General features: G+C 45.5%; 3 protein-coding genes across 5 annotated transcripts; 2 read left to right on the forward strand and 1 right to left on the reverse strand.

Moving 5' to 3' along the window:
* Nucleotides 1-4280: 4280 nt before the first annotated feature.
* CMPK1 (cytidine/uridine monophosphate kinase 1) lies at nucleotides 4281-19887 on the reverse strand. Of its 2 annotated transcripts, XM_074906254.1 has the most exons (6): nucleotides 19641-19887; nucleotides 11146-11292; nucleotides 10118-10270; nucleotides 7255-7331; nucleotides 7078-7174; nucleotides 4281-6631 (listed from the first exon to the last, which is right to left on the reverse strand). In XM_074906254.1, exons 1-6 carry the CDS (start codon nucleotides 19713-19715, stop codon nucleotides 6590-6592), a joined length of 591 nt encoding a protein of 196 aa, XP_074762355.1. In that variant the 5' UTR covers nucleotides 19716-19887; the 3' UTR covers nucleotides 4281-6589. The 2 variants fall into 2 exon arrangements, with proteins under 2 accessions (XP_074762355.1, XP_074762356.1); XM_074906255.1 differs by lacking the exon at nucleotides 11146-11292.
* A 979-nt stretch (nucleotides 19888-20866) lies between these two features.
* On the forward strand, nucleotides 20867-40790 carry STIL (STIL centriolar assembly protein). Its single transcript, XM_074906253.1, has 16 exons — nucleotides 20867-20898; nucleotides 21858-21965; nucleotides 23605-23720; nucleotides 23831-24018; nucleotides 25004-25251; nucleotides 25735-25818; nucleotides 25939-26025; nucleotides 27659-27806; nucleotides 28995-29104; nucleotides 29919-30033; nucleotides 30854-31909; nucleotides 33270-33435; nucleotides 34208-34433; nucleotides 36355-36547; nucleotides 37170-37423; nucleotides 39296-40790. Exons 1-16 carry the CDS (start codon nucleotides 20867-20869, stop codon nucleotides 40122-40124), a joined length of 3960 nt encoding a protein of 1319 aa, XP_074762354.1. The 3' UTR covers nucleotides 40125-40790.
* Nucleotides 40791-44733: 3943 nt separating this feature from the next.
* On the forward strand, nucleotides 44734-55680 carry TAL1 (TAL bHLH transcription factor 1, erythroid differentiation factor). Of its 2 annotated transcripts, XM_074908112.1 has the most exons (5): nucleotides 44734-44841; nucleotides 46213-46362; nucleotides 47645-48073; nucleotides 48813-48904; nucleotides 53259-55680. In XM_074908112.1, coding segments are annotated over exons 2-5 (942 nt in total). In that variant the 5' UTR covers nucleotides 44734-44841; nucleotides 46213-46360; the 3' UTR covers nucleotides 53678-55680. The 2 variants fall into 2 exon arrangements, with proteins under 2 accessions (XP_074764213.1, XP_074764212.1); XM_074908111.1 differs by lacking the exon at nucleotides 46213-46362 and having other exon boundaries at nucleotides 44748-44841.
* Nucleotides 55681-69455: the final 13775 nt, after the last annotated feature.

Genomic DNA, 69455 nt, shown 5'->3' on the forward strand with positions numbered 1-69455 from the left:
GCAGGCTTTTTAATTAAAAAGTTTTTTCTATATAGGGAAATACTGTACAGTCTATGAATGGCACTTTCAAGCTACATCCTCCTCTCTGCGAGTCTTGCACCCCTCCTTGTGGTAGATGGAAGCAATTGTCGTGTGAGCAAAATCCTCTCTGCTGGGCTTCGGCTTCCAAAAAGAGAGCAGCTAAAAGCCCGAGACAGGCTTTCAGCTCTGGCACCGAGCATCATCTTCTCCAGGTTGTGAACGTCTCCGAGCTATAGACAGAAACAACTTCTCCCTCTCACTAGAAGTTAACTACAAGCATGTGTTTCAAACATAATTAAACTGGAGGGTGTAGATATGTGTGACACATTGGAACAGTTACGCTACCCAATCTTAATGTTTGTTTAAAGGTTACTTTTGGATGAAAGCTGGTTAGAGAATAAATAACAGATGCTGAAGGCATCCATTATGTATTTTTGCAATTAGCAGAAAATCTTGGTACTTTTCTTAAAGAACATACATAATTTTGTGGGATGTTTATTGCTGGAAGCAATCTGCTCTCGCTGGCAAGAACAGCATCCAAGAGCCCAGGGAAGCTTCACAAGAAGTCACACATGGTAAGCCAAATGCAATGCTTGCTTCAGGAACAGCACTTAAAATCCTGAGCTCTCCGTTGCAAGGACGCGGTCAAATGCACTTTCTTTCCGCAGAAAATTTTAAATTAGAAAGAACATGGTAAAGTTATCCCTGTTTCTATTTTCCATGGACATTTTGATTACCCAGCAAAAATGTGGCTGCTGATTCTACTTTAATTTGAAAAATGCATCCAGGATGTTTCATGCCATTGTTGTGTTCTATGCCCAAGGGCTTCTCCCATGGTCCAGCTACCATTTCCCCTCCTGGGGTAGGGAGATACTGCTATACCTTGGGAAGTCTTGGCCATTCAGGATGCATGGCCTGGAAAGGAACATGGAAGTAAGGAAGCCACTACAGCTCCCAAAGAGCATCTTCCTCTCACAGAAGTTTGTGTGTGCAGAGTATGAGGTGGGGCAGCAGCTTATCTTTGGGTTGTGCCCATTCTCCCCCTGAAATAAAGGCACTGAAGATTTCCATCATATCCAAATGAAACCAGAGGAGGTATTTGGAGAAGAACAGAAGTATTTGGGTTAGAACATAACATGGACCTCAGGTTACTTGGTGACCACAGCTGGGGACTTCCACTGGTTCTGGTTTAAGACAACAACAGTAGTAACACCCCAAACAGCAACCTATAGAGATAGCTCTATGCTCAGTCAGAAAAGAGGAGAATTTGGAGAATTCCATCCTCCAAATACCTTGATAGATCCTGATTGCCCTTGAAGACCTCCACAATAAAGTTTCACTCCTAAGACTTGACCCAATTGAGAATCTGTCCTAAAATCTCTTTTCACATCTCATGGCACTAAGTAAAAGCGTGTGCTGAGCACAGAAGTTGTACAAGATACCATTTCCACATACCCTGCACGTATCGTTACACTTTGGTAGTCGCACAGCAATCTTCGCCATTTCTTACCACAAAGAAACTTGCATTGTGCTAAAAAGCCCTCCAGAATAAAGCAGATAATATCTTTTGGGATGGTGCCTTGTATTTTCCAACAGCTATTAGAAGAAACTAAACCAAATCCTCTTATTTGTAAATTAGGAAGAAAAAGCACAAATCAAACTGGGTTTTGGTTTAGGACTGAATGGTTCGCACAGTGCTTAAGAAGCATTTTAGACAAAAGCAAGATTTCTGCCAAACATTTAGGGGGAAGAGAAAATTTCTGCTTTGCTGTTTGAATGCAGTTATAAACCAGACTGACAAAATATCCTGGCATTGCTGCCCACAGTGAAATAAGCTGTGCATCTCGTTCTTCACAAGCATGGCTCGATTTGTCTTCACGCTGCCCAGTTTAGCTTGTACAGCTTTACCCTGAAGACAAATTCCTGTCTCCACAACCCCTGGAATTCAAGGTGGCAAAGTCAATGAGGGAAGACAGGCAACTTTTAGGCAGGGAGTGCTTTTGCATGAATTTCTATCCAGCATAATCATGAAATAGCTAGACTAAAAACAAGCATCGCTGCTGTGTGGAACAGATATGTATCTAAAGCTGAAGTAGAATTGACTGAGCTTCTTTAAGCATCTTTTCTCCCCTCCTCAATCATCTCACTCGCTTCCATTGAAGCATAACAGGTCATTGCTAGTTTGACATCTAGTGATTGAAGAGATTTTTTTTCATGCAACTGCTGCTAAACACTGTGCTGAAGCAAGACAGACACATCTGATCTCACTCATATAGGAGAAAAGAGCAGAGGTACTACACCAAGATTTTCTGTAGTTGAAAAAAAAAAAAAAAAGGACAATGTGCTTTACTTCAGTTTTGTAACAGATTATGTACCAAGCTCGTTGGCAGAAACAAGTTCTGATCGCTCCAGCTGAAGTTATTTAAAGATTTTGTTTCTTTTGCAAGGCACCCAGAGATTGGTAAGAGCAACTCCCCTCCCCATCCTAAAAAGCATCTGCAATTCAGAAAGGAAAAGACATTAAAAGGTAGAAAGTAGAGGATAGAGAATATATCAGCTGAGAGATTAGAAGACTCAACAAAGACGCCTATTGTTACCAACAGAAATACTCTACAGACCACAGGCTGAAAACCACCATCTTAAACCAAGCAGTCCATGAAAAATAACAGAGAGCAGCAAGATTAAATTCATTTATGGCCCCGTATCTCCACTGGAAGATTTATGAAGGTCTGCAGATAAAAAGTGTAAGAACTGTTGCTATATGAAACCAAAAGTCTTAATATTTTTTGTTACTGTCTCCTTTGTTACCTGATTAGCTGAATCCTCTTTGTATCGTCTTGCAGTTTTCATCATTAGCTGTTAACCCCGGGATCCTTGAACTGTGGCAAGCACACAGCCCCAGGTGACCAGCCTCCAAGTCCAGCTGCACCACGTCTCGAAGAAATAACCTGATCATGCCAAGGGGCAAAGTGCTGCTCCCCCCCAAGGCAGGCGCCAGCTGAGTAGTCACAGATCATAGTTTCCGAGACATCTGTATCACAACAGGGACCGAACTGGTATTGAACTTCAAACTAAGCAGAAAAGTAATCCCCTAAGCTGCAACTTTCCTAAATGCTGGCAGCTAGAAACTGCTAACCGGTAACGACAGTTGGCAGCTCCAGTATGAACTGAGGGTTTTTTTCATTTAACTCTCCCATTCTCCCCAGTTCAGCCTGGGCAGCAGCACACAGATGTCCCCACTGTTGTAAAACACAGCATTTTGCACTAGACCTTGGAACTCCCTCATGAATATTGTTACTTAGGACAAATGTTGCTAGTGGGGAATACCTTACACTGAGGCAATCCTCTGCTGCATGCTTATGGTCTTCTCTGTCTGCCCCCACTCCATCAAATTGGCACCTTTAGGGCAGGGATTTTCTGTTTGAGTCTCCCACTTGGGGGAGTGGGAAGCTCGCTGTGGGGCAAGCTAGGAAAGCCTTGCCCCTGTCTGCCAGTCCCTGAGGAGACGCTACAACCGCAGGATGAGGTTTCAGCAAAAGTTTGGTCTATGTAGTTATACCAGCAGAGATACCTACCTACCCTTGCTGGAAACTCCCCTGCTCTTCCCACCCCATCAATCTTTCCAGAGTAAGGTTTCAAGCTCAACATGTTGTTTACTGGAAACCTACATGCAAATAAACAACCCATTTTGTGACAAACTTTAATGCAAAATGTGAACTTATTTTAAAATAAGCCTGGCATCCTCAGTTTCTTTTATAAAGAATATTATGTTGTGCCAATCTTCTTTAAGAACACAGTCTCGAGCACAGCACGTAGGCATGTGCTGCAAGGCAGCAGAATAGCATTCAGGCAATCAGCTGGTGATTGAGCAAGAACCATGAGAAATCAAGACAAAAAGCATCTCCAACAGCAGCTGCACGATAGGTTAGTGTTTCCAAGTCCACTTCAAGTCCCCTTTCTTTCACAGATGTGCCAAATTAATTGTAACTGCACAACCACACAAATAGAGTAATTTGATAAACCTATATAAACAAGAAAATGTATTAATTCTACAGGCGTTTACCTGATGGTATCCTGTGCCTAACAGGGTCTTCAGGACTTCAGTTCTGACGGTGAAAACTGAACTTTTATATACATACCTGCATGCATGCAGACACACAAGGTATCAAACACTAATACACACTTTATATAAATGTATATGTATTTGAAAAATATCCCTTGTGACAGATAACAGTAAGCCAAGCACTCATATTAAGCCACAGAACAAAGTTTATTGGATCTCCTCAAATTCTTTGTACAGTTTCGCTGCTAAACGGACACAACACATTGGCGTATTGCCTTTAATCTTTATTTCAATTATAAGTCCAACTTGAAAGAATTGGTAACACATTTAATGGCATCTTCAATAAATAAAATGACAAAAAAAATCTAGTCTTTGCACAGACACATTACAATCCACTCCAAATTCAATATTGCCAAAACATTGGTTTTTTTCTAAAAACTTGCTCCGGAGGGTTTTTTTGTTTCAGCACTTCAGTACACAAAAAAAGTATATGATGAGAGAAAACAGATACTCTATTCTGAACAGAACTTGTAAAAACCAGTAACTTAGAAACAAAAGATAATTAAGTCTCTCTAATTAGATTAAAGAATCCTGTTTGAAGTCTTTCTGGAAAAACCCTGATTCTAACCTTCATATCAAAACATATAGTTTCACTGGATCCTATCCTATGTCAGCATACTTATACAGTAAGAATTAAATTCCATGATTTCTTTTTTTTCCATAAAGTGAAAGCATTAGCCTCCCACACTCACAGAAGTAGTCGTGGTCCATATATTGTGCAGTAGTAAACAGCTATTTGTGCTCAGTCCATTGTTTGAACTCCTACCATACTGGAAAAGATACTGTAGTTTATCCTTTGTCTCTGTTTCTGTACCCATCTCTTTCCCAGACCAGCAGCCTCAGGAACCTCAGCGAGACAAGAATTCATGCAAATACAAATCTGTCTGCACAGATCAGATTGCAGGATGAGGACCAACACGTCTGATTCTAATTAGAAGCCAGGCTTAATTTAAAGCTTTTCCTAAATAAAGTCATCAATAAAGAAAAGCTGAACCCCAAGAACTCCAAATTGCAGTTCCCTGTAATTTGAAATATCTATTAGCATATCACAAACCCATTACAGTGTCAGTTAATGTAGGAAGAACCACTCTATCACCAAAATTAGTAAAAACACTCATCTTCAAGCCTTCTGGAGCCTTCTTCACTGAAAGCTTAGGGCATGCAAGGAATGCATGGTTGGGCCCCCACAGACCTATGCGTACTATGTAGGGGAAAGAAAAGGTTACTTTAAACAAAAGGCAGAATTACACCACATCTGTGCAAACATTTAAACCAGTTTGTTTCAAATAGTTATCTGCTTAGCCCAACTATTGCTGCTGACTGTCCCTGGCTAATTCAAGAGAACGTGATGAAGAAGGACCAAATTTGTTTAAGGGAATGGAACTTTTTTCTGCAGGTATCTTCCCCTCAGCTGACCACATCATAACAAAAGTGCAATAATTTACAATCTTTTCAAACAAACAGCTAGTAAAATGATACAGTTTTAGGGAAACAAATTCACTATTTTAACCATAAAAATATTTCCCCAGATAACAAACCTTAAAGCATTCAGTAACACAGTATTTCAATAATAATAATAATACAGAAAATCCCTTCCACTTGTTACAAAAGACAGAACTGTTAGAAGATTTTGCTTATTGTACACTATTTAAGAGTTTTGCCATCTTGTGAAGACCATGCTGTAATTAAGAATATAACTTATCATTTAAAATAATTGAGTATGGGAATACTGACCTGACATTGAAATTATATTCTTAACCTTTTGCAAATAAAGACAAGGTAAAGCCCAGGGTCACATCATCCAGGTACTCAAGAACTTACAAGACAGTTTACATCCAGAGTCATAAGAAAGCACCACTTTCATAAAGTACTTTGTAAGTCTACCACTGAACAATTTTATGAGAACTGCTAAATCAGATTCTCATACTAACTGTAGCTTGACTTACAGAATTCAGGTTTGGGGATACCAGGGAACTTTGTGACAAAATTATACCCTGAAAAAAAAAATCTGCTAAATTTGGTCCAAGCATCAAGAAAACAAACAAGGGCACATGGGTCCCTCCTCACTTAATGCTGCTGTTTAGTTGATCCTTAAAAAAAAAAAGAAAAAAAAGGTGTATGGCAATAAGGAATAAGAAGGGCTGCCCATGATACATACAGAACTGTGAGAGAATAGTCTCTTCAGAGAGATGTTTTAACTGTGGTTTTGCCATGTAACTGAACTTGTACTAATAGAGAACCCTGAAATTTGTATACTATAGCCACAAGAAATTATTTCCTATTTAAAAAACAGATCCATTTGTAATTAACTGCTTTTCCAATCATCATTAGATATGTGAAAAACAATAAAAAAAATACTTTAAAACAATTACAAAGAGTGGACTGCAGTAGCAGCTATTCAAGCAAGATTCAAGCACGAGTTTAAATGAACTTTCAAGCTGGGAATTAGCCTTCTTTGTCAAAAATGTGTACAACTTTTTCAAAAACCTAAAAAGAGAGAGAATACAAATTTTATGAAGTGTTAGTCAGTTACTTCAAATGAAACAGTATTTTTTAAAAAATATAGATTTTTCTAGAATATTCACAATAATTAATAGTGAAATTGGCATCAATTTCGGGAAACTGAGATAGTAGAGCAATACTACTTCAGAAAAGCAAAAGCTCATGAAAGACAAGACACTGTTAAACACAGAAACACCGAAAGTGTGTTTAGTCCAGCTCATGTTCAACCAGAACTAATTGATTTCTTAGAGTTATTCACATCTTAATCAGATCTGCAAGAGTCAAAACAGGGGTTCCGCAGCCTCCCTCAGTAATACACATCAGTGTTTAATTAGCACACTAACCACACATACACACATCTCCTGGAAGAGTGCCAAATGTATGTACCCTGCCACTGTCACCCACATGGTTTTTTTGGCCTATATACTTACTTCATCAACAGATTTAGAGGCATCCACTTTTCTGACTTTTCCCATTCTCTCATACAAATCTATTATAGGCTTAGTAGACTGTAGATATGTATGAATTCTAGGAGAAAGCACATGGGGAAAAAGCATTACACAGTAAAATATAACCAGCAGGGAACTGTAAAGTTTTGAAGACAGTACCTCTTCTCCAGGCTCTCACGATTATCATCACTCCTACCACTGCTCTTGCCTCTTTCAAGACAGCGACCAATACATATCTACAAAAAACATTAAAAGGATGATCACAACCAAGAAGACAAGGTGCTATCTTGAAAGCAGGAACAAAACAAAAAATCCTGAAAAAATCTAAATAGACCTGACACAAAAAATGCCGTCCAGATCTGGTGGATGTAAGCAGAATTCACATGGGAAGTTCGATTCTTCCGGAGAAAAAGGATGATAGCTTTGCACTTCATCAGTTTATTAAAATAGGGGTTCTTAACATGGGATTGGGGTCAGTGGAAGTAAAAAGCAACATCAAGCTCTGTGGTTCGACTGGGTCTCCAACTTCAAACGTTTAAAGAAGAAAATTTACTGATTTTCAAGGATGTGTTCAGACGTTTTGAATAGCAGCATGTCAAATTAGACTACTAATATATGCCTGCACTGAAATAAAGTCACTGTATGTTTTCCCAAGAATTTTGTAAGGCTACATACTAAGTTATCATAAGTTAAAATGTTCTTACTTGACATTGCTACAATGAAGACTCAGAAATTAAAATCTAAGTAAAAACTGAAGAACAACCATAGTTAAAAGCCACCTAATGAAATGTTTTGAAACAAAGTTACATAAGCAACACTGACACATGTAAACTTAATACATTTATTCTACTCATGCAAGAGGACAATGATTAAAATTTTTTTTTTCCTATATAGTACACCCATATTTTTAAAAAATACAGAAGATAATGTAGGCACTGTTGCCTATCTTTAATCTAGTAAAAAAAAAAATTATAACCCCAATATTAATGCCCCACCAAGTAAAAAAATTAATTTAATCTTATTTAACTTTTTAAATAGAAAAAAAATAACCCCCCACTTGTTGTCATGGTTTAACTCCAGCCAGCAACTAAGCACCATGCAGCTGCTTGCTCACTTCTCCTCCTTCCCTGTGGGATGGGGAGGAGAATCGAAAAAAAGTAAAACTTGTGGGTTGAGATAAGAACAGTTTAGTAACTAAAATAAAACCTATTATAATATTTTATCAATGTAAGTAATAGTAGTATTGAAAAGGAATATAACAAAGAGAATAAAACCCAAGAAAAGACAAGTGATGGACGATGCAATTGCCCACCGCCCTCTGGCTGATGCCCGAGCAGCGATCCGCCCCTCCCAGCCAACTCCCCCCAGTTTATGCACTGAGCATGACGTTCTATGGTATGGAATATCCCTTTGGCTAGTTCAGGTCAGCTGTCCTGGCCATGTTCCCTCCCAGCTTCTGGTGCACTTGCTCTCTGGCAGAGCACAGGGAAACTGAAAAATCCTTAACTTCAGATAAGCTCTACCTAGCAACAACTAAAGCACCAGAGTGTTATCAACATCATTCTCACACTAAATCCAAAACACAGCAGTGTACCAGCTACCGGGAAGAATATTAACTCTGTCCCAGCCAAAATGAAGTCACTTGTTCTTTGAGATTAAAAAATAATTGCAATTAATTAAAAAACCCAAAAAAAGTAGTAACAAAATTTCCCAGGAAGTTGGGGAAAAGGGTAAAAGGAAAAAAGTCAGCTTAAGGTGCTGGGATTCTTCTATCAGCTTTTATGCCTCAAGGGCACTGACAAATTAAAAAGACAGCATATCATGGCACTTGTTATATGAATATAATATATCACTGTCAAAATGCTCCTGTAATCTAATGATTTCCTGAATAAAACATTGATTACCGGCTGTCCTACAGCACAACTCTTAACTATGAAAGTAAAGACTGCTGCTGCCAGCTGTTTAGAATTAAAGCAGACATTGCTGTGAAGTTCATTTTGGACTAAACAACAGTTACTAAGAGTAAACAGAGTAATGTTTTCCAAAAATTAACCAAATAATTTCATATAGTGTATTTAAAGTTTTTATAATTTTTCTTTAAGAATGCAATTGCCTGAAGTACTTCTTCAACACTGGGTGCTGGTTAAAGAAAAGCTCAACATGACCCTGCAACGTGTGCTCTCAGCCAGAAAGCCAACTGTACCCTGGCCTGCATCAAGAGAAACACGACCAGCAGGTCAAGGGAGGGGATTCTCCCCCTATGCTCCGCTCTCATGAGACCCTCCCTGCAGTGCTGCGTCCAGCTCTGGGACCCCCAAATAAGAAGGACAAGGACCTGCTCTAGCAGGTCCAGAGGAGGCCACGAAGATGATCAGGGGCTGGAGCACCCCCTGTGAGGACAGGCTGAGAGAGTTGGGGGTGTTCAGCCTGGAGAAGAGAAGGCTCCAGGGAGACCTTATGGCAGCCTTCCAGTACTTAGAGAGGCTACAGAAAATCTGGGGAGGGACTCTTGATCAGGGCATGTAGGGACAGGATGAAGGGTGACGGTTTTAAACTGAAAGAGAGTAGATTTAGATTAGATAGAATGAAGAAATTCTTTATTCTGATGGTGGCGAGACACTGGCACAGGCTGCTCAGAGCTGTGGCTGCCCCCTCCCTGAAGTGTTCAAGGCCAGGTTGGACGGGGCTTTGAGCAACCTGGGCTAGTGGGAGGTGTCCCTGCCCATGGCAGGGGGTTGGAACTGGGTGATCTTTAAGGTTCCTTCCAATCCAGACTGTTCTACGATTCTATGAATATAATTTAGTCACACATGATTATAATAAGTATAAATAGCTGCCTGATATTTCAAAAACATGCAGTTTTTCATCTGCAAAAACAAGTTGCCAAAAAATCCTTGAAACACAAACCACTTTCCTTCTACTCTTACACTAGCCCATTCACTACCTGACATTTTATTGTTCTTCTTGAATGATTCTCACAATATAGCAAGAACAGAAGTTACAGAATAACACCCTCCATTACCTCATTGTCACAATCAAAAAAGAGAACAAAAGAAACATCCGCCTTTCCATCCATAGTTTTATTCCAGCCTTGTAGGTTATCTTCATTTCTGGGAAATCCATCAATCAAGAACTTGTTCTTCTGGGAATTGGCAGCCATTGTTTGATCCATAGCCTGATAAAAGAGAATTCCATTAATGATCTCTGCATATTCAACCATTTATCTGCTTATTAAATTATACCCAAAATGTTGATATGGTAAGTTGAGAAGCATTTGTTTTAAGATTATTGCAGATTTACAAAATGTACTTTTGGTTCATCTTCAATGCATGCTAATTAATTCACTGATGCACCATTACAACCTTCCATCAAACTGAATCCACTATTTCATAAAGCTCAGTCTCGTAACACACAATCCCAGATTTAAAGATACTGGAAATGTATAACACAAAGTGCTGTTACACTATAAGATGCCCAAACATCCCTGATCTAGAGTTAATTCTAATGGAAAAACTCCAGATTAATTGAGTGCCATGAGCAACAGAGGCCTTCTGTCTTAAAAAAGATATTCTGGTTGTTTTCCTGGACAGCCAAGTCTGGAACTTTTCATTCCATAGGAACATTAGCAGGTGCTCTTCTCCTTCACCTGGCTATCTATTTTAGTAAAATTTACAGCAGCTTAGTACCTTTAAGGCCTCCACCCTCCAGTGAAATATGACTGAGCTGACCAAGAGGTCCAGAAGCTAGTTAAGGGAAATAAGAAATACAGAGTTTCACTGATTTCCCTAGAGCTACAAAAAAAAAAAAAAAAAAAAAAAAAAAAAAAATTCCATTCTCACGGATCCCCAGGTATCAGAGGCCACCACCTACTGCCCTCCAACCAGCCAGAAAGAAATATGAGTAACTGAAGCCCCCTATGCGATGCACACCGACATGTCTGCCATTTCACACTACTCACACCAGAGGAAAGGCAATTCTTCCAGAGTACGGTCACTGCTTTGTTGCTTAGTCTGCAAGAGTGAACCAGCAAGGAAATAGCCCTTTCCTTACCCTCTTCAGCAAGCTGATTGTTATTTCGACTGGTACAATTTCCCCCTCCTTAATGTAGTTCTCAATGAGTTCTCCATACTGTGAGCCTGGCCTTTTTCGTTCATCTCGAAGGAGGTCACCAGCTGAAAGGTGCGTGTAGCCATATTTCTGAAATGTGCAAAACAAACAGATATAGACTCCCTTGAACTAGTACACTTGAGAAGTTAACATCAGTCAACAGCGTCAACCACATTTATCTTTGCATTACAACAGAAAAACACAGGGAATAGCATCTTGCTGGTGACAGGTGTCTTCCATCTTCAGGGTGTAATCCGACAATACAGCACATTCTGTATGCACAGAAAACACAGCAGTAGAGAGATTCTTGGGTAAAATGCTCAACAGGGCTTTGGTCAGGCATTCATGTACTGTTTTCAAAGGTAATTTTGTTACGTTTGGAAACCAGACAGTCTCGAAGTCCCCAAGGCGCTTCCTGAACTGTTACACTGTGCAATGAGACATTTAACAATCACCAAATTAGATACAAGCTATACTCCATCCTAACAGTCCAACTACTTAAAAACTGTAAGTGCTTATCAGTTACTGGATCAAGTCTTGATTTACAAAGTGAAAAAGTTGAGGCAGTGCCTTTCCTTGCTGTGTTTATGCAACAGGTTTGTAATTTTATCTATTTACCTATTTAAACAAAAGCATGTGAGGTGATTCCAAGTCCTCTGGAGCCAGAGGAATGTTTCAAGCACAGCACAAGTCAGAAATCCTTGTGGTTCTGGCACCAACTTCCTACTCTACCTTGGTCAAATCACTTAGAACTCTCCACCTAACACTGCAGCTACACAAACAGTCCTGTACGTGCCCTCCTCCAAATCCAGCCGGGCGTGCCTGCCCCGGCTACCTCCTGCCCTGGGACAAACAGGATAAACTCATGACAAACTCAGAGGCCAGCCCCTGGGGCAAAGTAGTGCCTTCTGGTAAGGATGATGTGACAGATAAAGGTAAACAACTACACTGGTGCCACCCTGTGTCACGCCATGTACAGTAAATAGAGAGCAGAGAGATCAAAAAAGTATTCATTACACTTGAATTTCTCAGGCATTTACCATCATAAATAGACACCTATTGCAAACATACAAATACACCCTTACCAAAGAGAAATGCATTGTTATAAAGGAAATTTCAGAGCACAAAACAATCATTTTCTCAGCTCATTTAACACAAGAAAACAAACCTAGTGTACTATGCTCCCTGACCAAATATAGTCCATAAAAACAGGCAATAAAGACATGTCCTTGGTGATTACCTAAGCTAACTCTACATCCAAACCAGAATACACCTACATATACTCAGCCTAAAGTTTTTACACAAAACAAAAGCAGCAGCACAAAATTTCAGGGTTATCAGGTTGGCTGCAGCAACGTCCAAAGCAAATTTCAAAAAAGGTGTCTGAGCAGCATAATAATGTGACTGCACACTTTTTAAGGCTGTGAACTTGAGATTTTAAAACTTGGCTACTGGACTAAGTACAACAGAAATATTACACAACCCACTAAGTGACTTTAAAAACATTTCAGTTGCTTTCCAATTTCACCCACAAAAGCGTGGAAAGTTAGTTCTGCCATAGTCATAATTTAAGAAGGGATATAATTACCTAAATCTCCAAAACTCTAACAGCTGGCAAAAAAAAAGGAAGCAAGATTTTGTTCTAAATAACTGTGAAGAAAAATCTCCACAGACATCCTCTATAAGCTCACTGTACTCCTGCTTTAATGTGCATTGCATTTGGATATGCCTATTTAATTGCAAATCTAAATACTAACTATGAACTACAGAAGCCATAAACCAGAATAAATCTTTTCTTATAAGCAAGAAACCTTACTCTGCTGTACCCTAAATTAACATGTAGTTCTTCTTGCTAAAGTTAAAGAATTACGTTATTTTTAACATCAAGTTTCTACAAAGAAGAAAACAGGAGGAAAATAAAATCCCTTCGGTTTTAGAGGATTACCAAACCGTTTAATTTTCCTTGGCATTTCACTTTTCATGCATGAAAACGAAATTGAGTCAGACAATTTTTGGAATTCTCTGTCTTTTGCAACAGCAAGCTAAAATAGTTTTCAACGGCTGAACAGGAAAGTAAAAGATAGAAGTGTTTTAAAGTGTATAAATAGAGTTGTTTTAGATAATAGTAAATTGTATTCTAGAGTAACCTTCAGAAAGGATTAACCAGGCAATAAGAAAAACAAACCTCTCCTTCAGGGGCAAAACATCTATTTGTTAACTGTACTGAGTCAAGAGCCAAAGAAAACATGTCGGTTTAAACAATGCAAACAAGCATGGAGAAAGGCTTGGCTGGTGCTCCACACACAGAAGGCTTCAGAGATGCGGTGCTCACGCTACTCTTGCCAGTTTTAATCAGTGCATACAGGGCACAAAGTTTTCTTTCATCTTAGGCGAGATAAACCCTCAGCAAGCGTCCTGAATTGGAGAAAATCGTCACATCCCCAATTGCTCACAAAAGAGACTGTGATGTAACTGCTCAAAAACCGGGGCAAAACACTCTCGTGTCTTGCCAAGGTTTGCCTTGTGCCAGCATGATTTTCCAGCAGTGCCAAGTACATCTTGATGCAATCCCCAGAACATGACTTGCTGCAACGGCTGCCTACTTCTCCTCCGAAATCAGCAAGTGAGCAAGACTGTGGCTGCCAAACAGTGAAAAAGCAGTTTTTCCAGTTCTTGAAGAATGCATGTGTGCTAGATTCATAATGTCAAACTGAAAGGAAGACTTGACATAGAAACTAGATTAAAAAAAATTCCCAAATACTTGGATGCCAAGGACCTAAAATCTGGACCGATTTTTAGATTACAGAGAAGGAAAAATATTAGAATTAACTATTCTAAAACTTATTTCAGATATAATGTTTTCTGCTATGCTACTGGGCTGGCCTGCTGTTCTATAATAAGTAAAAAAGTTGCTATTACACAAGTTCTCATTATTTTTAAAACTATTTCGTATTTAGAGAGCCATAATCCAAATCTCTTCCAAAAATTATCTGTGAATGCAAGACAAAAATCAGCTGTTTTCAGCACCTCAGTAGACATCTTTCTCCTTTGCTTTAAAAAAAAAAAAAAAAAGGGTGACGTGGAAAGGCAAGATCAAGTTTCCATCAATCCCACCATAGAGGCGTTATGCATAGAGCAGAGCAGAACACTGCTTGCTTGTTTGTCTCACAGTGGCCTGGCAAATCAGTCCCCATTCAGCAGGACAAACTGGAACATGCAAGCTGTATGCTCCCCATCTCCAAATTACGAGCTGAGACTGCAGCCTCCCTGGGATGCCCTTCTCTCCCCTGTCCTATAGCCACTTCTAACTTTCTTCTGTCAGCCAGGACTTGCAACTTCAACTCTGCAGACAGAACATTTCATTTTCAGTAAATACAATAAATAGATGAATACAACTGAAAATACATGAGCCATATGTGTGTCACACTTGAATAAGGCAAGGCGTGCCCTAGCAATCTTCTCACGGCAGTGAGAAAGGATCAGCAGCGTGCAGCAGCTGCTGCCGGGATTCCTTACACCACCAGCTTTCGGGGGGCACAAGGTTTATATCTGATTCAGCCCTGTGTGGTCCAGCAATGCATCTCTCCACTAAGCACACAGCTTGAGATTTCCTTAAGAGAGCAGAAGCCAAGAAAAGGCAAAAGAAACACAAACTACTACTTTGACCTTGACTGCTATCTTGGCTTATCATTGTTACTCTGAAAATGAAAGCCACAGGGCTTAAGATCTAAACAAATAAAATACAAACTTTTATTGCCCTAGCTCTGACCTGTCATCTCTTGGGCAACCTTAATAAACAACCAAAATTTCCCACATACACCATTCAAGAACTAGTTAAAATTAAAATAGAATCGTGTAAAGCCTGCAGCCCATTTTTTTTTTACCTAAAAAGCTTTTGTCTGTCCTATTAGCAATTAGCACATGGAATTAGAACTTTGGGGTATAAACTATAGACCTTCTGTCTGCTTATGCCAATAAAAAAAAAAAAATTGAAGACATTTTCTTAGTTTGAAATATGTTCTTGCCTCTGGGGGAGGAAAAGCAAACAAAAAAACACATTAGCAAAACAAAATGCACAAAGGAGATCCCACTGACAGTGCTCCCAGGGAAGGGGGCGGGGGGGGGGCAAACAGAGCATCCCAGTGCTTCAGGAACTCTGAGCTCAATAAAAGGCACCCAGTAGGTCTGAGAAAGTCCAAAATTCAATGCCCAGTGTTCTGCAAAATGGAAACATATAGGGATAAATCTTCAGGGGGTAGATTCAAACAATCACTCACCATGTTTTAAAAAAAGCTCCAAAGTTCAGAAATATAAACTTGCATTCCAAAAAATAACTATGACAACTTAAGGCTAAGTAGAATACTAATACTTGGCACTCTTGAAAGAGATTTCATAAGTTGAATTTAAAGAAAACAATTTTTAAAACATTTTTATTTCCAGGAAGTTAACACTGTCTCTCAGCGGACTTTCAGAAGACAATTAACACACAACAGCAAAACCTAAACTCACTCTATTTTCAAGAGTGTTTCTGATATAATGAGTTCTTCTTTCCATTGTTTTCATCACCCTAGGAAATGTCCTTATCATATATCCCAAAGCAACTTAACAGTTTTTTCCATTTGGATATTAACTCATGGTCTTATAAAAGGAGAATGCCCAGCATCTCACCTTGTGGAATTAATTTTAGATTTAACCACAAATATACAGGATAGGGCTGCGGTGGAGGTGAATTATATTTTAGGGTCACAGAGAAGGATGTCTTGCATACCCCAAATCCCTGCAGAATCACCTTGCCAAAACAAACAAAAATACATCCCAAAGCTTGCTTGGAATAAAGACAAATGATTTAGTTATTATTCTTCCCACCAACAAAAATGCTTTGCATTTCAGGTAAAATTTTAAATCCTTACAACTTTAAGTATATGAAAACATATTTTGTGCAGATTTGAAGAATGCATTTTCCTTGACTTTACCATAGCCATTTTGTAAGCAAAGTTCAGAAGTCGGCAAAAAACCACATTCATTTTGTCCTACACACACATAATAATCTCAGAGTCTTGGAAGATATGAACACTGTGGAAACCATGAAAGGTTATTGCAAGAACCTGCACTCAAATGACATCATTCAACTACCTGCTCAAATATTCTGCCTCGCAGGACAGCTATGCAACAGTCCCAGATGATGGCCAGCTCCACCTAACAGAGCTGTGGAAGCTTTCAGGAGTTAATCTGCAGAGCTGGAAGCGAGAGGATAAGAATTTAAGAGGGAATTCTTCATCCCTTCCTAAATAGGAGGAACCTGTCCAGAGCAGCAGTTCTGCTCCATGTGCATTTTGGTGACAATTCTGTGAGTTTGTGGATCATACACCAGCCTTCCCTCTGTATCAGAGGAAACCACCCTGGTTCAGCTGTTTCCTCCAACCTTATCTGCAGAGATAAAGAAACCTAATCACTTACCTGCTGTTCCCTTTCATACACTGTGTCAATACCCATTTCCACTTGTTACTGTGTCTTCTTCTCTCTAAAGATTTCTTTATTTTGGTTCAAATTTGACATGAATAGAGCCTTGATGTGCCTTCTCCAGAATGAGGGACTCCCAACACACACATATTGAGCAGTTATGATTTAGACTAGTACTTAACAAATACATACTTCACCTACAGCGTGACAGCCATCTCCCTTTTCTGGGAATGTAAAACACAATCAGCAAAATAATTACATCTCTTCCTTGAGGAATTGTTCCCAGGTAGTGTGTAATACCCCCTTCACTCTATAAAACACAGCTACCCCTACCTCTATAAAACAAACTACCCTTGGTTTGTTAATAAAATCATTTAGTGCTAAAATCATACAAGAACTCACCTCAGCAAAGCGAGACTTCTTCCACATGTGATGTGCTCTGTCCCAAATTTCCGGTATGAATAGCAACGGAGAAGTATTTATAGCTCATACTGACTTTTTGTTCAGCACGAACTTCAGATTTAAAGCAAGATACTGGGTCAGATTAATTCCAAATGTAAACTAGTATTACTCAGTCCTTTTACAACAAGGATGAATAAGGTTTATTATTACTCAGCTACAGCCCCTTCTCTCTGTGGCAAGCTGCCAACAGGGTTTAAAACCCGAACAAAAACACACCTTCAACCTAAAGGCAGCATTGACAGCACACAGGCTATTTCAACCACCTGCACCAGGGCCCCTCTGGGGAGCTGCCAGGGGCCAGGCCAAGGACGTGTGCTTAAGATGCTGCTCTCCAGTACCTTTGCTGCATTCCATCCACATTTCCCTGTTCATGTCCCCTTTTTCTAAAGTTTTCCAGCAGGCTCACATCAGTCCAACTCTCCCTTTGGCTACCTCAGACCCTCTCTCCCTCAGAGTTTAGCCAGCGGCTCCTGCAGAGGTGTCCGAGCAAGCAGGAAAGCTGTCCCCTGTGGTCAGTGGGTCCGAGTGCTTTCTGCTGTCAACTCACTGACTTCAATAAACTTCTTTCCATGCAGTGTAAGGGATTAGCAGATTTAAAGCAAATTCACATTTATTAGTATTTGGACTTCCCTTTCCAGGCTTAGAAAAGAAAATAAATACAGCACAAGCAGTTAACTTTCTTCTTTCATTTTTAGCTGCAAATACAATTTGAGTAGCAATGACTCATTTGAACTCCTCGTAATAAAGCGGTCTTTATCCAATTATATTAGCCTATCAAGCCAAAGGCTTCTAAACACAGGCCAGCGGCCACATAAGGTACTTCAGCCCTGAAGAAATGTTAATGGTTTGGAGAAAGCCATTAATGACAAGCTACAAGATTCCCCTGCAGTTTAAGCTCATTTGTTTGCTATGTGCCAGGGGCAGAATTTGATCTCACCAAAATGGCTTTATGAGCACTGTGAACCTTTCATTCCACAATTTAATGAATAAGCCAGTTTGAATGAGAGTATGTAATTTGAGGTTAAAAACCTTCAGAACTGAAGTCATAACGGCATTTTTCAGTCTGGACCAAATTCGCATAACTTAGTTATACAACACTGAGGACTGGGATATAATGGCAGCACGGATAAACTGTAACAGCCCTGCTAGGGCATCACCAGAATAGAGGACACACAAAACATGCCTTTGCCAGGAGTTTCAGAGTGTTTTTCCACCAGTGGTTTCAGAAACATAGACCTTGCTACAGTTCTTAGTAATTTTTTTCAGTGTGGGTATGGATAAACTTTGATCCTACATGACTTTCAATAAGAAAAATATATACAACTGCTCAAAGAAAAAAAAAAAGCTGTTTCAAATCCAACATACAGTTTGGAAGCATTCAGCCTTAGCTGCTTCTGTAATTATCCACCTGAATACAGTGCAATTATCCCTGCAGTTTTTGGTTTTTGAAGGGACAGTACTACAACATGTAGCATTCATTCACTGTTCTTTCTTAGATACTTCCTGTATCTCAAAGGGCTGTAAAAACATATTTAGAAAACTGAAAATGTGAAAAACATAGCAGAAAGTCTTCTCAACTTCTACTGTTGGTTTTAAGCTCTTTGAAAAGTGAGAACAAGACTAATCACCTATGGGGTCAGGACATCCTTTAACCCCTATCATAGAACAAAATTTTAGTACCATTTTTAACATTTTACTTTCACAACTTACAGAGGTGGCACTGGATCAGAAAGCCAACACCCTGCAACATCTACCGTACCACCTCTTACGTTTACGGCCCTTGATCCCACATATCTGAAGCCAATATATTCCCAACCACTGTAAATCACCTCGTCTCCACTCCCAGGCCACAAAACCGGCAGCCCAGGGCGAGGCGTGTGTGTGGCAGCCACACAGTCACCGACGTGGCCACGCAGACGTGTTCACAGCCACCCACAGGGGCTGGGCTGCAAGACCGGCGTGACAGGCCACCATCGCCCGGGCTGTCAGGGACTTCTTGAGAGCCACAGTCCTGTCCCTCCGCCAAGGCGCGGGGTGATGGGCGCTCCTGCCCGAACCAGCCTCCAAACCCCAAGTGGGTGTCCCACCGCCTGGGGTGGATGCCAGCAGACCCACCGGTGGGATGGGATCCTGAGCGGGGGGTGTCAGGGAAGGAAAGTCAGAAGGAAAAAGGCCAGCCCCTGGCTAGGCCGCCTGATAGGGGCTGGAAGGGGAACGGAGAGGCTGGAGTGGGGGCTGCCCCCACCACTTCAACAGCTAACGGGGAGCTGTAGGTTAATTATTTTTATTTTACGGTCTTCAAGGGGCTGGGGACGGATCTAGACTAGGCAAGAGCCCAGACCGCAAGGGAGATGCGGGGCCAGGTGAAGCGGGACACTCTCCCCCAAGCGACCCCCCCGGGGGGGGCCTACAACCCCCAGCGTGCCCCGCGCCCGCAGAGCCCCCGCAGCACGCCGGGACGCGTAGTCCCGCACACCCCCCCTCCCCCAGCTCCGGGGCGAGTCCGCTGCCCTCACCTCCACGATGCGAGCGCACTGCGTCCCCTTGCCCGCCCCGGGCCCGCCGAGGACGAAGACGACGACGGGTTTCATGAGGAGAAGGAGGCGGCGGCGGAGCAGCAGCAGGACAGCGGCGGCGGGGCGGCGGCCAGGGGGCGGCCGTGGAGCGGGCGGGAAGCGGCGGGCACCGAGGCCAGGGCTGGGGCTGAGGCAGAGCTGCCGCCGCGCTCCCGCTGCTGAGCTGTCCCCGCCGAGGGAAAGTGCTTCCGGGTCCCCGGCGGCGCGCGCCGACCGGGAGGGGCGGGGCAGCCGGGGCGCGCAGGGCCGGCAGCCGCGGCTCTCCCATCCGGTTACGGGCGCGGCTGCCCGCCCCTCCGCCGACCGCGCTCTCCTCCCGGCTCGGCCTACAACGTGCAACGCACCGTCCTTCGGCGAACGTTCACCCCCGAGCACCGCGTGACCGCCGGGGCGAAGCAGCCGGGCTGCCCCGCGGCCGCGGGGAGCTGCCCCGTGAGGGACCCGCCGTACCCCCGACCAGCCACCGAGCCCCCGGCGGCCGTCACAAACAAACGTGTGCCCGGGTGTAGGCACCTAACTGTGGCGCGGTGGGTGCCTCACGCCCCGGGACTGGGAAAGGCCGAGGCTAGCGCGACGGTTGTGTCGGTTTAATTGGAAACCCGCGGCCCCGGCCCGGCGCAGCGGCGCCCCGCGGTGCCATGGCAACCCCGCCGCGCCGTACTGCGCCTGCGCGCTCCCCGCCAGCCGTTTATTAGCCCGCTGGCGTTTTTAAATCCCCTGCGCGCGCGCTGGCGGTTGGTTCCCCGGGGTGCGCTTTGATTGGTCGAGCGCGCCGTTCCCCGCCGCGCGTCCATTGGGTCGCGGCAGGTAGTGGGGGCGGGAGCGCGGCCGGTTGTGCCTTCTGATTGGCCGGCGGGCGCTGGCGGGGGGAACGGGGGGTCGGTTGTGGGCTGAGGAAGGCGCCGGAGCGGGGCGGGACGGGTCCTGCCGCGGCGGGAGGCCCGGCGGTCCCTGGTGACTCCCTGCAGCGAGTGCGGCGGTGGTTAGGCCTTGGGGAAGGGGCGTCACTGCCCGCTCCCCTCCTCCCTCAGGCGACGCTGGCAGGTCCCCTCTGGTGCCCGACTGAGGGAGGGGCTGCTGCGGGCAGGCCCCGCGCCTGGACGCTGCCCCAGGCCGGCGCCCCGCGGCGGGGAGCGGAGGAGGGGGCAGAACTGCGGCCGCCCCGCATGGACCCCGTTCTGCCCGGCCCGGATCTGAGGTAACCGCTCTGGGAAGGGTCCGCCGTACCCTTCTTGGCGAGGGGGGGCAGGTGGGGGTATCGCCCTCGGCTCCATGCCGCACTAAGCTCATTTTATAAGCCCAATGGGCATTTGGCTTTTAACGGGAATCAGCTGTCGCTGAAAACATGAGAGGTAGGTGAGTTGCTTAGAGGACCGCTTTAAAAATAAAGTTATTTCCTGGGAACTTAAAAAAATGCAAAGAAATCACCTTGGCGAAGTTTGGCACTTCAGATAGCTACAAAGGAAGTTCTTGTTTATTTGCTGAAAAGTGTTGAAATATTTGCCGAGTTGTGTGAACTGCTAAATGTTTTGTGTTTTACTTAATACACTTGGTTTAGGCAGCTCTTTAAAAAATGTAATCCTGCTTGTCTAAATAAGTTTACATTATTATGTAATAATTTCTTCAGACCTCTTTGGAGTCCTGTTGCAAGTTTTGCACTATATGATTTGAGTCAAGCCAAGGCTTTATTTCAGAGGGCTTCAAAGCTTAAGTGAATTGAATGATGACTTTAGAAAGTGACTAAAACAAGGCTTTTGGAAGCTGATCTAATGTTAAATTTGCTAAATCAATTTTTTCTGTGTGCCATAGGAGTTTATAATGACTGATAACCTTTTCTTTTCCTACAATATATCCAGAGCAGCTTTTTCTTGATATTTATCAGCAAACTTGTATTTTGGCCTACACATCTTCCAAGATTACATATCAGGTGGAAATTGAAAGTTTTATATTGACTTTTTAATTCATATCCTTGACAACTTTATAGGACAAAATTTCTGCTTCATTGGCCTGGACTTGAAACAAAAGAAGTACTAACAGCTTATGTATCCTATTTGTTGTTTTTCTTACAGTTTCTCCTTTGTTCCTTCTTATAAATAATGTTTGAAAATATTAAGCTTAATTCATTTTCCTTTCTTATTTCTGTGATCTTCTTCCCAGATTTGTTCCTGAAAGGATGGTCCCTTTCAGTTTCCCTCTGTCAAAGTATGCACTTTGGGACCCAGTCCCTATGGGTGGTGTCATTGGCTCGCATATTACCTATTACAGGTATGAATAATCTTTTTTAAGGCACTAAAATAAATTAAGGATTATATGATTTAAAGCCTCACTTTATCTTTTGAGTCCAGTTTATGACAAGGCACAAAGGAAAAAGAATCAACTGGTGTGTTTGTTGTAAGTATATAGGGATTTTCACTGGAAAGATTTGAGTTTCCCTTTCTGTGGTGTAACAGAGTAACACAGGAGTTGGAGGTGCCTCAGTCTAAAGTAACTTACAATTTCTTTCAGTTTCTTCCCATACGGAAAGGTGTAAAAGTAACTGCATATTTGTTGTTTTCTTTAACATGTTTTTCCTTGTCTCTAAATTTCTACGGAGAAAAAAATATTTTTGACAATCTGGATACAGATAGCGTGCTTCAAGTAAAACTTAAAATGAAGCATTTTCCTTGCTTCAGGAATCTGGATAAAAATTCCAGAAGTTCTGATGGGTTTTTTTGTTCAGAGTAAGTCTAGAGGCAGATCTGAAGCACTTGTGAATTTCTAGGGCAGGATATGCCAAACCTGTTTGGTAAAACAAATGGAGGGTAGAAATTGATCGTTATTACTTAAATGGGTAATTTTTATATAGATGTTACAAAAATATTACTGTAGTTTTTAGAGCAAGTATATGTATATATATATGTGTGTATAAGGGCGGACAGCCCTTACGTACAGGTCAGGGGGGCTTCCACTTGTACTTGCCGCCTAATGTTCTTTGAGTTAATATTAAAACCTCTCAACTTTTAACAAAGTTTTCAAATAAATTACTTTTGTTTTTATGGAAGCATTTCACTTGTTTAGTCTTGAGCAGGTAGGATATGAGCTGTCATCACAGTATTCACATAAAGCAGTAGCTTCACTTTCAACTGACCTCTTTTCAAGTTAAAATCAGATAAGCTATCTCAAGCTGAAATAATATTATTTACTGCCCAGATTCTAAACTTACTACCTTTTTTTTTATTAGGTAATTATAAAATCAATATTTAATCTTTCTCCACATTTGCATTCCTGTGTCACTGAGCCCAGTCTGCTGCTGTTTTAAGCATCCCTGCTAGATATTGTGCTAAAATGAGAGAACACATCAAAATTAGTTAAGCTTTTTGGCCTATTCTACTGGTTGAATTTAGGAGACTTTTTAGAGGTTTTGTGTTTCTAACTTTTTCCACCTTCTATTAAAATAACTCACTTGTGTTCATCTCGAGTTCTTGTGAGAAAGTTGCCCTTCATATGAAAAAGCTTCTCCCTCTCCTTGTTACTCGTTCTCCACAGAAAAATAGCTCTTTTCTCTTCTTGCTATCTATTCTCCATAGGAAAAATTGTTTCCCCTCTGATGTTGGTTTGCTGGACTAGTTAAGCCAAAATATTCTTGTTGAGATGATCGTACAGAGCATTCTGTGGAGCTGCTCCAGTTAAAATACGGCTTTCTTGGATATGAATAGTTGGGATGGTGCACAGAACAGGAGTAGAATTCCATTGGCATTTTATACAATGTTGTTAATTCATACCTTTTTATTGTTTAGGGCCTTGGGCTGTTTCTGTATATTTTCTTTCTAAAGGTCAAAAAAGTGGAAGATATTGTAATATAATACTTTTTTAAAAAGGATTTAAAATAATTTGGGTCTTAAATTTGCTTATCATCTCTTTTTAGAAACCCAAAGTTATCTGTGATGGAGAAAACCTTGCGACTTGCTTATCGCCATGCTAAGCAGAATGAAAAGAAATTATTTTCTTGTTTTTTGCTTGGGACTCTTGCACTAGATGAAGGTAACTTTAAATATCAGATAGACAGACAATGTTAGTTGGTTGGTTAAGCCGTTATCAAGGAGCCTGAGATGTTGCTCTTGGACTGTTAACGTTATTTTTTTATTTTAAAGGTGGGGAAGGCATAACACTAACAATAGACCGCTTTGATCCGGGTCGAGAAGTTGCTAGTGGATCGGGCAAAATGCCAACTGCGCCTCTTCCTGGAGACTTTGTGATTCCATGTACAGTTAATGCCTGGGGACCTTCTTCAGATAATATTATAGTGCACAGTGCTGAAGATATCAGCTTGGCTTTCAAGGTAGGCAGCTCTTGGCAACTTTTGGGTCTCTTAAGTAATAAACTGTCTTCTAGGCAGGAGACTGGGCTATGCGCAGGGCGTGATGTCCAACCACCATCAATTTCAAACACAGCGAAGTTGTGATGGAAGCAAGACTTTAGTTGATTATGTAAAATATGCTGCTTGAGGGTCATCAAAGAATGTTATCGGAAACTATTAAAATCAGTTAGTCTTCACAGGTGTTTAAGGATCACACAGTCTTTAATCTTGGACTAGAATCTTGCTGTCTGACCAAAGTTTTTCAGCTGTTCTGATCACCAAAACCCGCAAGACAACAGTGACTGCAGCTTACTTGAACAAGAGAAAAATCAGCTTTTTCTTTCAAATCTATCATGGATGAGTTGCAGTATTTGTGCAATTGTTCATAAGCTATTGCTAGGCAAGTGGCTTGCAAGAAAACATGTAAAGTCTATGTAGGTTAGTAGTTATAGCTGAAATGTGTGCCTGTGGCTTCTGTGCTCTGCTGTAGACATATAATCTAGTAAATACACCTTCCATTCCTGTAAACATTTGCCTGTGGTTGTTGTGTGCATTTTCTAATACAAATAATGATTACTTCACATCTAAACTTTCTCATGACGATACACCCAGATGTTAAAATACACATTTCTTGAATACAAGTAAGAAAACCGTGACAGAGCACCTTGAGCCTCCTAGTTGCCTGTTACTAATTTTTATACAATTTAAGTAACCCCGGGTTTTTTAATGCATCATAAATCAATGCTAATATATGCATAGCGTCATTTCAAGTGTATTTTACATTATTCATTATATTCAATATAGCCATGAGTTTGGGAGACCTGGGTTAACAGCTTTTTATACAGTGCCTACTGCAATAGTAGCTATGATGAATGATTTGAGCTCCTAGTGTAATACAACTGAATCATGGAAATCATGTGAAGACAATTTAGTGTATTTAACTTTTTTCTCCTTTCCTTACTTCTAGGGTCTGCAGCACAGTCTGTGCAGCAAAGAATCACTGGATCTTTCTAAACTGCTCACTGTTAGAGCTCACATTGTTTTCACAGAAAATCTGGATAATCTACATTTTAATTTCCGCTGGGCTTCTATTACCGCAGCAAATATCTTGGAATACACCCCCTTGAAGTCTGTCCCAATCATTCCCACAGCCCTAGCAAGAAATTTGAACAGTCCTATAAATATTGCACAAGTTCAAGGAACTTACAAATGTGGGTGAGTACAGAGTGATGCTAAAGCTATCAAAGTTGCCTGGCAGTTTGTTGCCTTTCATAAGGCGGGTAGGTAGGTGCGATCTCAACCAATGCGTTGCTTTTTAGTAAAATATCTGGCATAAAAATAACTTCTTGGACTTGGAAAAATTTAAAATGTTATAAACAGGAAATTGGGTGGGGCAAAAATCTTAACTGGTTCAGTAGGAATCTTTCTTGCTTTTGACTTCAGTAGAAGGATCTTGCTACTGGGGCAGGGGGACACACCTCTGGTTAACATAATAAATATGAGCAGCATCCAACTTTTTAAATAATATCGGTGTTTGCACTAGAATGAAAATCAGATGAATGTGAATCAAAGCTTTTTCTGTTAATCGTGCTTATAATGCTTTGCAGTATTTTCTAAACTTGTATTTGTCTCTTTGGGATTTTTTTCCTGAAAGACTGCCTTCCAAAATACTAACACCCAACTTCTGCTTTCTTTCAGCTACCTTACTATGGACCAGACACGGAAATTGCTTTTGCTGCTCGAGTCTGATCCCAAGGCTTATGCTCTGCCATTAGTTGGAGTGTAAGTGTTTGGCGCTCTACAGATTAATATACACATTGATTTGAAACATATTTGAGGAATTACATAGTAGAATCTTGGTAATGGAACTGTCTCTAATTGGGTATTTCTTCTTACTTCTAGTTGGCTGAGTGGAGTTACTCACATCTGTAGTCCTCAAGTCTGGGCCTGTTGCTTGCGATATTTGTTCAGTTCTTCAATTCAGGAAAGGCAAGTCACTTTTATAGATAAAACATAAAAGCTATTTGCTGCCTAAAAATGTATTCTACAGAAAGGCATGGTAACATGGTCTCTGCTCAAAGATACTTGAAGAAATTCTGTGATTTATGTGTCATATAGGAGGTAAGGCTGTCTGCTTTAATTGTTCTTTCTGGTTTTGACTTCTGTCTCACAAATTTTCTATGACTGAAGTGTTAGAAAGCTGGGCTGATAGCTCAAGGATGGAAGAGGGTAAACATTAATATCAAGGGCACTGCATTTTAGTTTGAATAAGTAGCAGCAAGCAGGAAACATTAGTTTAAATAGTGGTGGTGTTTTGGTTTTGAACTTTTCTTATACGTGTTTTCTTTGACATAAACTTTCTGCCTGGTTGTATCTGACCAACATATTAAAGCATATTGATTTGCAGCTAATACTGTCTTGTTATGACTTCCTGCTAAATATTCAAGTTTTAAGGTTTTTTGCATTCTGATTTTTTTTTTATTGTGATGTTAGTAGACGGTTGTTCCTTATTCTCTACATCTTTGACTTGTAACATTTGCCAGGTTCTATTTATATGAAAGCTGGGAGGGACTTCAGGTGTTTATAGTTTGAAACTGCTTTTCAGGTAAATAAAACTTTAAAATACGTGGTACACATAAGAATTTCTTCTGCTGGACCACGCTTGCTTTTAAATTATGAAATAAAACCACATTTGGTGAACAGATGTGCCTGTAATTACAGAACAGATTTTTTTTTTTCCCTTAACAATTTAAATATGCCCAAATAAAGATAAGAGCCCAATTAGATTATTAGATAGGCAAGTTAGATGCTTGACTCTCATTAGCTTTCACCGATTCCATCTTGGAAGTGGATTAGGCAGATATAATGAACCATGCAAACAGAATTAACCTCTGCGGACTAACCACTTAATCTACATTTTTAACTCTTAAGTTGTAAGTGTAATTTTAAGGTTGTGTATGAATGCGTTTTTCAAGCCTCTTGTTCCTGCTGCTTTCTCTGTCACATATATTATTTAAAGAAAAAAAACCAACAACCCACACACAAACAAGCCTATTACAAATGCTGTAAAAAGAAAAATTGTTCTGAAAGTAGTACTACCTTTTCCTGGAAACATACATTATTTCATTATCTTTGACCTTTTGTGTTAAATGTTGATTGTTGTTACTCACTGATCTCAGCCCATAGGAAAAACTTCAATACAATTTTTCTTCAAAAATATCCGTTTGCTAATGAGCATTTTTGGAATGTTTAGGGATAACTGAAACAGTAAGTGTCTTTACAATACATCTTCATTTGAATTATTAAAAAAAAAAATATCTCATTTTTACAGATGTATTCTTCTATGCTATAATTGAAGTCTTCCAGGAATTAAAGTACCAAGTTTCTAACAGTTTGAGCTAGAAAGTAGATAGGTTATTCCCATTTCTCTACTTTGCTTTGATTCTTGCATGTAGCGTCAGGCATAAGTCCATCTGCTCTATCTGTAGCCAAGTACCACTCACAGTGCAGTGATTCACCAGTTTGCTAAATCATGTCATAGTTTGCTCGGTATATTGAGAAACTAAGGGCCTTCTTCCTGTTTCTTAACGCTTTTTTAAGATGTGGGTTTTTTCTATTTTAGGGTTTTTTCAGAATCTGGGAGTTTTCTTACTGTGCTTTATTCATTGACACACAAGGAACCAGAGTTTTATGAGTGCATTCCATGCAGCGGACAGACTGAACTAGGGTTTCAGATCTTAACTTGTGATGAAACAGTACACCTCTTCAAAGTAAGTGGCTCGGTTTCCTACTGCATTGGGGTACTTTAAAATTTGACTTTTTGTGTAAGTACTGAAAGGAGGAGTCACTATAACGTGACCCAAATGGGACTGCCGTGCTTAAAAATGATGTAGCTGCATAAAGCTACCTTTTTACAGTGATTACTGTAAATTCAGTTTGTCCCTCAAATTGAGAGATGACCTCCGAAGTCAGCAACTGCTCGCTTTTGTAATAGCATTAAGAACCTGTCTCTTAAAATGTACTGTGCTGTGTTGGACTTGGTTAGTGCTCCTTCTTACTGGTGACCTTTTGGCTTTATGAGCAGAGATTCTGATTTCTCATAGCATTTGTTAATCTGGTATGCTATGTGCACACTGGACACATCTAACAACTGCTGTGGTGATGCACCTCGGTGCTTTCTGGAGAGCAAAGCTGGGTACTTGCACTTTGCTTGAAGTTGAATGCAAAAGGGAATTCGGTGGTTACTAATCTGCAGATCTCATGCTGCGCTGCAGGAACAACTTTATCTTTGTGCAAAGTAACTCTTTCAAAGAATTTGGTCACACAGTGTCTGGGAGATAATAAATAAGGTTTGAGGAATTTCTAGGAAATCTCAGTTCCTTACATATTTTCCTAGGCTCACACAGAACCTGAAGTTGAATTGTTATTCTGCTCAATAAATGCTCCTGTGTTCTGTCAGAGAAGCAGCTAGTGTAATGTGTGTCCTGTGCCATCTGCTCTGTTCTCTTTCCAATTAAAATTCCCTGTTCAGGGCTGCCTTCCACCTTTAGCCTAGGTACAGCTTAGCTTTCTGAAGGTGACGAGCCTCTTAACAGAGGCTCACTTCTGTTGTCTCCAGGACATGCCCAGCTGTGGTGTGTGAAACAGTATAGGAACAGCTGCTGTTTCCTATAGTGGTGAAGGCTTGTGGGAGAATATCTAAGCAGCTACAGCAAGGAAGCATCTGCTCGTGGCTATAATTAGGCCAACTACTTTAGAGTAGTAGGGGGAACAGTGTTAAACAGGAAGGGAAGTTGCCTGCCTCCTTGTCGTGGTGAAAGAACTGAGAATTGAAAGTAGAGGACAAGCAGCAAATGATCAGATATAAACATCCTTAAAACTATTTCTATGGGAGTAGTACCTCAGTGATTAAAAGTTGAAGGTTTCATGCTTCACAAATACAGACAATTTCATTGCAGAATGTTGAACCTTCAGACAAGAGCCCTATCCAGTTTGAGTTGAGTGCAGAAAATCAAAATGCAGAAACTGAGTTCTTCAACAGAGTTTGCAAGAAACTTCCTATCAAAAGGTAAATCTTTTAGGTCATTTATTGGATGAGGTTTTTTTGATCTCTGCTGTGCCAGGTATCAGTTTAGCTGTATATACAGTGATCTTCTCATTAAAATCTGTGCATGTACTTTTGTTTATTCCTTGAGTTAATATTCTTCAAGTAAGATGGTCAAGCTGACTGTGTTCTGAAAGAAACTGCTTGTAATTCTACTCCTGATACTAGTGGCTGTTATTTAAACAGTGAATGTTTCTAAAAAAGGCTTCCTTACTGATGGAGCTTAGTTCACTGTATTAAGCTTTCTGTGAGACCTGTCCTTTGAAGCAAATCTGTGATTGAAATCTACTTAAATTGGTAAAAAAATCCTTTTTCCTTCTGACTTTTCAGAGCTGTAAGACCTGGATGGGTTTCTAAAAATCCCTAAGTTTTTCAACCTGACTTATCCATCAAATTTATATCTATGACTGTAAGATGGCCTTTCTTTTCCTTTAAACAATGTTACAATCTTTACTGTAGCACTCTCTATCTTTCTAATGTGAATCAGTGCTTTGCTGTTAGAATGTCATTTAGAAGGGGTGTATGTCTGAGGGTGTGGGGAGGGAGGGTTAGTATCTTTTTGCTCAAAATCAGCATTCCTATTTTTACTGTTTGATCTTAGAACCATTTGCTGTGTGAACTCCCCAGCTAACAAGGGAGGAGATGTATAGCAACTGCTTCTTGAAAAAATTATGCTGATATTGCACTGTAGATGGCACAGTGAAAAACATGAAGATTCATGTTACTGCTGCCAAATCTGACAAGCAAACATTTTTAGTTTGATTTATGTTGGTTTTAGTCCTCCCCAAGGCTGTTCACCCAGCAAGTTGTCAGCAAGCGATCATGACTCTGGTGTAGAAGATGAGGATTTATCCCCCAGACCAATTCCAAGTCCTCACCCAGCTAGCCAACAGGTAACTAAGAAAATAATTGTTCTAGGCATCTCAGATGTGACACTTAAAGCAGCAAAACTCATTACAAGGAGTCTGGAGAATACAAAGCTTCTATCTCAAAGTGCTAGCAGGGGAAAACAGAACTGAAGAAATGGTCCAAGAGTCCCAACTTCTGCTCTAGTTAACCTGCCTTTTTTCCATGATTATAGACACTTTCATTCCTGTATGTGCTAGGATTTGGGAACAGAGATAGTAGGTTCTACTTTGGGATTCTTGCTACCATTCAATGGAAGAGCCATGGTGTCTGAGGCAAAGATAGAGGAAGGAAACTCTTTCTTGGATATTGCTGGGTAAATGAAATAAAGGTCGGCTGGCCTGTCCTTTTTTCTTGAAGCATGTACAAATATAATGAAATAGTAGTCCTTGTACAGCATAGGTCTAGAAGGATGTGACAGTTGTGAGTTGTAAAATACATTCTGTTACACCTGTCTACTGGGTCTAAGAATAGTAAGAGGGAACACATAGTCAACTTTTTGAAGGAGAAAGATCCATACTCTGAAATGTGCTCCAGGATGATATGGAGCATTCATTTGCTAGACATGGCTATATGCCATATGAAAGCAATTATGTTTTCTAAGAATGATCCTAGAGATCTTGCTGCTTTTTCTGTATCTGGATTCTACAGTCTTTAGAAAGTATTCAATGTATAGTCGGTTTGGAGCTGGTAATGGTCATGTATTGATTTTAAATGAAAACATTTTCTTTGAAATTCTGCATGTGAAGAGCTGAAAGACGATATTTTAAAATTATCTTAAACTTGCATGTGTAATTGTCCCTTCAGGTTGCCAGGATCTTTCCTTCAGTTCCTGAACTGTCACTTGTTTTGGATGGGAGTTTCATAGAATCAGGACAATCGTCTAAGCCTATGGAGACTTTGGATGCTAAAAGTCTGCCCTCAACGCTACCTCAACCTATTAAAAAGAAATGGTGCTTGGGATCTACATATTATCCCAGCCAGCACTATGAAGACAAGCAAAACTTTTCTGCTAATATGGGAGATCCCTCTCTGAGGCAATTACCAAACCATTTAAACCAGAAAATGTTGACTTCAAGGCCTTCCAGAGGAAAGCAAGCTCTACTACAGCAGCAGTTGCACTCTAAGAAACCTTGCCCTCAATCAAGAAAAAGTTCCGGGTCTTCTTCTCCTTCAACCCCTTGCAGTGGGCCTTCCCCAGATACATCTGTGCACCACCCCAGGAAGCCATCAGAAAGACTTGTATTAAATCCCGATGGAGTTGCACAGCAGGGAGAGCCTCCAGTTAGAAGAACATCAGTATCCAGTTCCAAGCACTTTCCTGCTGTTACACAGCCAGTCCTCTACACCTCTGCTTTTTCACCGCAGAGCTGCAGAAGACCACCAGAAGTGCAGGTGCCAGTTCAAGTGCCACCTTGCTGTCCAGCCAGTGCATGCAACTGTCAGTTTCCTGCTTCCATCCAATATAATCCGATAAACTCATGGCAAGGAGTTGGTAAAATGAGCCCCAAACATGGAGCAGAAATCCAGTCGGAGATGGCTCAGAGTCCATGTGCTGTGCTCCATCAAAATATCATTTGCCCAAATATTTGCTGCAATCCAGGATATACCACAAGCAGCCCTATAAACGTGGGATATCATGGGAAAACAGGGAACTGTTCTCTCGACCATAGCTTATCGCCTAGAATAAGACTGCCTTCAAGTGCAAGCCCCTCTAGTCCGCAGTTTTGTGCAGCCCACTCACCGTGCCTGCACATGCCTGCTTCTAAAGCAGGATCAGATAATGGAATGATGGGATTATCTCCAGATGCATACCGCGTTCTTACAGAACAAGATAGACAACTCAAATTACTTCAAGCTCAGGTTTGTGGAAATGGCAGCTTTCTCCTCTGCCCTCGTAGTGATTGTGCTTTGATAGTTCCCCTGCCAAAGGAATTAAATTAACTGTTGTCTATCCTTGTTGGAACAAGAGAGCCTGTCATACTAGCAGCAGCTTGGGGATGGAGGGGGGTCCTGATTAGCAATTCTAATTTGTGTCCCTTAAATGAAAACTATTTGACTCTTGCCTAATTAAACTTTACATTTATTTTTATCATATTTCTGTAACATGAAGGTTTCCCTTTTAGCAGACTGTTCTATAATGCAAACTGGTCTGCCTTCTGTATAAATGCTTTTCTATAAATATGCTTGCCTATGTAAAAAAATTTACTGCATAGCCTATAGACTTTTTAATTACTGTAAGCATACATGTGAAGTACAAAACTTCATGTGTTGCTTTGCCCACCTTCAAGCCTGCAGCTTCCTGAGCTGTTGAGGCTGTTGTTTTGAAAACTTAAGTTGTCTGTTTGCAGCAGACTGGCAGAATTCATCAGGTGTTTGTTGCTGCACTGGAAAATTGGGCTTTGGTGGTCTCACTAAGTTCTGTCTTGATACCAGGTTAAGTTGCTCCAAAATATCGGCCCCTTGAGTTACACTGCTGTCCCTGTATCTTGCAGGGTATGATTTCAGGCTGAAGAGACAGATTTTAAATTTTGCTGGTGGTGATGAATTAGGAATAGGAAAGTTGCTCACAATACATTTTTTTTTTTCTGCTTAAACTAGAAAATTACAACTGAAATATTCTTTAAATATAGTTCTTATATGTAAAACGAAGCTCTCAAAGCGTGGGTTATGCATGAGAGAGGGAAACCTCTCGTTATTGCATAAATGCAGCCTTCACTGTTATATTTCTCCTTGGAGCTGTGAGCTAATTGGTGAACAGGATGGATGCAACGACTAGAGTGAAGATTGCTTGAGCAACCTTAATTTTATCATTTAAGTGTTCGGTTTTGCAATTAATACAAAGACGGTTTAGCACAGTGTAGGGACAGTTGGCATATAAATGCTTGGCTGGTAAGTCAGTAGTAATAGGCTTTGTATGTGAATGAAAGGGACAGAGAATAATTCCAACAAGTGTAGTGCAAATAGGCTTTACTCAAGTTGTCTTGGTGTGGTTCTGCCTGCGTGCTTAAAACATCTTCTTTGCTAGCTCTGCCAACATCAAAATTGATGTTTTGATTTATGCTGCACGCACTGCTGAAAACTGGAAGGTTATCAGTCTTCTGTGGCAATGCAGCCTGAATTTGAATCCAGATCTTAGAGGAGCCTAATATAGTAATTCACTTTTGCCTATTATACTTTATCTTTTATTCTACAAATTATAACTTTCTGATAACTGTTACAGATCCAGCGCTTATTGGAGGCACAGGCTCGTCAGGCTTGTTCCTCTGAACCAGCTGCAGCTGGCCATGCTCTGCAGCCTGAGGAGCCAGGGGACCTTGTTTCTATGGAAACACAGTCCTCACCAGGTTCGCACATGAGGAAAAGTGTGAGCATTGCTGTGAGCACAGGTAACGCTTTATTCTTTAAAAATAGACTCGCATTGCCTTTTCTGGATGTTTCTGTGATTTGTTTGGGCACAGAGGGAATGATTTGCAGAAATGCTGAACGTACACAAACACGCACCAAGATACAAAAAACAGCAAAGTTCTTCAGGTGTTACTTGCAAGTTCAGGCTGGAGCTACTTTTGTCTTTGGGCTGCAATGGCAGTGATTGCTATCACTGGAAGAATAATTCTTTTTGTAGCTTTAGCAAGCTCTTCTACTTTAAATTGTGCCTTATTGAAAGAAAAAATCCACATCCTTTTTCGAATTAATATGCTGTTTTGAAAAGTAATAGCTTCTATCCCACCTGATGTTCTATTAAATATATTGTTGATATTTTTAAGTCATGCATTTACACACATGGAGAGGAGACTGTATTCACTTGAACTTTAGCAAGTTAGGCAGCTGTGTCTGTGAAGTTACCTATTAATGTATTGGTTCCTGTGAAATCCGTGGAAATATTGTGGTTAGTCTGGAGGAAATTTTCCAACTAGCTCAAGGTCAATGCATTAAAATGCTTTAATGCAACCATTTATTTTCATCAAGTGTGCTTTGGAAGAAACTAGGACTTCAACAATGTTTTGGCAAATCTTAACTGTTCTAAACCCTAAATCAGACTCAAAATGGTGATAAAACCTGAATGTGAGGAAATGATTCCTATAGCTTTACAAAGCCCAAAGGGTCTCAGAAGATAGCAATGACTTTCCTTAAGTGGATAAATCTCTAATTCTGTTCTAGGTGCTAGCTTATTTTGGAATACAGCCTCAGAAAAACAAGACGACTCCATACCACAAGGAAAAAAAGAGGATGAAGAGATTTCTAAGGAAGACATAAGCATTTCAATTAATGCTGAACAAGATGCTAGTAATACAAGTATAGCTTCTTCCTTAAAGGTGGTTGACATGCCCAGCTTTGTAGACAGTATTCATCTTGCAGAAGAAGGAATTAATCAGAACACTCTCCAGTAAGTGACCAGAAATACCTTGTGTTCACATAATAAGCTGAACTGCCTTTCATGAGTTACTACTTTCATAATTTTTTTTTTCAGGTATTATAAATAGTCACCTGACTTCAGTTGTTGTGCTCTTTCCCTTCTTTGTTTTTTAATTATGCTTCAAATCGTACAGCTCACCAAAACACAGTTGCCTTTAGAGTCTGCATTTATCAGGCATGCATGTTTAGCTAGCCTACCTATCAGCAGCAGCTGATGGCAAAAGCCTTTAACTTGGAAAAGCATGTACAGTGCTGGCAGCATTCCCTTTCTTAGCGTAAATCCTGAGGGGGAAAGGGGACGCTGCTCTAGTCAGTTGTTTTCCTACAGTGGTTTTTCCATGTCAGCGTTCAGAACCCTTTCAGTTCTGAGGGGCTGAGGACAAGGAGTTTATGATTATATGACTGTTCCCTGAATTTCTCTACATTTTACACCTAATTACTCTGTGTATAGTGAATGCAGGTACTGACTTCGCTGCTGTTAATCTAATTATTTTTAAACTCAGATATTTTTTTTTTTATAGTGCAATGACTAATCTCAGACTAATTTGGGAAGTGATTTTAAAAATATTTTATCTATATGGATGTTATTTTTACACAGGGAATAGCTCAACAATTTAGCACTTTTAATGATCTAATGTTCTCTAAGTATAAAAAGCCAAAGGATGGGGAATACCCTTCCAGTTAAATTAGTTTTCTAAAATAATCATACTTGGAAAGAGGATGATAATTAAGCTGTAACTTAAATATTCATAGTCCTTGATTAAAGTATTATCTGCAAGCATATACTGCTACCATAAATGTTACTGATTTAAATCAGTGTTTTGAACATTGTATTTTAGAGAGATGCCATCTTAAGATTCTCTTCAACTTAGATTCATAAACCTGTGAAATAGCTGTATAAGTATCTTATAGTAAGAATGTAGAGCGTCACCCAGATTTCTCTGAGGAGGAGGGGGACGTTTTTGGGAATGATGAATAATTGCTAGTGTAACAGTAACTGATAACCTACATTGACTATCTAGTATGTCACGTGATTTAAATCTTATCGCTTTCAACACAGGCAATTGATCAGTTGAGTTCTGAAATTCCCTTATCTTACACTTGTCTCCTGAGGAGGAACAGGAAGGGGGAGGCGGGTCGCTTAAGGATCTCCTTGGGATGATAGTACTATTGATATGTCTGGTCTCAAAAGGTTTGTGATGCACACACCAGCTAGCTGGAGGGGATGCAGAGCATTGCATTGTCACTCATTCTAGAATATTTACCCTTTCTGTCTGGAAACTTCAGGATAGATTATGGTTCTTCTTTCACATTTGCTATTAAGAAATATTTCAGCTAGGTGTTTGTTCTCAGTTCATGATACTCTGTGTGTATTGTGTATGTCTATACTTGTAACAGTGTTTTTGAGAAGTATTTAAAGCATTTTTAAACTGCACAGGAATATTGTTATCAGTTATCTTGGTAAAAATGGTTTTTTTTTGACTAAGTCATATTTCAGAACATATGGAAGATACTTACTCCTAAAGGCTTTTAAGTGTCCACAAAATGCTGAAAAAACAAGACACACTCTAAACTGTTAATAACTTAAATAACTTTTTTTTCTTTACTAGTCCAGAGAAACCACTGTCATTTTCAAATGATCTTTTGAAAAACTAGTCAGGCTGTCATAGTTTCACACTGTGAGGTATATTTCCTCAGTCCTCAAATTACTTCTGAAAGAAAATGACTGCAGAAAGTAGCAAAGACTCAAGCAGTAGACAAACCAAGAAACTGTTTCCAGTACTCGATTTTTCTCCTCTTCTGGTGTTCATGGAAAGATAAGTTACATGTAGTGATGCTTGCGCTTTTTCTCTTTCAAGGAAGTACCTGGCTATCTTGGTGTTCTCTTTCAGAAATGGAAACGTTTCCCAAGCACTTGCTCGTAGCTCATCCTTGGAAGAAACGACTACCGTGTCTTTACAGAAAGAACCAACAGAGGGAGCCGGCAACTGCGTGGTGGTACCAAGTGAGCAAAACCCAGAGCCACCCGCCTTGCTGCTGCCTCGGCACACATCAGAAGATCAGAAGCTTTACCAGGACTTACTGGTAATTCATGTAAATTTGATATTCTGCAGTGAATACAACAGCCAAAACGGCACACTGCTGAAGTTTTGATGTGGTAATGGCAGGAATGAAAATTTCCTGCGGTTTTCAAGTTCACATGTTGTGCTCTACAGAAAAGGTCCAAGTTTGTGGTTCTTAATTTTTAAGGTTTAAGTGGTTATTCTGTACTTCAGTCTTCAGTGCATACATAGAGTACTGTCTGCTGCCTAATAAATAATAATTCTTTAGTTCAAAGATAATGTCAGTTGATAACTTCCTCAATTAGTGCCCTTTAAAATGACATGGCATTTTACCTTCAAGTCCCTTAAAGGGCAGATACTTTAATCTCGAAGAGTATCAGTATGTGATGTGTTTAAATTCAGAACAGACTCTTACAGAAAGCTTGAAATATAAGATATTACAGTGTTTGATTACACTGCTGTGAGTTTACATGATTGCATCGGAACCAAATCTGAATTTGGCTTCTTTGGCAGAATAAGATGTTGACCCATCTAGTTGTATTTTAAGTTGCATAAGAATAAACCAGGGTTTTGGTTTTTGACAACTCCTGCATGTCATAATGTTTTTGTCCATGTGGTCTCTCCCCTGCTTCCTTTTTCTGTAGGGCCAAGTAAACTACCTCTTAAAGTCATCTGAAGATCAAGATCACTTGCCTGTAAAACCAGGTTTAGTTAATGGTGATGGTCCTAACTATCAGGATATTGATGATACAACAGAAATGGCTTCAGAGACTGACATGGGAGTAGTGGATAAAGAGAGTGTCATTAGTGCTACACTCAAACAGCTGAAGAGTCTTGGAGTGACAGTTGACTCGCCTGGCAAAATGAAGAACAATACACACAAAGTGGAGAATGCCAGGTAAAATACCAGTTGTTTTGAGTAGCAATTTTTAGATCCAACCAAAAATCAAGAATGGCTCAATGAGCAAAGAGAAGGGACCATGTTCACTGCCACTGGGGATTTGTTTGGCAACTCGATCCACATTTCCTGCAAAGATGAAACACTGGCTCATGCTATGGGTATTTCAGATAGGTTTAAGAGCTCTGCTAGCAAGACTCAGATTATTTAAATATAACACAAGTAGCTCTAGCTGTTAGAGCATCTGGTGATTCTTAAAGCACTGTGCATGCAGTAGCACACAATTCCCTAGAATAATAACAAAGCTGCTTGAGTAATTTCAATCCTTTGGGCTATATTAAAGTATTCCAGCAAAACACTGGACTTGGGAGGCTGAACGTTAAGCAGCTGTGTATTTTGTCACTGCCTCTTAGTCCTTGTCTTGCACATCACCAGTATAAGTGAAATTGTTGAGATGGCTTTGATCAAGCCATCAAACCAGCCAAAACTGGTTCTGTCCTAATCGCTTGTTATTGTGGGTGCTTTGACTTGAGACAGGGAGGCTGCAGTAGCTGGGAAGGGAAACAGCCCTGATGAAACAGAAGGAGCAAAAGTCATTTCTGAAGAAGTGTTTTGAGGCACAGGAATTATGTAGGTGCTTAAGCATGGTCCAGGCAGTCAGCATTTCATCTTTATTGTCTTCTTGATGCTAGTACATAACTGTTAAGTAAACAGAAAACCCCCTAAGCATCTCCTAACTAATCTTCTCTTCAGCTATGTATCAAAAACTGTTTCCAGTCACACAGTTTCTAAGCTCTTTTCTCTCCTTTTTACTTGAATTTCGTAAGACATTTTTCTGGAATTTCTGGGCTACCTTCCTGGCTGGAGAGTCTGTCGGTGTTCTTTTAATGTAAATAATATGCTAATAAGTGAACCCATAAAACAAAGCTGGAATTCTTGGGTATTTTTCTTCCAACTTGGGGAGTGACTTCTGCCACTTTCATGACTGGTAAACAATTCTGAGAAAAAGTCTACAGCTCAGTAGAGAAGGAAACAAGTGCAACTCCACAGCATAATTAGTGGTTGTTCATCTCAGCCAGGAGTTTACTCTCCCTAAGCAAACTTCAGAATCTGTGCTCAGTGAAATAGGAAAACTTAACTCTCAACACAAGGAGTCTACGTTTATGAACTAGTATGTAACACGTGTACTAAATGCACTGGTTTATAACCACTACCAGTGTACCAGAGCTTGTCCTTTCAGTCTTTAAACTAAACATCTGATGTATACAAGAAGTTGGTGTACAAGTGTACAGAACACATGAACATTTCATTTACTGAAGGATGCCTTCAAAAACTAGAACCTTGCAGGCTTCTGGAAACAGATACTATCTCAGAGTTTCTGTAAAAGTACTGGCATTGGTATGCATTGGGAAAGAAGAGATGTTCTTGGTTGCTGTCATTGGGCTTGTATCTTCTATCTAGAGATAAATTTTGGGTTGGGTGGCAGCATCTAGAGTCTTAGGATCAGAGCCATATAATGTCATCTTCACTGGTGACAGCAAACCAAGAGCTCAAACTTGCTTTAAAGGCAAAACCAGCTCTGAAACCTGCTAGAGACGGGCTCTTCATACCAGGTTGTGGTTAGTATTGAATCAGAGGGAATATCATCAGTTCTCTAACACAGTGTTTGGATACTCTCAGTGTGAGTAGGTGGAGAGTTGCTTTTTAGTATGTGCAGAATGTATTATCTTGGCACTGAGCAGCCTCATCGAACTGTGGTGTTGAGGAGGAAGGAGAAATCGCTACAGTGAGCAAATTGAAATTACCAGATCATATTGTGAAATGCACACTTTTCCTGTAATGCTCAACTATCTTTTTGATACTTTATTTCAGCATCTTAGCGTGCATCAGTCCTGAAGCAGTGGTTCCTGGACTAAACTATATGTCATTTGCCAACGTCAGCATGTGTGGCTTAACTCCTAATGTTGCTGATTTGAGCATGGAAGCAAACGCTATAGCACTCAAGTATCTCAGTGAAAATCAGTTATCTCGACTTTCTCTCAGTTGCTCAGGCCAAAATCCTCCTGCAGATTCCTCTTTACAGGACATCTTGCATACAAATATGGACAAGAGCATGGTGGGTCTTAGCTTAATTTCACCAAGCAATATGTCTTTTGCAACCAAGAAGTACATGAGGCGCTATGGGCTGCTACAGGGCGATGACAGCAGTGAAGACGAAGAGGAACTACAGGTTCGAGATGGCAACTGGGACAATGTCAAAAGCAAAAGCATGCTGAACAAAAACTGTACCCCTGTGTTGGATGGCTTCAACCACTGGACTGAATTATCTGAAAGAATTGGTGGAAGACTTCCCATTCATTTAAAAAGTCACAGCAGAGAGCTGACTACTAATGCTTCTCCACCAGAATTAAACAGCCCTCTATTAAGAAATATTACAAATGAAATTTTTCTTCCCAGAGCAGATCAAGCAGATGTAAACTCAGTTCAGGTTTTAAAGGATTTAAAATCAAAACCCAAATTGTTACCTGGGAGGGTTGAATTCACTGAACAACCTGGCAGGAAAGACACAGGAGATGTTCAGGTCTTCCCTGGAAATCTGCACACTCCAGCCCTTGAACCATTAAACCAGTCGAACAGCATGAATTCTGTTGGCACCATTCTTGATGTGAAACAACTCCGGCAGTTGCCAAAGTTGTTCTGAACATCCCCTGAGATGGCTGGCAACCACCCTTTCAAATCTGAGAGGGACCTCTCTGTAAAAGACTACAGGAAACCAAGGATTAAGCTGTCTTTGAAGAGGTTGCTCTTGTTATAGCAATGTAAAACTTGCAGAACTGAGTTTTCAGCCCAGATCAGAGACGGCCACTTCTAAATGCCTGGTTGAGTCAGTGCTGATCAGCACTGAAGTATGTGTGCACTTTTGTTTACAGTTAGGTGTGATTTTTTTTTTTTTTTTTTTAAGGTATCTAAAAGGAGAATCAACTTGAGCCCAAAGTGTATTTTGAATATACTTTTAACAATGATGCTTATTTAAATGTTCTTCTGTTGACTTTTATAAAACTGACTTAAATGTTTGTGCCAACTGTGAGCTACTGATACTGTGTGTGGCAGAGCAGGGGTAACAGAGCTAAAGCACTAATTTCTAGAAATTTACTGAAATGGTTGGATTACTGAGGAGGGGGGTTGTTGGGTGGGAAGGGAAGTATAAATGTGGATTTACTTTACCTAAAATTATTTTGAATTCAGCCAGAATGGCACATGTAACTCTTTGTATCATGAAACTGGAAAAACTAGCACTTTTAAAACTTTTGTGATTTTTTTTTTAAATATTTTTTTTCTGAATTAATGTTTTTCTATTTATTTAAGAAATGTATATTGCTCATAAAGGTCAGAGGTTTCATTAAAAAAAAAAAATCTTCAGTTGTCTGGTGTAGCTTTTATTTAAGACATACGCCACTTCCCAGTCATTGTTTAGAATGTCTGACTGGAAGCATGAGGATGCCACTTGCTGCTAAACTCTTCGGGAATTCTTATTACAAAAATAATTTATTTACTTTGTTCTGTATTAACACATAAATATTCTGTCATCAAGGTCTACAGTTTATTAATAAAACAGCCCTTTTCCATAACCCTGGGATGACAATATTCCATAGGTAGAAGAATTCAGTTATTTATTGTTTAATGATTCCATTTCTGTTAAGACTTTGACTTTTGATCAATGTTTTAGGTGTAGCAGGTGTCTCGTGTTGTCGGTTACGTAGCGCTGGGACCCCTGGGTGCCTGGTGCTGACGTGTATGCCTGAGGCCAGGGCTGGGCGAGTGTGGCTGGGCTGTGACGCACCTCCGTCCTGACCTCTTGGTCTTGGAAATGAGACACCGGCGCTGGAAGTGGCAATTCATTCCCCTTCCCACCGTTCCTGAGGGGAGGACAGTGCAGAATGAGGGGCGAGCCATCTGTTTTCACACTGGCCGTAGCGCGTTGACACGCTCTAACCGGAGTTTGTTCAAACTTTAATGACGGCATTGTCTCAGCAGAAGTTCAGCCCACGGTGCTGACCTTGTCTTTCCTGCTCCAGAGTATTAAACTAGAGATTAAAACACCCCACACTGAAGTCCCAGGCCTTTCCTCTTCGCCTCCAAAGAACTGCACTGTATTTGTGGTATTTTTGAGTGGGCACTAATTGCTAATTAATTTATTACAATGATGTGAGTCTTTTTCAGCATCTACCACTCTTCTGAGCCTTTGTGAATTTAAGAATTGGGGGTGAAAGAAGCTATTTGCTATTTCAGAGCCAGTACAAAGAGAAGGCGGCAGCAGCTCCCTTCAAGCTGTGTCAGAATTTCTCCTCTCACGCAGCCTCTTCCATCAACAGGAATATTTGCTTCCTTTCAGGAAAGGTGCTACTTTGCTGTGCTGAAAAATAAAACCTTTCTCAGTCTCTGGATCAGGCACAAGCTTATTATCTGGCAGCCCCTTTTCTGCTGAATCAGTCAAAAAATAGTTAATGTTTTTGAACATTCCAGTGAGATGAATGAGGCAATTCATACCTCTGAGCTATTGTTGTAGGGTTTTGTTCTTTGTTTCCTATTGTAAAATGTCTGGAAACACAGGAAGATGACAGTTGTATTGGTTAATATTTTAAAGACTTTCTTCAAATGCTGGAGGGCTAGAACCAATTTGAAAACAAAAGCCAAACTACTTGCACATAGCTCAGGACAAGGGTGTGGTGTTATTAAGTTACACAAATCATATAATCCTGGACAGCATCCTCTGAGTGAGCAAAACCTTTACTTGACCAAAACAACAAAAAACTCACCCTTCCCTAAAGCAGTGTTCTCCTTTCATAGTGTAGTGCTGAGTAATTTCAAGATGCCTGGATTTTTTTCCTGAAGCATCTGCTGCAGCTTGAAGACAGAAATACATGGAAAGCCAGGTCTGGCTTTGTTAACTCTAAGCAACAGGGACCAAACTCAAGCGCTGGCTCAATTCTGGGACCAAACTCAAGTGCTGGCAATGACACGCATGGAGGGGCAGGTTTTTAGTTTTTTTGTAGCTATCTTTTACTATAATTGGAGGAAGATATTTATAGGGCTTGCTCAAAAGATCTTGGGCCTGCTCGGAGCATCCCTGACCTCTTCACTCGGTATAATTTCAGTGCTCCCTACTGCAGGGCTTCCTACCCCTTCGCCCCGGGAAACCACGGAGAGGGGGCGAGGCGAGCCCCGGGCTGCTCGGTGTGACCGGGAAGCCCACCCGTGACCGCTCAGCGGCGGGGAAAGACCCCAGTCACCGGCCACGCCAGGGTCCCGCTTAGGCTGGGGCAGCCGTTCGGGAGGAGGTGAGTTGCCCACGGCCACGGGTGCCACCCCGCGGGGGTAGACGCGGGTGGGAGCGGCCCCGCAGCCGCTCTCGGTGCGCAGAAGATGCTCGGCTTCCTAATCTCCCCCGCCCAGCGCCGGCTGTTCTATCTTTAACGCTTCCTGTTGGTTAGAGGAGACGGCTTGAAAATGGTCGTGTTTCCTGGCGGGAGGCACGGCGGGCTCTCCACCGCGTCGTGACCGTCCCTGCCCCGCCGCCCCACGCACGACCGCCGGCATCGTGCGGGCTCCTGCCTGCCGGGACCCGACCCCAGCCGCGCCCGGGGGGAGGAGGAGGAGGAGGAGGAGGAGCGGGGGGAAGCGGGGAGGGTTTGTGGAAACCTCTCCCACGGCCGCGTCCAGAGCGGGAGGTTGAGGGGAAGGAGTGAAAGGAAGAATAACAGCTCCGGCATTTCCCCCTGCGGGGGGGCGTGCAGGTGGTGGGGAGACAATGGCGACCCCCGCACCCCCAGCCCCGCCGCCGCCCCCCGCCACACGGGCCGCCCAGGCAGGTGCGGCCGGTGCTCAGCGCCCCGGCGGGGCCGCCGCTTCTCGCCCTCGCCCCGGCCTTCGCGCACGGCCGGGGGCCGCAGCCTCGCCCCAGCCCGCAGCAGGGACCGGGGGCGTCCCGGGAGGTGCTCAGCCCCGGCCCTCTCCTCTCCGCCCCGCTCCGGTAGAAATTTCGTTGATTTTCGCTCGCCCGGGCAGGCCGACCCCCCCGAGCTATCGAAAACCGCTTCTTCAGGACGCTTTACCTGCGGGCGTCCGGAGGCAGGGAGCCAGCACCCTCCAGCGACCCCGCCTCTCCTCCCTTCCTCTGCCGGGACCCTCTGGCAATTTGGGGAGGGTCTCAGACGCGTCCCGTCGCCTTGCAAGAGCCGTGTAGGGCACCGACCCCCGCGCCCGCCCGCCTCCCCGACCCCCGCAGCCGCTCCCTTTGCACGGCGGCTTTGGCGAAGGCCAGGGGTGTCCCTGTCCCCCCCCCCGGGCACGGACCCCGCGGCCGCCGGGCCCAGCCCCAGCCCCGACGGGGTGCGCAGCCGGTCCCCGAGCCCCGCGGGCCGCCCCGCACTGCTCCGGGAGGAAAAAGGGCCCTTTCTCCCCTTCCCCAGGCCGCTCTCCTCCTGGCTCGTCGGCCCTGGCTCCCGCACCGAGCTCTCGCCTCCTCTCACATCCCAAATTTCCCGAGGGCGAGGGGTGCCGGCTCGGTACCCGCTCCGCTCCCCGTGCCCCAGCATCCCCCAGGCCGGCGGGGACCCTCGGGCTCCCGCGGCCCCAGCACGGGCGAGGGGACGGGGAGCTCACCCCAGTTTAGCCCTTCAGCGTAAACACACTGTGTGGGGGGAGAAAGGCTGGGGATGGGGCCACTTCTCTCCAAAACATCTCCTCTCGATGTGCTTATTTACCTCCGCTTGTCCCAGAGCAGCCCACACCCCTTCCCTCTCTCTCAGCATCTCCAACAATTTATTTTGGCTCATTAAATTTAATTAAGAACGGAGTAGGTGTTCCATATTTAATAATAAAATTTAAAATAAAAAAAAAAGAAAACAAAAACAAAAAAACACAACAAAAAAAAATTCCAAACCACCAAAACAGGGGCATAATAACCTCCAAGAGGACTAAAATAAAGAATTGCTATTCAGATGTGGGCAGCCACAGTGCAATTTTTTATTACTCTTTTTTTTTTTTTTTTCAGTGTCTTTTTAAGAGCATCTAAGCACACACACATAAAAAGCTAGAAGGCATGCATTCCGGAGTTATTCCTATGCATATCCCTGCAATAATTTTCCGCTTTCCTTCGATAAAATTGCCAAATAATAATGAATCATTTCATAAATAATGGGTTTAGAAGCTTATCAGGGCAGGCGGGCCACTGCTGGGGCTTTATCTCTCTCGGCCACATTGCAGTAGTGTTCCGCTCTCCATACTAAATAGGAAACTGGACGTGATGTGGAATTAGAGCCTACCCAGATGAAGCCACCCAACACTTACTACAAATATAGCCGCGATGCGTAGGCCACAAAATGGCTCCACTCACTTTTCCCAATGAAAAGCAAATGGTGAGTAGAGAGGAATCGGGCCCTGCAGCGGGCCGGGGCGCTGGGTGTGGCGGGCTCGGGTTTTGGGGGGTTTCGGGGGGCAGCGAGGGGTGCTTGGGGGGGCTTCTACCCCAGGTAAGAGACAGGCGAGGGGGGATAAAAAACCCAGATCTTCTCCGCGGTTGGGTTTTAATCTTTTTTTCTTCTTTGATGAGGGGTGGGTGAGAAGGAGGAAAACACACTTTCTCCTTTGAAACTGTGGGGTACGCTGCCACCCCCCCAGCCTCCCCGGACCCCCGGGCTGCGGCAGCGAGGAGGCGGGTGGGTCAGGTCGGGGGGCAAAGCGCCCACCGGGCCCCGCTTCCCCCAGCCTCTCCCCGGGGGGGACGGACACCGGGACCCGGCCTGGCTGACGGCCGGGGCCTGTTCGCTTGTTCCCGGGGGGGGCCTCCCCCTAGATACCGCTCCCTCCCGCCCCTCCGCTTTGGGGCAATTTCCCTACAAAAGGCCCGCGGGAGAGGTGCGTTTCTGGGCTGGAAATTTCCTGCCTATCCGCTGCTGGAAAACAAAAGGATTTTGCGGAGCAGAAACCAACGGGCGGGGAATTAATGCCCCCCCACATTTTTCTAAACGAAATCACCCCCAAATGAAGGCAAAAGACTGCGGGTATTTTTGTAGTTTTGTGTATTTCGTTTTTTAACGAAAACGGGAAGAGACGCTATCGGGATTATTTCGGGTTTTACGGCCGGGAAAACCTCATTTTTCATAATTTCGTTGGCGGGGGGGGGAACCGTCCTTGCCTTCCTGTTGATCCGCGGCGGGGAGCGGGCTCACCCCGCCGGCGGCCCGGCCCCGGCCGTCGCGGCACCTAGGGCGGGAGCGCTGCCGGTAACCGGCCCCTTTAGCAATGAAATTTGCCCCTTTACGAATTAAATTTTCCAGCCGGGCGTGGGAGAAACGCCGCCGCTCTTTGAAAGCCCATCGGGAAAAAAACAGCTCCGTCTCCGGCCCCGTCCGGGATTTTCTCCCGGGGAGACCGTGTTTGCAATGTGTCCAAAAACCCGCCCAATTCGCCCCAAATATAAGGTGCTCTTTTGGCCTTTTTTTTTTTTTTTTTCCTTCCCCTTCTTTTTCATCTTTTTTTTTTTTTTTTTTTTTCCACATCAGGCCGTGGCCGCCGCGTTTTGTGGCCCCGTCTGCGAGGCGGTGGCTCCCGGCTGCGCGGCGGGGGGGGGGACCCGGGGGTGGCCGGCTGTCCCCTATAACAGGGGCCGCCCCGGGGTGCTGTCCCTCCTTCCCTCTCCTGCACCCCTTTCTCCACTGATCTCTGGCAATCCGGGCCCACGAGATCCACCCTCTCTTCTTTTTCTCCCCCCCTTCTCTTCCTCCCAGGATTTAGCAGTTTTATCCCGATGCGGGTGTCCTTCCTCTCTGTAAAGTCGTAAGTACCTTGAGGTGGGAGGAGTAAATTCAGCCTGACACTGAGAGCGCTTTTGTTGAAACAGGAGAGACTTGCGGTGTCCCTACTTAAATATGACACATGTGAGTAATCTCTTCCTATACAATATCGGAATAGGCAATTAGATTTTTCCTTCTGGAGGGCTGGCGCGGAGGGGGCTGGAGGGAAGGCAGAGAGCTTGTGCTTTATGTTGGGTGGTTTTGTGTTTTGGGTGTTTTTTTGGTTTGTTTTTTTTTCCAAGAGAGATGGCGTGATATGGCCAAAAAAAAAAAAAAAAAAAAAGGTTTTGTCTCTCAATTCAGCCCAGCAGAAACGAAAAAATAAAAAAATTACCCAAGGCAAAGGAGAGAGAAGGATGGGGAGGAGACCCGGTGTGTGGCAGCTCGTTATTTAGCTTGAAGCCCGTTATTTATAGGTATTTATAGGAAAGAAAAAAGCCTGAACGAGGGAGGGGTGGGGAGTGGAGGAGAAACGACATGGAAATAATCGCTGCCTGACCTTAGCGCAAGGTGCCCTGTCGCGACAGTGTTTGTTCTATGCGAGAAAGGGGACAATGATCGTGCGCGGCCGCGGATGGGGGGCTCCTACGCGCCAGGCCGGCCCTTCCTCCTTCCTGCGGCCGCGAACGCGCCCGGGGATTGACTCCGTTATGGGCTGCTTTAACCCCCTCTCCCCCAAAAGGTGGCTTCAGGGTATACCTCGCCGTTTTAAAAATATAATAATAAAAAACCGGGAGGAGAGGCGGTCGCTCGTGAGGCTGAGGCCGCTGCCGACAGGCCGGGCCACGATGGGGCTGGCTCCGCGGGGCAGCAAGCACCGCCGGGGTCCCCAAAACGGGGAGAAATTCCCCCAAAGGGCGGGGGAGGGCTGAGCCTCCTGCCCAGCCCCTCTCGCTGCAGCCGCCGCCCCGATGGTGTCAGCCCTCCGCCTGTAGGGCGTAAATCCCCGCGGTGCGCCGGGCGCCGCTCGGGCCCCGCTGCGCGGCTGCGGAGTGGAGGGGGGGGGTGTCCGGCCCGACCGTCCCCTGCGTCGTGCGGGGCCGGGGCTCTGCGCGACGTCACGGCGCCGCACCGTTCCGGGGGGCTCCGTGACGTCACGGCAGGGCCGGAGCGCTCCGTGACGTCACGGCAGGGCTCGGCGGCGTGGCCCGCGGCCCCCCCCGCCCCCCTCGCAGCGGCGACGGGCCCCGTCCCGCCGACAAACTGATTTGGGGCGATTAGTGCCTCCCCCTCGCCCCCCCTCCGTTCCCCCCCATTTGTCACCCCGAGCCCCGAAGCCCCCCCTCCCGTAGGGGCGGTGCGCGGGGCGGGGTACACACACACCCCCCCCCCCGGGGCCGCCCCTCACCGCTGCTTCTCTCCGCAGGACGATGGACAGGCCGCCCGCCCCGCCGCCCCCCAGTGACCCCCGCGATGCCCGCCCCCCCCGGCGGCACGACTCGGAAGCGGAGACCACGAGCGAGCCGGAGAGCAGCCGCGGGGGCATGGAGGCGCCGGCGGACCCCCAGCTGCTGCTCAACGGGGCGGCCAAGGAGGCGGGACGGCCCTCCCCCGGGCCCCCCGCCGCCCCCGTGCCCGTCATCGAGCTGGTGCGCCGGGGGGGCTCCCTGGACATAAAAAGCCGGGAGGCGGCGGGGGAGGCGATGCAGAGAGCGCCGGGCGCCGAGCCGTGCCGCGCCGCCGAGGCCGCCTGCGAGGCCCGCATGGTGCAGCTGAGCCCCCCCGCGATCCCGCTGCAGCCCCCCGGCAGGGCCATGCTCTACAACCTGGGCCAGCCGCTGGCCACCATCAACAGGTCCGTGTCTGTCCCCCCTCCACCCCGCCGCCGGCGGGGGTCCCTCGGAGCGGCTCCCCGAGGGGTGCCCCGCTGGGCTGCGGGGCTCGGTGCCGGGCAGGGAGGGAGGGAGGGAGGGGGGCAGCAACAGCAGCATCCCTTCCGCTGCGCGGGGCTCGGCGCTTAGTCATCGCGGGTTTGCATGCAACTTTGCAAAGGAAGAAAGGGGGAAAACAAGAAATAACCCGAAATGAAAAACTGTTTTTCCTAGGGGACCAAAAAAAAAAAAAAATTGCCCCGGGCAGAGCAAAGGGGTCCGTCAGTGAAGGGCGGTACTTGCCGAGAGACAGTTTAGACCCTCGGACTCTCTCTGTCTTCTGATGAGTCCCGCAAATAAGCGCAAGGGACAGAAAACGCTCCCGCAGGAGCGGAGCGGAGCCCCCGCGCCCCGCTGCCATCTCCTCCCCGGGGGGGCTGCGGCGCGGACCCGGCCAGGGTGGGCGTCCGTGCCCGCGGGGAGGGGGGTGGTTTGTTCCCGGCCCCTCTGCCCAGGCAGGGCTGGAGTCCCTCAGTGCGTGTCCCGGGGCGGCCGCGTGTCGAGTGGCCGCACGACTCCGGGTCCGGCTTCGTGAGTCGTGAGCTCCCTCCAGGTCACGCAGCCCCCGGCTTCCCGCCGGCCCCGGGCCCTCCTCCCCTCCGCCCCGTGGGGGCCGGGAGGATGCCGGAGTGTCCTCACGGCCTCTCTGCCTTTCGTTTGCAGCGGGTTTTTCGGCGAACCGGACTCCTTCTCCATGTACGGCAGCAACCGGGTGAAGAGGAGACCCTCTCCCTACGAGATGGAGATCACCGACGGTGAGAGCGTTTCGCCCCTGCGCTGGCTCTTGGGGGGTTCCCCGGCTGCTGACGGGGGCAAATTGCTGCACGGTGCCACACGCTGGGATTAAAAATCGCCAAAGGCGAACAGGATGCCCGTGGTGGCAGGGTCGCTCCCCCGGGTAAGGCTCTGTACAGCAGAGCCCAGATCTGCCCCGACTAACGGCCAGCGTTGCTCCGTGGATTTGCTTTCACGCAGCACAGCAGTTCAGCGTATGGTTAATTACATCCCCGTTCTGCAAATTGCTTAGAGATTAAAGCCGAAGGAAGCCACTAAATTTCAGTCTTTGTTGAGGTGCAGAGGCTGGATCAGGGCCGCTGCAGTGACACCCTGCGCTTGCAGACGTGCCGAACGCAGACCACAGCCTTGGGCAGAAAGATCCCACCCGCCTTTGAACTGCCTGGAAGCGGAGAGCTAAACCTGTGCAGGGTCACGGCGGGGTTGTGGCTGGTCCCTCTTGCCAGCTCGATTCAGCCTATATCCACACCCCGCTGCAGTCCGCCGGGGAAAGCATCCCGGGGTACCCGGCGAGCAATCGGGGAGGGTGGCCGTCTGCTGTCCGAGCAGAGATCCCGGGTGCGGGGCTCCCCGGCGGCCTGGCAGGGTAATTTCAAAGAAAGGAAGGCAGGGAGCAGGCAGGGAGCAGGCAGGGCAGGGTCCCGCTGCCCGCTCGCAGGCAGCCGGCGTGGGCTGCGGGAGGCTGCGGGCAGGCGGCAGCGCTGCCCAGGCAAAGGGGGGGTTGCAAGAACAATTTGCAGGCGGACGGCTGACAGGTTTATCTGCAGAGTTAACAGCCCATACAAACGCCGTCCGTTGAAACGTGTTTTCTTTTCAGCAATTGTAAACGCTGTTTATTTCAATCGCCAATTAATTTTCCTTCTTTCTAGCTAGCTGTTCCTTCCTTGCTACCCGGCTAATCTAAAATCAGATCAAATCATAATCCACACCACTCTCAAATAACACAGCCCGAAATGAAGGGCTCAGGGCATTATCTGCGTTCATCAGTCCCTCTCCCCCCACTCTCTGCCCTCCTCCGTCTGCCTGGTCCTTTCAGCCCGCAGCCCCGTGGGGCAGGACTCGTCTCAGCCCCCGCCACAAGAAGGGCTTTTTGTCTGGGTTTCGATTCAGAGGCTTAGCGGTTACGGTGAAAAGTCCGTCAAATCACTGTGTCTGACTAAAGCTTTTGCCTTGCTATTAAATTAGATATTAAGGATTACAGAGATACTTGGTTGTAACCAAGTTTTTCGATATGCGCTTTGACGCAGGTGTCTAGATTGGGCCCAATCCTGCAGGTTCTGGCTCATGTGAATTTCCAAGACTGGGCTTAGAAAAAGCAGGTACCAGATGATGCTGTCCAAACAGGAGCAATTTGTAGGGATATGCACTCCATGCCGGGCATCATGCTGGGCTTTGCTCCTCGCTCTGAAGGTCACCTGCCGGGTGACATCCGTGACACCCCGGAGCATCGCTCCTGCGGGTCCTCAGCCCTCGGGAGGTGCAGAAGGGCAGGAGAGTCTCGCTGGGTTCTTGGTGTTTGGTTTCCTCTGTAAGGAAACAAGTGGTGGGTTTTTTGCAACTATTTCTTTATCCATTTTTGGGAAAGTTTGCTGCATTGAATTTCTTTAGATAAAAATGGAGATTAAAAATGTAAAAACAAGTATCTTCAAGGATATTTTGGAACTTTGGAAGTTCGTCTTCTTATTAGTTTTCTTCAGATCTCTAAACACAATTAAAAAAAAAATCTGTCAATCAATTGGGACAAAATCCAGGCAAAAATTCTCAGCCAACTGCTGGAATTGAGGCAAGCTTCTTTATGAGAAACACATCTCTGTTATAACACGTCTATGGGGCATTTTAAATTTCTCCATTGCTTGACATGTCCTGGACAAAGCCCGATCTCTTTCTAAAAGATATGTTTAATTCAGTTGATGCAGAAATCAAAAATCTGAGCTGTGTCAGAATTTGTGTTATACACTGGAGCTTGGTTTGGGTGCCCCTGGATGAAAACAAGCACATCTTTTTTTGGATTTCTGACCTATTTATGGATACCTTTTAGTTGGCAACTTTCAGTGAACAGAGATGTATGATTGAAGTCTGGAAGTCTCTTGAGATTTTTTCTTTTTTTTTTTTTTTAAAAAAAAGAGTATCTAAAGCTTTTTTTTTTTTTTTTTTTTTTTTTTCCCTCCTATGGGAGTAAAAAGGTTTTAAGCTGCATCTCTTCTGGGATTCAAGGCTTGTTGCTTTGTTTTGTCTGGAAAGAGCATTAAATATTGAAACTGCTGTATTATTGCAGTAGGTTGTAGCACATTCTCCACTGCTTTATTAGCAGTGCCAGGCAGCCTGGTGTTGTTGAGGTCCCCTTGGTCCCCATCACCTTCTCCACAACCCCGTGGCACAGTGGGCTGTGCACATCAGGCACAAGAAACCTCTTTCCTTGAGTTCTTGCACATTAGTTCATATGAAAGACACTTAAGTGTTGTTTGGGAGTGGAAAATTACCTTTATTAAAGCATCAGACCAGTATCTTAGAGGTCAGAGAGGAGTTTTTCATTCCGACATCCTTCAGCCTACCCCAGGGGCTCTGCGATTTTGGGGCACTCTCTGCTCCTGAGCATGCTGTGAGGACAAATGAGTTGTAGGGCTGCTCACATGCTGGGGAAGGTGGTAGCTTTAATCTAGCTGCTTGGGAGTGTGTCTCCATGCAAACCCTGTGGTGGGGGTATTTCGTGGGATGTGCTGGACTGAAGGGGCTCAGTTTCCGCTGAAGGGAGGAAAGGGTGATGGTGTTCAGTCAGCTGGAACATAGGATTCCTCTTCTCGTGTGATGCCATGGGATCTGTCAAGCTGCAGCCTGACTAGGATGCCTCCAAAATCACATCTTTTTGGCTGATCTGCCATAGTCAAAGCAGCCATGAGTTTTCCTATATCAGAATAATGATGTTTAAATGCCCCTCAGGATGCTGGTTTTGGTTGGTGACGGCAGAGCTGCTGGCTTAAACTGCTCACTGTGGCCAGGGACTTGTTGCCACTAGGAGGGACTAGTTAGGCAAGTGTCTCAGAGTGGGTGCTACAGGGGAGAGATGGTGCGGATATCTGCAGCCTGTCCTTTGGGTACGACTCACTGATGTGGTATCTGCAAGTCTTTACATCATACTTTGTGATGATTCTCACTCTATGTGGTGCTTCCCATCCTATGGGGTCTTCTGTCATGGTCATTCTCAAAGACTTTCATTACATTGGTGTGTCCTTCCACTGCTGGTGTCTCCTGGAGGTGCAGATGGGAAGGGTGCAATAATCAAAGCATCTTAATAGTAATGTCTCCTGACATGAACTGGTTTCCATGGACCTGCAGTCCTGATTTCCAGCTTTGCTACTCCTGCAGCACAGTACTTCTGGGTCTCTCCTGACACAGAGACAATGTCTTGTTCGTGCCAACAGGTGTTATCCTGATGATCTGCAAAGAGAATGGCTGTGTTTTGTGCATCCATCCCCTGTAACATCCCCCTTCAGGAGAACAGCTGTAAAATTACAGGGATTTAGCTGGATTTCACATGCCAGATGGACACCTCTAGCAATTTAGAGTCCCTTCTGCAATTATTATTAGATAGGGAGCCTTTGCCATGATGTTCAGAGAGAGCAGGTGGATCCATCAGGTCAGCTGTGAAACTGCTTCATCCTCTACCCATGATCACCACCATGATTCTGGCAAGGACACTGCTTTCACTCTGTGGGTCGCATTGCTACTTGTGCTCATTGCTACGGGCTGAATCCTACCACCCTGTTGCATACAAACCACCCAGAGGGCTGGAGGCAATCCTATGGTCTCTATCAACTCTGGATCCTGCCTACATCAGGGAAGATCTCTGGATCTTATTGTTGTCAAAGCCTTGGCTCAAGCTAATTTCTTCCTGTCCCAATGGTATGTCCTTAAGACAGTTTTGGGATAGAAAATAAAACCATATAGTGAGATAAACTCTGAATAGGACCTTTGATGCTGAGATAGCCTTGTTGATGAACTGAAATACTCTAAAAATACAGCAGCCATCTGCGCATGTGTCAAGGCCTAAGACTTCCTCCTTGGAGAGGTAAATTTAGGTGCCTCAAGAGACATCTAAAAGGTTGCAACTCCATTTTTCCCTTCCACAGGATCGAACAGAAGTTATGGCTACCTCAGCTCATCAGGTTAGCTTCCAGTTAGCTGGAAACTCCTGTTTCATGGCCTTGATGATGTCACTAAAATAAGTTGGTTAATCTGGGAAACCATGACCTATTCAGCAAAGTAATAAATGGCTTGTTGTGCCCTGCTCCTAATTCTGTGTGGTTGCAATTGCAGGTCCTCACACGAAAGTGGTTCGTCGCATTTTTACCAATAGTCGGGAGAGGTGGAGACAACAGAATGTTAACGGAGCCTTTGCAGAGCTTCGCAAGCTCATCCCCACCCACCCACCCGACAAAAAACTGAGCAAGAATGAGATTTTGCGCCTGGCTATGAAATACATCAACTTCCTAGCCAAGCTGCTCAATGACCAGGAGGAAGAAGGAAACCAAAGGGGCAAAGTGAACAAAGACTCTGGGATAGTCCAGGAAGACCTCCTGCAGGACATGCTGTCTCCTAACTCTAGTTGTGGAAGTTCTTTAGACGGAGCAGCGAGCCCGGACAGTTTCACGGAAGAGCACGAAACACTAGATTCGAAGCACACGCGGAGCCTGCACCATGCCATTCTCCCTGTAGAAGGCAGCGCGCAGCGGTGATGACCTTCCGCATCGCTCCCGAAGCACCAAGGGGAAGGCGAGACCCGAGCGTGCGGATGCTGGAACTTGTGCCTGTGGGATTTGTGACTGTCTTTCCCTGGGGGCTCGGGCTCCCCGTCCTCCCCAGCCCGGGACAGAGCGGCTGGAGCGTTGGCTGAGGACAAGACCAAACCAGATGGACGCTCGGTATTTAGGTACGTGATCGTACAAAGAAGAAAAGCATTGAAGTCATCTTCATTGTACATACTGCTCGTGATGTGACTCTGTGGAGGGGAAGGAGATGTGGCCAGCACCTCTCCAGCATTTAGAGGGTTTTCAGACCATTTGATGATGATCGCTTTTTAAACAGTCGCCTGGTTGAGACATGAAACTCCTCTTTCACTGCTGGCGGAGGCCACCGACGCTTTCCAGCTCCACGTGGTGCTGGAGACTGCTGAAACCTGCCAGCGCTGCAGCATTTCTCTGGGCTGTGACATATACAACCAGTCTGAGCAGGAGCTGGGGCCACGTGTTCCTGTTGTCCGAGATCTTTTGACTGTATCTTTTTAAAGAGGTGAAAAAATACCCTCAGCAAAAGAACTATTAAAAGGATTAAGACTATTTCTTTTTCTCTCCTTTTTTTTTTTTTTTCTTCCTTTCTTCCTTTCTCCTATACCTAACTTTGGATTGTTTGGGGTTGTTGTATTTATGACGTGGGATTACTTCTGTTTAATGCTGTCATGCAGTATCCACTGAATGAAAAGGTACATAGGTGTTTTCTGTCACCCTCCCAGTCCCTGATTCTTCTGCTGTAATCACTCAGGAGGTGAGCTCCGAGACTTTTGAGCTCTCTTAGAGTTTTCCCAGCAGTTTTTGTAGGGCCAGAGCTTCTCTCGAGGAAGATGAATTTCAAAATTGGTAAGGGAAAAAAAAAAAAAATTGCTAGTGAAGCATCCGTTTGGACTGGGGGATTTTTAAATTCAGAAAGGCAAAGGGAGTTGATGATGCATCAACAGTGCGCGTGTACATAGGGTATAAAAGGGTTTTAATGGTATGCTTTGAATTTTTTGGTTTTATTGCATTGAAAATGATGGTGGTTCAGCTGTGCCAATGCCCTCAGGCTGGACTGCAGTGCTGGATTTATTCCAGCATTAGGAGGATCCTTGCCTGCCTGAGGCTGGTAGGAGCCCACACCCTCTTTGAATCTTGGGGGGAAGCCCTAAAAGCAGCAGTAGGATTAGCCTCCATTCCCGAGTGCTCGGATTGCTGCAAAATTGATATTTGTGACTGAGCTGATCCTCTGATCCCTGCTGCCATCCCTGGGAGGGTGTTTGGGAAACAGGACTGGGGAGCAGGAGGCTGCTGCTCTGGCGGCTGGGAGCTGAGGACCACATCATGCCATCACCGTTCCATCAGGCCCATCTCTCATCCACCACCTGATGCCTGACGGAGTGATTGCCCCAAGCCCATCCTCACCCTCTGCAAAGATGCTAAGGCACAGAAATATCTACCATGCTACAGTCAGAAAAAAAAAAACCAAAACAAACCACCCACATGCATCATTTGAAAGGGAAAAAGTCCTTTGATGGGGACACTTTCAACCACACTCATTTCTTTAAAGGGTGCTTGAGGTACAAGAAAGCACAGAGGATTTGGGTAGGTGTCTGCAAACCCCTCCAGGCTTAATTCAGAGCCCCATCATTTCTGTCCCTGCTTGGTTTTACTGACTCTTTGTAAATAATAGGTTGGGAGGCTGGTGCATGGGTTGGCACGTTAGGTGGAATTAGTTGCCTGGGAAGGGGTCCTGGCCCAAGCAAAGGTTTCCAGCATAGAGCCAAAATCCTCTGGAACCACCAACCTGCCCCATCTTAAATTGGCGAAAAGGAGCAAAACTCCTTCCTGGGCCTGGATCACCTGTGCATGGGGGTTTTTACTAAGGGGGATTACCCACACGACTGGGCCAGGGGAGAGGTGCTAGCGGGTGATGGAGTGATGCTGAGGAACAGGTTTGGGCTGCTCTTGGAGCCGGGGGTAGGAGAGGTGGGTGGTGGGGGCTGGCAGGTGGGGTCCTCCAGGAAGGAATGGGGATACTGTCATGCAGGTAAAGCTGTTCTTGGTTTTCAACATTTGAAATAACCCTGACATTGGGTGGGTGGGTGTTTTACACCCTTTTGTTTAAAGTATTGAAAGAAAAAATCACCAACACTCAGAAATTCCTCATTCCCCACAAGTTATTTGGGTTTTTTTGAATCTTTTTGGTAGCTGAACGGTTGGGAAAATGGTACAACCTTGGTGGCACCCCCCAACACCCCCATGCACACGTGTGCCTGCTCGTAGCCCTTAGCAGAGCGCGCCATAGGTCTCCTGGGGTATGTACAGTTGTACTTTAATTGTGATTTGAATGGTACATTTCCTCTGCCCACCTCTCCTCCTGCCTGCTTCACCTCTTGCTGTGTGGATCATCGCCCCTGTTTCTGTTGGAAACAGCACTTTGGGGCAATGTCGTACTGTGTGAATGAATTCCCACCTTACGATTTTTGGGTTTTTTTCAGCCCCCTCATTTTCTCTGCCACCCTCCCCTTGGATTTCTGCATTTTTTCTGCAGAAACGAAGTAACCAGACCTGGTACCCTGAGTCTCAACCCACTGTGGATGTGCTATTTAGAAAACACATTTGTTGTAATGTGTGTGTATATATAAATATATATATATAATGAATATATCAAGAATATTTCTAAATAAAGTTTTACAAAGCAGTCTCCACTTGCCGTCTGCCTCTCTCCCACCTTGTTGCTTGGATCCATTGCTACTTTGGTATTTCATTCCTGGGTACTGCAGGGTGAGGATGCCAGGATGGCCCATCCTCAGCCATCAAATCTCATAAACAGACAGCAAAAACCTTCCAAAAGGATCTGGTATTTTTTTTCTTGCTTGGCTCATGCCATCCAGCCTGGGCTGGGCTTTTGCAGAGAGAGCAAGTGGGAGGAAGAGTGCATGGGGCCAGCAGGAAGGAAGACGGGCGGTGAAGCAATCCCCCCGCCACAGGCGAGCGTTACCAGCTGCCACCGCGTTACCCCAAGCACATTATTTGCACGTCCCCCAAAAGCTCTGATGTTTTTTTTCCCCTCTTTTGGAGAGGGAGATCGTGCAGGGAGGGAGATGCTGGGGGCAATGCTGCTTCCCCTTCACAGCCTGGCAGTGTTTGGTCATGAATTAATAGGCAATGACAGTAATTCCTCTTTCTTTTTTTTTTTTTTTTTTAAAAAAAAGAAGTTGTTACGAGAGCCATGTGCACAAATACTTTAAAAAAGCGATTGAGCTGGTAAATTAGTTAGGGAGTGTTTACAGGCTAAGTGGTCTACTGAACGTGTGTGTGTGTATATATATAACTACAGCACCATGCTGTTGATGGTGGCCAACACCATAACCATAGCATGGAGCAGGTGAAGAGAAATGTCACTGTGGGTGTTTTCTTGTCTTTAATTTCTATGATTTTCAGTCATTACCTACTTATACAGGGTCTTTCAGAGTGTCCCTTGCTTTTGAAAGCATCCCCCCAAAAGCCTAGTTACTAACCCACCACAGCCAGCAGCCCGGCAGCCAATGCTTGCTTTTAAAGTTTCTGGGTGACGTTTCCCTCTGGGTGAAAGAGGGGGCCCTTCTCAGTCTCAGCCTGGGTGTGCGGGGAGCCCTGTCCAGGCACAGCCTCACACTACAGACATGGGGGGCCCCCCAGCCAGGCTGAGGAAAGTCCCCACAGTCGGGCCAGGCTTGTTTCCATCCCGGGCGCTGGGACAAGGCGTGAGGTGGGTGTGGGGCGGTGTGGGGTTGCTGGGTGTTTATCTGGGGTCAGGCGATCGTGGCTGCACAGCTGGCTTAACTCCCGTCCTCCGTCCTGCTGCCAGCTCGGCAAGAGCTGATAGCTCACCCACTGTTTATCTCTCCCTCCCACCTCCCCACCCTCTCCCTCCCTCCTTCCATTGCCAGGACAATTCTCCTTCCACCTTCTCCTTCTGCTTTTTTATTTTCTACATTTTAAATGTCCTTCATGGCCATGCAGCCTTTTCCACCAGCAAAGGGAAGAACATCCTCAAGATGAAGGTTTCAAACCACTCCCTGCACAAATATATTTAATATATAGCTTTACAGTCTATAGAAAGGGCTGTGAGGGTGCTAATGTCAACCTCTTTCACTGTGGTGGAATGGCCAACGTCCATCGCTCCCGAGGGACCCCAGTGGTGGGGAGACCCTGGGAGCTGCTGTGTCCCCAGCTGGGTGGCTGGTGGCCCCATGTTGACCGAGCTGGAAGGAGCATCTTCCTTCTAGCACCTTCCTCTCTGGAGCATCTGGACCTTACTGCTGTTCAGTTAGAAGGATGCAAATGTCACAGAAAGGAGCAGATATCATCTGCCTTTTTAAAAAAAATTTAAAGTAATTTTTGAAAGCCCTTCCCATTCTTGTCTTCCGATGGAAAAATTCATTAATTTCCCATCAAACAGTAATGATTTTTACAATTGTGATTGCATTGCAAGTGGTGATGAGCACTGATCCATGGATTCAAATATATGGGGGAAAAAAACCAACCCCAACCTGCTTTTTATTCTGTTTATGCAAAACAGAGGAGAAAGTTGGGAAAAGCACCTTAGGTCCTGGTCTCCACTGCACAGTCCTTGGCTGGGACAGGGCTGGGGTTTATCTCTAACCGGTGGCATCACAAGGTGATGGGGGTTCTGGTCTGTCTCCTACTGCAGAAAATTTTCTGGCAAATAGCAGTTTCTTCACAAATTCGAAGCAGGTGCATTTAAAGTTATTTTGTTCACCCACGTTTTTAACATGTCCCAGGAACCTAGTGACATTCAGACTCCCAGTGGCAGAAAATTCCCCTTACCATTGCACAGATGACACTGGGGAATGAGAACAGAGAAGTGGCACCAAGATAAAATTGAATGTAAAAAAAAAAAAAAAAGAGAAGGTGGAAGGGACACATATGTCCAAGACAATGAAACAAGAAACATAAAAACCTGAAATCACCCAAAATTTGGGCAGCTTTCATTTTCAAGCCTCATTATCTGGTTTTAATTACAGCCTTTCTGGCAAAACCATGTTGAGGGTGGCCTGCACTGGCACCCCTGCCTGGGAACACCACTGCAGCCAAGAGCAAGGACCTGCTTCATTAAGGGCATTCCCACATTATTGAATTAAATATGCTCACAGAAACGACAGGACCCAAACATTCCCACCCTGGCAGACGATAAGAAAGCTTCGCCTTTTTGCTATTACAGGCCAGTGACAACAGGAGGGGATAATTTATGGCTCTCTGGGACTGCTCGTTATGCTCTTCGTCCCGGGGCTCATCCCTGACATTCCCACCGCCGCACAAAGGCTGCAGCCGGCCAGTGGTGCCCAGGGGACACCACACTGTCACACGCAGCAAGGAGACGAGCAGCGAGCGGGATCTCCTTTCTCCTCCCAGCTCTGTTCTTTCTCTCCGGTCCTCCTGCCTCTTCTTTTGCCTTATTTCTTGCTCCCCCCCTTTTTTTTTTTTTTCAGTGTCCATCCAAAAATTGGTGCTGGGGGAGCTGGGATTGCTCCGTGGCTCAGTGGGGCTGGGGGTGGATGAGAGATGATGAGGATGCTCTGAGACGTTGGGGGCTCATGAGGGGGGACCCAGACTAGTGATGGGGGTGCAGAAAACCTATGGGGGTCCAGCAGGCACTTTCAAACTTGTCCCTCTGGTAGACGTTCCTTTTCCCCTGCTCTTGGAGCTATTCTCAGCTGCCCTGGTGACCTTTCCGGGGAACAATTTACTATTGTGTTTTGGTGAAGCCCAGCCTCTATTTTTACACTCGGTTTTGCTGATGCGGGCGCAGGGAGTGAGACGGGAATCCAGCAGGAAATGGGAGGGAGCGTCTGGAGCGCAGTTGAAACTGCCCCGGTGCTTTGATGTGCCGGGCCAGGCCCGGCTGGCAGCACGTGGTGGGACTGCGGGCTTCGCTCCCTGCCAGCCCTCCGGTAAATCCCTCATGGCACCAGCCTAACCCGGCCATGCCAAGGTGGGAATTGGTCCTGCACCAAAGGGCTTTTGGCAAAACCACAGCGGTACCCTGCTCCTCGGTTTGTGCACGGTGCAAAATGAAAGACAGCTTTCTGCTGGCATTGTGTTGCTTGAGGGATGCTGGAAACAAGGGGAGGAGGTGACTTGCTGACTGGGCTGGGAAACGTTTGGGGACTTGCCCAAGGGTGTCCGGGAAAGCGGTGGCAGAGCATCCTGTGTTGCACGGTGTGAAATGAACAGGTTGACAGCAGCGGAGACAGCAGGTCTCCACGTGAGGTGCCATCGAGCCGTGTTCCTCCCTGATGCGGGACCCTGAGCTGGGCTTGGGGTAATGAGTGGCTCCAAAAATGCCAAGCACCACAGCCTGGGGTGGCTGCGAGAGTGTGGCTGCCTGTGTGCCCTGTTCACCCTGTGTCTGTGGCAGGAAACACCAGACCAGCCGATCCTGGAGGTATAGCTGGGGAGGTGCCCAAGCCTCTGGAAAGGGAGAAGGGCCAGCCCTGTCCCACAGCTGTCCTCCTTCCACCGCTGTCACCACCCACAGCACAGCTCCCAGGGCAGGAATAGTACCCTGCTGCCCAAGGGCTTGCCCAGAGCCCGCCAAAACCAGAGGCAAGTTCCTCCTGCATTTCTGAAGCGTCCAGCCATGGTCTCGCCCACTGCCCACCCAAGGCTGCCTGGGAGGGCAGGTGAGCAAGGGGACACTTTACAGCAGCTGTCCCAGCTCCAGAGCACTTCACTTCCACCCCACCAGTCATACAACCCTTCACATGCTGCCGGAACTGAAACAAAAAACATCAACACTCTCCCAGTCGCGTGTCGTACAGCCATCCAGCAATGCAGCATTGCTTCTCTGAGAGGTTTGCCCTGTCCCTGGGAATGATGTTGAAATGGGAGCTGGAGGTCTTCGGGGGTGGCCTGGGGGGCAACTGATCTAGGGAGCAGCGTGACACTCTGGGTGCTGTGGGTGGGAAGCTGCAGCTCGGGGCTGTGTTTGTGCTTGGTGGGTGTGCAGTTGGTGAAGTGGGTGCCCTGCAGATGCTGGGCCAGAGAGCCCCTGTGGAACAAGTCTGGCTGGGGGTCCAGTGTGGGGCATCACGGGGGGGTGGGGGGGTGGGGTAGCTGTCACACATCAGCATAGACATGTGTGCAAGGAGTTGCAAATATACTCACACCCCACACATACCTGCCCATGCACAGGACAGGCAAGCATGCACACTGACTTGCTCACAAATGCACAGCCTGTGTGCTTGTACTTGTGCGATGGGGCACAAACACGTCCACAGACTCATTTTTGCGTGTCCCACACGCATGGGTGCATCCATGGATGCACCTCTGAGGACATAGTCCCAAATCCGCATATTTGGGTGGATGTGAACGTGCCATCCTCTATGTGTCTTCAACCTACCCAAGCCCTCATGCTCTCACGTGTGTGTCCCCTGCCCCTTGCACACTGCTCCGCTGGTCGTCCTCACCCTGTAAAACACCAGGGTGGTTTTGCTTTTGGTTGCATCGGCACAAATCACTCCCAAGCTGCTCCCTCCCTCATTCTAGCAAACTGTGAGCTTTTTTTTCCCTTCTTCTAGATCAGGTGCCATGAAACTTCCCCAAGCAGGTACTGGATGATTTTCCCAGGGTGTTTTTTGTGGTGCAAGAACGGCTGAGCTTGCCCAGCGTGCCAGAGGTGAAGCCGTTGCCCCTATCTCGTCCGGGACTGGGCGGGAGGGCTGCCTGCCCGGTCCCCGGGGGTCACCCCCCGCCAGCTGGCTCTGTCCCCGCTCCGAGCTGCCCCTCTCTATCTCGCTGCGTGCAGACATGGGGTGCTGGGTGGAAACCCCCCAGCCCTCGGGACAGACGGCACGAAGCGGGTGTGAGCCGGGGCGTGTTTTGTCCCCTCCAGCGGTGATACGGTCCCACGGATGGCGGCGTGGCGCCAAGGATGGCGACATCCATCCCCGCCACTCTGCGTGCTTGGCTCTGCTCTCCGGACAGGAGCTCGCAGCCCGTGTCCTCGCAGGGTCGTGGCCTGAGGGGGTCCTGGCCGGCCTGTCGCCCACGGGTGACACGGGGGTCCCGGCCGCGCCCCGTGGCCGAGCTCCCCAGGCGGCCGGGATCCCCGTGTCTCGGGACGCCCTTGTGGCGGATGCATCAAAGCCAAGCGCAGAGCGAGCGCTGCCTGCCCGGAGCCGCTGTGCCCGCCGCCGCGCACGGCCGCCAGAGGGAGCGCAGCGCCGGGCTGGAGGGGCGGAGGGAGCTGCACTTGTTAAGGGGCTTTAATAGGTTCTTGGTGCTTTCCAAATAAAGTATGGTAAAGGATGTCTCTTCTCCTTCCCTCCTCTTCTCTTCTCTTCTCTTCTCTTCTCTTCTCTTCTCTTCTCTTCTCTTCTCTTCTCTTCTCTTCTCTTCTCTTCTCTTCTCTTCTCTTCTCTTCTCTTCTCTTCTCTTCTCTTCTCTTCTCTCCTCTCCTCTCCTCTCCTCTCCTCTCCTCTCCTCTCCTCTCCTCTCCTCTCCTCTCCTCTCCTCTCCTCTCCTCTCCTCTCCTCTCCTCTCCTCTCCTCTCCTCTCCTCTCCTCTCCTCTCCTCTCCTCTCCTCTCCTCTCCTCTCCTCTCCTCTCCTCTCCTCTCCTCTCCTCTCCTCTCCTCTCCTCTCCTCCCATCCCCCTTCTCCCTTTTTCTCCTCTCATCTTCTCCCCTTCTCCCTTTTTCACTCTCCTTCTCCCCCCATCATTCCACCCATACTGATCAGCTCTCCAGATCTTCACGGGGTTACCATAGACTGACAGTTCAAACCCCCTATATTGAAACACTGCGTCTATTTTCCTGCAGAGTTTGGTATTTTGGGGTAGAGAAAGTTTGGGACAGCTGGTGTTCCCCAGATCTCAGCCAGGCCCTGGAGGTCTCGGTGCTGCCCCACAGGTCCCTGCTCCCTGGGACACGGGGGTGACGGGCTCTGTGCCTGTGGTCACCGGCTCCCTGTTAGGGAGCACAGGCTGCCGAGTCCTCCAGGATTTCATCAGGGGCAAGGCAACCCTGTGAAGGCTCGCACTTCACAGTGGGAGCACTGGTGGCTGTGCCAATGCCTTGTTATTTATTGTGTTTTAATTAATAGCCCACCCAGTCCTGGAAACAATCTCTCCCCCTCAGTCCCAGGCAAAGGCATCTCTCAGGGGTCTTCACCTTTTGTCCTCAAAACCCATTCAGGGCTGGATTCGAGGGCAACCTGTTCTCAGCTGTCACAGCACAACGGCACAGCTCAGCGTTGTTCAAGCCCTTTCCTATCCATCCCAACCCTCCCTGGGGAGCCCTGGCTCCCTGTCCCAATCTCATGGTACTCAGCTCAGCTGTGGCAGCATCCTGCCAGGCCTGGCAGCCTCCAAGCAATGGGTTAAAGCTCCCAAAAAGCTCCCCAAGTTAAGTGTACCCTGAGAAATGTTTCTTTCACCCTTTGGACACACATGAAAGCCCTCTGGCCTTTCCATGTCCCTCCCACTCCCTTCCCCAGCAACTGAAGCTGTTGCTCAGAGCAGAAGATGACGGGATTTTTTTCCCATCTCCTGTGCTACCTGCATCTGTTTGCTTGGGTGGCAGCCAGAAAAGTGACTTCATATATTCGATCTTTTTTTTCCCCCTTTATTTTTCATTTTATTTTTCAACTAGCCCAATGCTATAGCCTGTTGCAGAATCGAGGGTGAAGCATCCAGGCCAAATCCTGCCCCTGTGTTATGGTAATTGCTGCTGCCACCCGGCAGATGCAGCTCGCTGAAATAATAAGGCTGTTTAACAGGCACTGAGGAGGAGAGGGGAGCTTTTGTCTGGCACTTGCTGGGGTTGGAGTACACTTGTAAAGCAACAACTGGAGCTCGTTGAAAAGAAGTGGAGGTTATTAGATGTGTTTCACTCGCTGCTGATGGCCCCATTATTTTTTTCCCTTCAGATGCCAGGCAAAATCTCTGGTGCTGAGAAGGAAGAGGAGAGAGATGCCACCTGAAAACGTGCTGCTTCTGCTGATGAGCGTGAAAATAAATAGGTCTGGTGCCTGTCTGGCAGGCCTGTGACAGGTTGAACCGCATGGTTCAAGGACACTCAGGCTGATCTGCTCTACTGGGGGTGCTGCTCACTCTGCCCAGGGTCCCCCCTTTCACCCAGTAAGGCTGTGGAGGACGGAGGAAGGAAAGTACCTTTCTCATATGGTGCTGAACCAGGGAGTTTTACTGAAATCAGACTCTTTTCTACCCATTGGGGACCCAGAGAGTCATGCAGGGGTGTCTTCATGGGACATGGCCTTCCCTAATGCTCTTCTGCTCTCCAGGAGGCTGGGTCCTGCCTATTGCAAGACAGCAAAGCCAAGCAGGTCTCAAGGGTGCACTTAATTGCACTCAGAGCTGCCAAAACACAGAGCTTGTCACCAGCAAAGGTGGTGTAGAATTTGTCAAGGCTCAAAGAGAAATGGGTCACTGATGGGGATGAAACCTCATCCTTGGGGATTATAATCCTATTTTGAAGTGTTGCAGTTTTGAACGGGAGGATGGCAGAAATTAGGTCTGGGTGCAATGGGGTTTTTATCTTCCCCAAGTAAATGGGGACAAGAAAATGATTAGATGGGTTGGGAGTCTGTCCATCCATCCCTCTACCTACTGATCTACCCCTCTGTCTCAATGCATCTCTCTCCAGCCCTATCTTTGCTCTGAAAAAAACCACCAACTCCCTTCAGGAGCCAGGAATAAAATCGATATATTCCCTCTCCAATTCAGGTAGCTCCCCATAAATCTTACCAGCTTCAGTTTGGTCTCCTAGGACTCCCAGATCTGTTTGGGAACCTATTTAATCAGCTGAGATGATCAGTGCTGTTTGTTGCCGAAAGGCCCTTTGAACTCTTTGTCTTTCTGTTGAATGATGTTCGTGTCCCCCGAGGATTTAGTCAGACAGGCCCATTCTGCATGACAACTTGCAGGTTAATAACACCAGGTGCTGGCAGCACCCACCAAAGCCCGGCAGCGAGCCCAGGGCACTGGGAAGAGTCGCAGCCCCTCTGCCAAGCCCTTATCGCTGCATCTTCCCGTGGCCCCTTGCTTGGCTCACTGCAAAGCTCCATAAAACCACAGCAAATTTCAAGCCCAGCATGAAGAGCACCCAGCCTGGTGCCAAGGGAAGAGAATTATGGCTCCTCTTGGAGAGGCTTGGCAAGCTCTGAAGGGGTATGTGTGAAATCGCAGCCCCATATCCTGGGTGTGCAGGCTTGAGGTTTAGCATATTTTAGTGCATTTTAGTTTTTAGCTGGTTGGGAATCAGACCCACACAGGTACATTTGCTGAGGGATGGTGGCTTCTGCGGGAGGTTTCTCATGCCGGTCCAGCCCTTGGGAGCAGGGGGCTCAACACTGCTCAGGATCTGGCCTCCAGGCAGCAAACCCAGAGCTGTCCAGATCAGCAGGAGTCCTTCCACTGGCTTGGACCAGTTTTCAACCAGGGAAATGCTCAAGTGTCGCCTTCAATAGCCTGGATTTTCCTTCTAGGCTGTGTTAAAGTGATACCAGAGGCGGCTGCAAACCTGCCTCCCCAACAGCCTCCAAACAACCCAGCCTCGTGAGAAACAGCCAGATCCTCACCTCATCTCCATCCATCTGTGGCCCAAGGGGTTGGAGTTTCTCCTTCCAAAGGCTGCTGCTCTCCATAAACCACAATTTTGCATGGACCACCATCAAGACAGGCAAAGCAACCTAATCTACGAGCACATTAGGGTGTTGGAAAACAATAATCCGAGAAGGAAACACATTATCTGGCCTTGTTACTTTACAAAGTAATTTAAATTAATTTTTCCCTAGAGTGGTTAGGGAGCACTGCAACTTGCCCTTGTCTATTCTCTCCAGCTAATGAAGCTTTACCAGCGACTACTCGTGAATTCCTATTAAGACCTCATCTTAGAGGTTACAGGGCAAAGCAATTTCTGCTCCTGGGAAAGATGCCTATGAATTTGTAATTGTAAGTCCGTGTTTGATAGGGATTAGCATCTGAAAGGGGTAGAGTGGTGGGTAGCAGAGAAAACATTATTTCAATTAGCAGAAGAAAAGCAACTTAACATCTGATTATAGTTTACACTTTTAATTTTCTCCTATTCTAGAATCTGGGATAATTATTTCCTGAAACAATCCACACCCACCAAGCCAGCCAACTCTTTCCTTCTCCTCCTCTTGGCCATCTTGGTTGAGATTCACATGGAAATGGTTGATGAGTTGGGTTTTTTCCTTTAACATCTTCTCCCAGGCAACAGTCAAACTCAACAAATTTGGGGCTGGAGAGGAGGATACTGTACCAAGTCAGACCAAAATGACATGTGATGTTTCTCTTCATGCCGAGGAGGTACAGGACAAGGAGGATGGGGCATTGCTCCACAGCCGGGCTCATGGTCAGGCTTGTGGCCAGCAGCTTGGCATGGTGCTGGTGCCAACTCTCCCAGGCAGACTCCCAATGCCCAAAGCTTTGCTCTGTGTTCAGAAATTACTTCCAATCCCCTCCTTTCCTCGCATCCCATAAAACTAGGTGTCATTTGCTCTGCAGGGCCTTGGCCCTTGCACTAACCTGTGCTCCAGCTATTTTTTTCTGGCTTCTTGGCCTCCTATTTCCTAATGACGATGCAATCAGTTTTTCAGGTGGGAGATTCCTCATGAGAAGGCTTGTTGTTATTTAAGGAAGATCATGAAATCCATCCTTAACGAAAGGACAGGAGAAAACCCTCCACCAAGTTACACTGAAGCCTGAGATTATCATTTTTATGGGCTTCCAATCTTTCCTGCCTCATGTCTTATCAGCAAATGCAGCTGGAGGCTTCAGAAACCCTCCCAGCTTGCTGCTGATTTTATGGGACGAAGATTAGAGATGATCGGATAGTAAATTATTCATTCCATTCGATACCGCTGGGCAGGAGGGAATATCCAGAGCGAAGTCAGCTCCCTTCTCCCTTTCTGAGCATCATGTATTGGGATTCTGGCTATCTGCCACTCCAGCAATGCAGTGGAACCTTCCCCTGTGCTCAGGGATGATTAGGGGTGCAATATGCCCCCTGAGCAGATGGGAAAGCTGAGGGGGGATCACGGATGCAGGCTCATCCCCCAGCAATAAGGCAGACCAGAGGCAGATGGATTTTTCTCTTTGCTTCAGGAATTTTTAGTTTGATTCCTCCAAGTCCAGGGCAAAATGAGACAGATCAGGTAGGTGTTTCTCAGCCTAATTTTCCAAGGCTGTGGGGCCTGAGGCTGATGTGAACATGCTGTCAGACCCCTGGCAGCTATTGACACCAGAGACAGAGGAACAGGGAGCTCAGAGAGGACAAATCCTGGCAGCTGTGTGCAAACAGGCAGCTGGATAGAGAAAGCCCATTGGTGCCCTTGTATGGAGCAGCATCATCAGGCCCCAGCAGAGACAGTGGCTGGCATGAACGCTGCCCAGAAATCCATGCCAAAAATCAACTGGTGTAAGAAACATCATCCAGAGGGTCCCATATAATACACATGGGCCATGGTAATGCTACTGAGCAGATCTTGAGGGAAAATGAAGGGCATACCTGGTCCCCTGTGCTGGTGCCATGTCTGAGCCTCATCTCAGATGGCTGCAGGGTACCAGCTCCCAGCAAGTGTACTGCCAGGAGCAATCCTGGCTGATCCCGCCAGCATTCCCAAGAAGGAGAAAATCCACATCCTTCCCAAATGAGAGTCCAGGAATGATCACAGCCACCACCATGCCACCCCTGCCTCCCTGCTGCTTATTCAAGTCTTGCAGTTATCATCAGCCCTGGGGGACTCATGAATGGTCTAATAAAATGCCTAATAAAATGCTGAGATGTGGGGTTTTTTCTTGGCCCTATGTGTGTTCAGGAGGGGAGCAAACGGCCCAGCTGAACCCCAGGCTGGCGGGGGAGGATGTGGACAGCATGAGGCCATGCCCCATTGCCACACTATTGATACCAGGTTTTCATCAGCACATGAATAAGAAAATATATTGCCGTTTAAAGGCATTCTTAAAGAGGGGAGGTGAAACACAGATCTGCAATGGACAAAAAGCCTTTTTCTTCTTCTGTTTATCCACACTGGCATACTGGGCCAAGAAAATGCCCTTTCTATAGCAGCTGTAACTCCTGGCTCTCCCCTGGCAGCATCCATCCCAGGCTAGATTTGAAAGCCAGTGTCCATGGGAAATGAGAGAATTCTGGGGCAGGTGGGGAATATTTGTCTGTGATGGCAAATGACAAAAAACCCAATAAATTAAAAATTGGGCCTGTGGCTTTCTTTTTTTCATTTTCTTTTTAGAGCAGCCATTGAAATGCAACTATTACTTTTTTTCTCTAGGAAAAAAATACAATCTCTTCTTTAGGGGATGTTCAGGCTTGTTCTCATCTATTTTATTTATTTTTATGGCTTTACCAGGAGAGGGGGAGGAGATGGAGAGGATGAAGGAGGAAAGGAAGGAGGGAGGAAGGAAGGAAGGAAGTGAAGGAGAAAGAAAAATAACCTCCAGAAAAACACAGAGCCCCACAACGTTTTTTGAAGAGGAACCGGCATTTGTGCTCTGAGCCATATCACCCAGGAACACATTTTAGCTCAGGAATGTGCTTTGAGCAAATGCTAATTTTGGCTAAAAACTGACATATTTTTTGGTGGGAAAAAAATGCCAATTTTTGGAGGATACCAGCGTAAATTCTGAAATCTCAAGACCTATTTTTTGTGACCTGTTGTACAGCCAGCTGCTCACGAGTCACTGGGAGAGAGAGCTGAGCTGTGTCTGGGTTTAAGTAAATACTGCCAAGATGATTTGCCACTTCTGTGCCTCAGTTTTCTTCACCTGTAAAATGGACCTGTAGAGATTTGGCTCACTGCAGCTATGTGATGCTGAAGGCTTAAATGAGAGACACAGCAAGATTTCCAATGTGTTACAGTGGGAACGTGCAGCTTCTCATCTCTGCAGGTCCCAAGCCAGAGCCAGAATGACAAAAGGATGAGCTGGATCGCAAATTATGTGCCAAAATTTAGGACTTTGCCCTTGCAACAAGCCTGTTACCATTACAGTGACTTGTTATTTGTCATTCCCCCAGGCCCAACCCAGCGATATGCAACCAAGCAGGTGCCACAGGCAGTGCTTGTGGCCACAATAGCACATACTTTTGCTAATAGCTGCCGTGGGCTAAAGGAGCCTCGCTGGAGTAGAGGGGAGCTTTGAGATAAGAAAATGAGCAATTCCCTGGCCTCATCAGCCAGGCCAGAACAGTAACATTTCCTTAAATTTCATATAAATGTGGGAATGTGAAATAGTAAAGAGTTATTTGCTCCTCAGGAGAGAGCCAACAGCAAGACCCCTGTCTGGGAGGCACAGCAGCTCTGCCTTCATCTCAGGGGTTGGTCTGTCATGTCCTGTCCCCACACTGAGGGGTCCGGGTGGAACCTTGAGACATCTCTGTCCTTGGAAGATCAGCCCAGGGTCCCTGGAGCTGGGCTGGGCAGAGCCCTGGGGTGAGAAGACACCCTGAAGTACAAGTGGAGGAGGACCAGAAGGAACCCTGAGCAACCTGCCGCAGCCCCAGGCGTGACTTGGGGGTGGGTAGCAATAGCAGAGAGATGTCTCAGACCTTGAATTTTCCAAGGGCAGCAGCAGGCCCGGCTTCTCTGGGGCTTCTGATCTGCTGATAAAGCCTTCTGCTCTCAAAAGCTAGGGTTTTTTTCTGGGCTTTTATTAAGAGACAAGGAATAAACAGGCAGAAA

Source organism: Athene noctua, chromosome 5 (assembly GCF_965140245.1).
Source record: "Athene noctua chromosome 5, bAthNoc1.hap1.1, whole genome shotgun sequence".
In the NCBI taxonomy this organism is placed as follows: domain Eukaryota; kingdom Metazoa; phylum Chordata; class Aves; order Strigiformes; family Strigidae; genus Athene; species Athene noctua.

Bases quoted from the DNA above. Each gene is read 5' to 3' on its own strand.
- STIL (XM_074906253.1), top strand. From the start codon at position 20,867: ATGGACCCCGTTCTGCCCGGCCCGGATCTGAG. The intron at 29,105-29,918 runs GTAAATCTTTTA...TGTTGGTTTTAG, and splicing joins AAGAAACTTCCTATCAAAAG to TCCTCCCCAAGGCTGTTCAC. The intron at 37,424-39,295 runs GTAAAATACCAG...ACTTTATTTCAG, and splicing joins CACAAAGTGGAGAATGCCAG to CATCTTAGCGTGCATCAGTC.
- CMPK1 (XM_074906254.1), bottom strand. From the start codon at position 19,715: ATGAAACCCGTCGTCGTCTTCGTCCTCGGCGGGCCCGGGGCGGGCAAG. The intron at 10,271-11,145 runs GTAAGGAAAGGG...CTCTTTTATCAG, and splicing joins CAATCAGCTTGCTGAAGAGG to GCTATGGATCAAACAATGGC. The intron at 6,632-7,077 runs GTAAGTATATAG...CTCTCTTTTTAG, and splicing joins CCTCTAAATCTGTTGATGAA to GTTTTTGAAAAAGTTGTACA.
- TAL1 (XM_074908111.1), top strand. The intron at 48,074-48,812 runs GTCCGTGTCTGT...TTTCGTTTGCAG, and splicing joins CCGCTGGCCACCATCAACAG to CGGGTTTTTCGGCGAACCGG. The intron at 48,905-53,258 runs GTGAGAGCGTTT...TTGCAATTGCAG, and splicing joins CGAGATGGAGATCACCGACG to GTCCTCACACGAAAGTGGTT.